Source organism: Zea mays, chromosome 4, assembly GCF_902167145.1.
Source record: "Zea mays cultivar B73 chromosome 4, Zm-B73-REFERENCE-NAM-5.0, whole genome shotgun sequence".
NCBI classification, from domain to species: Eukaryota; Viridiplantae; Streptophyta; class Magnoliopsida; order Poales; family Poaceae; genus Zea; species Zea mays.
Genome location: NC_050099.1, coordinates 151,667,368 through 151,739,456, shown reverse-complemented (window position 1 = coordinate 151,739,456; position 72,089 = coordinate 151,667,368). Strand labels below are relative to the sequence as shown.

The window sequence follows — 72,089 nt, the reverse complement described above, 5'->3', positions numbered from 1 at the left end:
CAAAAACCATCCAAAATCAACATAAACACATAATCGGTTGAGTCGTTGTAATAGTAGGAATCAGTCACTTTCTAAATCCTGAGCCCTATGAACAACTTTATCTTCCTTCACACGTAATCGTAATGATACTCAAATTCTCCATACAGCCAGATTCTCTCTACAACCAGATTTTCAGAAAAGCTAGTTAGAAAAAAGCTGAACCAAACAGGCCCAACGATCTTCGAACGAAGGTCATGAAGGGCGTACCTTCATGATCACGGTTATAAGCTAATGAAAAGTGAAATATATGGAATATGAAAGATAATATGAACAAACACATAATATCACTCATATGTTATCATTATATGAACTTTGATATTAAATATGATATTTAATTACATTTATACCTTCGGCTTGACAGAAGGCAAAAATCTAAATGTTGCGCACGAGCGATTACAGGATAGCGTGAATAGTACGGGGTACTGTTCATCTATTTATAGGCACGGGACGCAGCCCGGTCGAAATTATATTCATGCCCTCGACAAATAACTATAAACATGACACAAACTATCATGGACTGATCGGTCTTTGCCTCTTTAGGTCTGTGTAGCCCTTCGTCTCAATGCATGTCACTATGCCGAAGCTTCCTGGATCGTAACTTCGGCCTGTACCTTCGTGTTGTGTCTGCTTATGTGTTAACTTGCTTAGAGGACCTTCGGCTACGAAGCAGACCCCCAACAGTAGCCCCTTCGCGGTGCTAGATCGTTTTTCGTAACGAGCTTGATCCGTGAAAAAATCTCAAAAGCTTCGGAATTCCGAAGGTCCGAAAAACACCTTCCCTGAGTTCGTTGCCGAGAAACGATTAAAATATTTAGAGCGCAAGGTGACCCACCACGCAGCGGGTACGAACGATCTGGTAATTCACTTCCCAGGCGCCGAGTGGTCCACCATTCAGCGGGTGCGGGCGACTGTTCAGCGGGTGTGGGCGACTTGGCGATTCACCTTCCCACCTGCAGCACTATATAAACAGACGAGCAGGTGTGGAGTTACCACAGCATTCATTGCCGTTGCACTGTTGTGCTGCCGAAAAACTTGACCACAGCCGAAGCTTGCTCACTGTATTCTCAACCGAAGGATCATTTTTCTCTAGCTTCGTTACAAGAAGGAGCTTCGGCAAAGATAAAAAAAAATTCAACTTCGTCAAAATGCAAGAAATTCAACATCAGATGGCCAGGGTACGCTCAACAGCCAGGGTTACACGCGACGGTGAGGAAACCGAAGCTGCTGAAACTGCCCCGATCTCCGAAGTTATGAGGCGGTCAGGACTGGTTGAAACTGAGGGCGCTTCTGACGAAGATACACCCGCCACTGAAGCTGAGCAGGCAGATATTGAAGAGGGTGATGCTAATGAAGGAGAGATTGATTATAACATCATTATGCCATCGAAGCCCAGCCATTTGGATTTCGGGAAATCGACTGTGTCTGAAGCTGATATGACTATGATGACGAAGCTAGGCTACTTCAGAGAAGCCGAGAAGGGGTTGGTTCGCTTTGGCGGGGAAGAGACTATCCCGAAACCAGAAAATGATGAAGTTGTAGTTTTTAAGAGCTTCTTCAAAGCAGGGTTGAGATTTCCTCTACACGGAATGATTGCAGAAGTCTTGGAAAAATTCGGGATTTACCTTCATCAGCTGACGCCTAATGCCATTGTTAGGCTCAGTGTGTACATCTGGGCTCTCCGAAGTCAAGGGGTAGAGCCGCTCGCCGAAAGATTCTGCCGAGTACATGAACTTCACTATCAGACGAAGGCTAGAGAAGACGGATTGCATGAGAACTTCGACTGCTATAATTTTGCTTACCGGAAGGATATGAAGACACAGGTGGTCAGCTATCGTACTAAATGGCCGACCGGTTGGAAATCTGAATGGTTTTATGTTAAAATTGATGAGAAAAAGGAGAAGCTAGTTCAGAGCCCGTTGAAGCTAATCTTCGGGCTGACTAGGCCTCAGTGCAACATGACACCGGGGGATCCATGCCAAGATGTTGTGTATGAGTTTAGAATTGTGTCTGAACATATTGGAACTAGGGATCTAGTCCAGGAATACTTAGCCAATAGAGTATTCCCAACGCTGAGGAAGTGGGGTATGCCGAAGCTTGAAGAAGAGAAGAAAGAGAGTGAACTCGTTCGGCTGCCTTATCACTTTAAGTTCAAAAAACACTTCAAGGAACCCTGCCAAGAATGGTTGGATACGATCGAAGTTATGTGTAATGAGATTTTAGGGAATTATACGAAAAAAGAAGATCAGTTGATGACTGCAGCCTTCGGCTCCCGACCGAAGCGAAGATTGAATCGGGTGATGGATGCTCTACATTTTGAATATCCTGATTATGAGCGAGTGAACAAGGGCGTCGAAGGGCAAAAAAGAAAAAGAGTTGTCAGTGTTGTGGGCAGACATGCCGCTAGAATGGTAAAAGAAGATGAAGAAAACCTGAAGAAGAGGAAATTGAGCCCTGAGCCGACAGCTGTTGCCCTGAAGAAGAGAAAAGCTGCTGCTCCGAAGTAGAAGGCGACTGATATAGAAGAAGAAAGTCCTGCAACACCTTCTGCTACCGACGTGGCAGAAATTCTAAAGGTAATGACTGAATCCTTGCCTATCAAGCTAAGTCCACTGGCGCCACATCTGACGAAGCTTTTTCAGAAGAAGAAGGAGCCTTCGATAGCGAAGAAGGCAGCTGGGCCGAAAAAATGAAGAATTATTACTGTGACAGAAGCTATTGAAGAGACACCACGACCAGCTTCGGCTTCAAAGGCACCAGTTGTTGAGAGCGCCACAACTTCCGAAGTTGTACCTACTGAAGCTGCAACTGCCGAAGCTGAACCGGCCGAAGATGCAAATCTAGAAAGCACACTCTCTAATATTGGTAAGATACTTCTTGATATGGCCACAGAAGAAGCTGCTACAGCCGCCGAAGAAGCTATGGCCAAAGTGCCTGAGAAAGAGAAGGAAATAGTCGAAGATGCTTCGGAAGAAGAAAATTTCAATTTTCAAAACTTAATTGGACAAGAATTGTCGAAGGCTGAGAAAGAAGAATTGAGAGAATATGCCATATCCTGTGGGTATGAACCAGGGGCGCTACTCTTTGGCGGTGTTGATGACGAAAGCTTAGTCTGTCTCCGTGACCGAACCGGAGCGAAAGTTATCGGTACTCTGTCGAAGAGTATTGGTTTCCCGAAACTGGAGACTGACATCAGCCGCTACCGACGACAGCATATCGTCGGTAGTTTATTCTATTCTAATTTCAAGGTAAAAAGTTTTCTTCGACTTTTTATTGTTTTTAACAATGAAGGTGTTTTCTAACGAAGGTTGCTTCTGCACAGAGCATGCTATTGAGTAAAGTAAAGCTTTGAGGATGCAACAAGATCTTGAAGATAAAAAGCATAAAGTTATAATTGAGGGTTTAGAAAACAAAATAAAAGATCAAGCGGCTGCTCTTGAAAAGAAGGATTTCGAACATCAGACAGCAGAGGGTTTATTGGCAGAAGCTGAAGCTAAAATTGCAATGTTGAATACGGAGCTTCTCTCAAAGTCAGAAAGCTTCGAACAAGAAAAACAGAAATTTAATGCAAAATTTGAGGCTGAGGTCGAAAAAAGTTCAAATTTGCAAAAATCATTGAAAGAGCTTCAAAATAAATGTCTGGAGTTCAGCAACCAATGTGTGCAACGGCTGAAACAGGTCTTCAATTCGGTTGGAGCCGGCTATGAAAAATTTAGTCCTTCGATTGAAGACCTGCCAGGGGCCTTCGAACATATCGAGGGTGAAATTGATGCTCTTGATGAAATTATTGCTGGACACAGCGATTTCTGTGCCCTGGTAGCTTCTCAGGGCACAACTGTTGCCTTCCTGAAATCTGGTTGCACACATGGAAAAATTGTCAATAGACCAAACTTTAGCTTATCACCAGCAGATCCGATTGACATTCCCAGTCTTGCCCGAAGCATAGGAAACATATTTATAAAGCTAGTATGGACGAAGGGTGGACGAAGCTTAGCTGGTGACGAAGCTCAAAGTCATCTTAAGCCGGTAACAAAATCATACCTTATACTTACTTTTTTCTTTAAACTTGAATTTTCCTTGTAACACTTTAATATATACAGGATGACGAAGCCGAAGAGCACAAAGACGAAGCTTAGCAGACGATCCGAAGCTCAATAGATGGTGATGAAGCTTGAATAGCTAGCTGCGGAAAAAACTTTAAGAACTCTTGTATTAACCTTTATAAAGAATATTGTAATTTAAGAATTAGATTCTACTTTGTAAACTTTGTCCATACCTTTGTAATATATTTTTACCTTTCCATCAATGTGTGAAATGCTTCGATGTGAACGAAACTTTGTACTTTTTGAGCCGAAGGCGAAAAACACCTCCCCTTCTTTTCGTACACAATGAAGCATGATTCTGCTTTCGAAGCTGCATTCTTAGAGCCGAAGCTACTGTCTGTATCTATATGATATGATGATGATGATGATCATATGTATGTCTAAATGAATGTTTATGTATGCAATGTATGATGTAATGTATCGTGCAAATGAATGCCCAAACACACACATATCCGAAGCTTCATCCACAACCTTCATTCCCTAAGGAATGACTGAAATCTCTTTGCCGTTTATTTTTCGGCTGCACCGTATATTTTTCGGTGTAAGTTCTGCATTCCCTAAGGAACGTCTTTTGAACTTCTTCGCCTTCTATTTCGGCGGTATTCGCGTTGACTTTTCATGTTTCGCCTTATATTTCGGTGGTATTTGGCTCTGCATTCCCTAAGGAACGACTTTTGAGCAGAAAACTTACGCTGCGCTCCCTTAGGAGCGGCTTTTTGTAGCTTCGTCATGCTCTGCATCCCCTTAGGGACGACTTTCGAGCCTCTCTCTGTTTTTTCTTTTTCTCTGCACTCGATGGTGCATGCTCAGATTTTACATTTACATATTTGGGGGATTTTTCTCTCGTGGAGCTGAATAAGAAAGGAAAAGATTACAAACTATGGCCCCATTAAAAACCTTTCCCCCTTCGGAAAGGAAAAGGGTGTCATATAAAAATAGAAAAAGATTACATAAATCTATACATAATACCGCCGAAGCTCATCCGCATTCTAAGACCTAGGAATATCATTGCCATCCATATCTTTTAGTCTGTAAGAACCGGGCCTTGACGAAGATACGACCAGAAAAGGTCCCTCCCACTTCAACTGTAGTTTGCCTACTGTGTCCGGATTAGCCACTCTCCAAAGCACCAGATGCCCTGGCTTGATATTTTTCAGCCGGACTTTTCTGTCGCGCCATTTTATTGTTTCGGGTTGATATTTATTAATATTTTCCACAGCCTAAAGTTTGACCCCTTCTATAGTGTCTTTTACTACATGATAATCAGCTTCGTCTTCAGTCGAAGCTGTTGTTCTTATTGACCCCATTTTAGCTTCTTCTGGGGTTATGGCTTCGTCACCAAATAATAGCTTGAATGGCGTAAAACCTGTTGATCTTGATACAGTCGTGTTGTGGCTCCACACCACTTTAATCAACTCTTCCGACCACTTACCTCTAGGCTGGTTAAAAATTAACTTCATTATTCCTGTCATTATAATACCATTTGCTCTTTCGACAAGTCCATTTGATTCTGGATGTCTGACTGACGCAAAATGAATCTTCGTGCCGATTTGATTACAAAATTCCTTGAAGGTTTTAGCATCAAACTGTGTTCCATTGTCCACAGTTATAGCCTTTGGTACGCCAAAGCGACAAACAATGTTTTGCCAAAAGAATTTCTGGACTGTGACCGAAGTTATTGTGGCCAAAGGCTTCGCTTCAATCCACTTGGAAAAATATTCTACAGCCACCATAACATATCTTAAATTGCCTTGTGCTGGTGGAAGTGGACCTAACAAATCTAGGCCCCATCTTTGCAATGGCCAGGTTGGTTGTATCAGTTGGGTTAACGACGAAGGTTGTTTCTGGTCTCTTGCGCATTTTTGGCAATTTTCGCACTTTTGAACCAGATCTGTTGCATCTGAAGCTGCCTTCGGCCAATAGAATCCTTGTCTGAAGACTTTCCCTAGCAAAGGTCTAGATCCAATGTGAGATCCACACAATCCTGCATGTATTTCCTTCATCAATTCTATACCTTCAGCTCTGGATATGTAACACCCCTGGTGTTACTATAACTAAAACTTGAGCATGGCATCATAAGCATTGGCATTGCATATGTTTGACACACCTAGAGTGCATTCACTAGGCAAAATTTTCAAACAAGTTGTATTGTTTTAATGTTTTGCAAATAGAACCCTGGTTAAAGGACTTAACCCTAAATAGTGGTTAAAGGGGTAAAACTTAACCCAAGTTGAGAAAACCTAAAAGCTTTAGGGTAAAAGTCATAAAATGACCCCAAAAATAAACTTGAATCACATTTATACCCCTGGGATACCAGAAACCCTAATTGGAACCCTAGAAAACCCTGAAACCAAACCCTAGGGGCTTATGTGCAAAAATGCTGAACCTTTGGACTAAAGTGTAAAAACTACAGTATTAAAGTATATAAAGTCACATGGTTCACATTTGGGAAAATTTACAAGCCAAACCCTGAGATTTGGACTTAAGTGCAAAAGAGCCACACTTGACTCATGTGATGAAGTCTAAATTTCAATGTGATTGGTTCAACTTTGGAGCCCTGTATCTTTCAAATTATAGGGTTTTTGCCCTAGGTCACCACATCAAAATTGTAGCCCAATTATAGGAGAACAACTTTGCTAAAGAGTGTGAGCTCAGTTGTTAAGACAAATTTAGAGATAAATGAGCCTGAAGTTGGACTGTCAGGCTGATTCAGTCTGAAATTCGGATATTTAGTGTAGCAGAGCCAACTTTGAGTATGAATTCAACCTTGATTTAGTACTCAAATGTGTTCAAGTCCTATAGTCGAATTGTAGCTGGTTTGTAACTCTACAACTTTGGTACAGAGGGTTGATGAAGTTCACATGCAAATTCTAGAGAAAATGGAGCTCTAAGATGATCTGTCAGGCGACTGAATCAGATTTTTTCCCATGGAACAGTGACTGCAGAAGATACCCCTCTTTCCCCTCCGCCGCCGATGACCCACACGCCGTGATTCACGCCGTCGTTGGGATTTGTGTCCGCGGGCGGGGAGATAACTTCGGTGAAGTAAAGATCTCGCGGGGAGGAGTGGATAGGATCACACATCTAAGCTTATCGCCGTGATTCTTGTCACTGCGACGTGGGCGGTCTGCCTGTGCCGCCGTGGAAACGCCGGTGACCGCCGCCCTCCGGCCTTGTGCCGTGTGTTTACCCTTCCCAGCGCATCGCCACAACTTACCCCTACTCACCGTTGATCGCCGGAGCAATTGCCACGCCTCTGGACACGTATTCACCGCGCCCAGGGTTCTTCCCTATCTCCGGCCGCCGCACATCTTCGTTCAAATTAGCGGCCACCGCCCGCTAGCACTATAAATTGAGCCCTCCCCTAGCTGCATAACATCATCATCCACCCAGCCACCGTTAATCGTTGGCAGTCCTTCGCTAGAACTCGCGAATTTTGGATTCGCCCCAAATCCACTCCCCGCCACCGTGAACTCACCCCACCGCGGCCAGCCTTTCCCAGGTCTGCTCATTCTCTTCTCATTCTTGTTCTAGCACCCTTACATGCTGGTGATTCTCCCCGATCCATTTAATCGAACCGAACCGCCTGGGATCGCCGGGAACACAACGCTTTAGCCGCCATGCTCTCGGCCACCGTGGCCAGAGCTCCGTAGTTGATCATAAGCGCAATTGAGTGAGGCGAAATACTCCTTAGGGGTTTAATCCGGTGTATGTCGCTCGGGAGCGCCGGTCATAGCCCCGTTTGGCCGGTACAGTGCTCGCCGGAGCGCGGCGGTGCGCGAGCGCCGTCGTGGACTTCCAATCGGGAATAGGAAGAAACGCAGGGGTCTTTTTGTAATGGTCAGTGACTTGGTTAAACAGTGAAATAACCTGTTCTTAGTTAGCCAGAAACGCGGGGGTCGTTCTGCAAAACCGCCAGGGCGCGCGGGCGCCTTTCCTCCCTGGTCCTGGGCCGCTGGGCTGAATCCGGCCCAGTTCTATTTAATCCTTTTCTTTTTCTTTTTCCAGCAAAGCTTTAGAAATATGTAGAAAAATGTAGAAAAATGCTAAAATTATGAAACTAATTTTCCTAGGCTTGTTATTTTCCCTAGAATTTAGTAAAAATAATTTTGTGAATTTTAGTAGAAGTAAGAAATTTTAGGGTATTTGAAGTGGTTAAAAATGTTGGTTATAGATTTTTAGAAAACAAATGGTAATTCCAAAAATGCTCAAAGTTTTTATATGAGTTCCTCATAATATTTAGAAGCCTTGGGTAGGATTTGAATTGATTTGGACCTTGTTTGATCACCAAACCCAAAACACCCCCCCTGCCCTATGAACTCCTTTACCGACTCCGGAAACCCTAAGTTCCCGGAACTCCGTGAAGGAAAGTTGTATTCAAGACATAAATAATAAGTTCATGCTATCTTTGCATCCTCATGAGCATCCCATGGCATCCATTCTTATACCTATGTATGGTTATGATTAGAACGTGAAGAAGAGGTAGAAGTCCCCGAAGACAGGACACCACCACCTTTGGAATCCCAGGCCGAGAATAGTTTCTACTTCGATATCTGTGGATCCGAACCCGAATCACCTGTAAACGAAGGCAAGCCCCAGTGCATTTGCCACCTTCCTTGCTATTTTAAATCTTTCTCACTTGATTGCTGCATTAGGTGATAAGAGTTGCTTGATAAAACCATTCCTGCATTACCTTCCTTGAATTTGATTACCTTCCTTAATCACCTGTTTTATAAAAGCTTTTTGATGCTTAGCTTGGCTTTAGAAAAACAAAAGGTTTTGTTTTTACAAAATATGATGTGGCAAAAGTGGGTGGGATGTTTTCGAAAATAAATTTGATGGTGGATCCATCAAGGCCTTGATGGGTTCAACATCGGAAAAGATGTACCTCTGCCAGGTACCAAACTTTGGGTTTGAAATAATTAAGTTGAGACCGGGCGGGTGACTTGCACGAGAAGAGAGTCTCGGTGTAGTGTCTTCGTCTGAGTCGATTAAGGACCTTGTCGATGTAGGCTTGATGATCGAGGACCCTTTAACTGGTCACATGCCTCGTCATGGGTAAGCCTTGCCTCGGGCAGACTAAGGCCGGAATAAGATAACACGAAATGGGCGTGGAGCGATGGCGAGAGTAGCGTGTACCCTCCGTGGCAAGAGGCTGGACGGTGGTGTATCTGTGCTCTCGGTTTGCGTGAACCTGATCCGGTCTTAAGAACCCCGGTGGCGGGTTGACATATGCAAGGGTTAAGTGCTACATATGTCGTGTGATTGGAGATCCTCAGCTGAGTTTAATCGATTCGGATCGCCGTACCTTCGCGGTTATGAAGACTTGGTCACTGCCCTACACATAGCATTCCACTAAAGACGATGAGCTTTTGTTAAGAAATTGGCTAGTACAGGACCAGTGATTGAACTAGGGTAGAGGGAACTCTAGTGCAGGTAATTTTACTTAACTTGACAAATAAAATTGGATTTTTAAGGATCCACTTTAGTAAGCATTTCTGCAAAACAGAGTCTTTGATTATTGAAAAGCCTTACCTTGACTCCCATATAACCAGCATACCCTTGAGAGTCTTTTCTTTAGTCGGGTAAGACTTGCTGAGTAATTCCATACTCAGGGTTTATCCCTTCGTTGTTTTTAGGTGAGGAAGTAGCAGACTTTTGCTGCTTCTGTGTCAAGGTGGTTCCAAAAGAAGAAAAACAAGACTGAAGTGCGGGAGGACTCGGTCCTCCACATAGGATCTTTTGTTAATAACTTATCGGGAGGAGTCTGTGCCTCCCTTGGTTTGTATAATATTACTACTCTGCACTCACTTTTAGTCTGGTCTGTAATAAAATAACTCAAGCTTGCTTTTGAAATAAATGTAAGTTTATGTAACTGCTTCCGCATTTCTTTATCTCCGATGTTCTGTAATGTCTGCAAGACGGGTGAGACGTTCCTGGTAAGGTAATGAAAGATACCGAGCTTGTCAAGTAGTTCAGGGGCACCTACAGGGTTGTCTGAGGTCCGTTGGACAAGGACAACTGTAGGTGGGCCTAATTACTTGGGAGGTTCCGTCACAGCTGGTATCGGAGCGTAGCCCTTCTTTGCAGATATTATGAGGCATCTTCAAAAGGGATTTTCAAAAGTCTTACCTAAAAATTCTTTTCTCTTCTTACCTGAGTACTCTGAAGAGTCTATCTTAAAGACCAGATAGGAAGAGTGCAACGTATAGAAGGTTGAATCGACTAAGGTTGATTCTGTAATTATACATGCATCATGCTAAGCACTATACTAATAACATTTTCCCCCTTAGAAAAGATGCCGCCACGCACCAGGCTAACGGCACGCAAGTCTACGGGACCAATTGGGGTGCCTCGGCATCAATTGGCTCCCCGACATGAAAGCAGCAGCAGTGGAAGTAACGACCCCATCGGAGATCTTGAAGCTCGTGTGAGTCGACTTCAAGCAGCGCTGCAACATAGGACCGATGCTTGGGTCGCCGACGGAGATAGAATCAATGAACTGAGAAGGGACATCCGACACTTGCAGGATCAACTCGTTGATCGAGACTTAGCACTTGACTGGGCCCTATAGTCTCGTTTGCTAATGTGTGCTAAGGAAGCAAGGGCTCAGGCCCGAATTAAAGAACTTAGCTCGACTGTCGATAACCTGCAGGTTTACTGCAATACGTTGCACGAGGAAGTCCATATATTATACTCACAATTACACCCAAGTGAGCCTGCACAACCTGCTGAGGCGGAAGCCAGACCATCTCACGTTGCGGGACGTGCGCTGGGTGGGGAGTTAGACCTTTTTGAGCCCCCTCCTTCCTTGAGGTTGGTTGATGTCTGGACTCCCACACCTGACGATGAAGCCGCCAAGAGTAATGGCAAGCAGGAATAATGGTGTAATAAAAGTAGAGTAGTGTATTGTAGGGTATTGTAGGGTGTACTGTTGTATAATAGGTTGAACTTTTGTATAATGGGTAATGTATCCTGTTATGTAATATCGAGTCTGTATCATTACTTTTTATAGTAATGTAAAATGGAAGGTTTTCTCTGGCACATTATGTTTACTTCAAATGTTTTTGCCATAGATGCCGACCAGGAATCGAGGACAGGACGCAGCAGGAACTTCTGGGGGACGGGATGTTACCCCAAACCCACCACCAGTTCCTCCCACGTTAGCCGAGGCGATTGCCGCCTTGGTGAATGCCACCGCAGACAATACCCGCTTCCTTAGGGAAATGGCGGGTCAGCAGCAATTCCAGCAGCAAGCAGGAAGAGGTTTTCAGCAAGGTCCCCGTGAGACCACCTATCTGGACTTCTCTGAAACCCGTCCACCCCTATTCGTCAAAGCTGAAGATCCCCTAGAAGCTGATGAGTGGATTCGGGTTGTTGAACAAAAGTTTGGTCTTCTCCGTTGCTCAGAGACGCAAAAGCCGTTATTTGCAGCACAACAACTCCGTGGTCCTGCCAGTACCTGGTGGGGAAATTTTGTAGCTATCCAACCTGTCAACCATCAAGTCACCTGGGATGAGTTTAAAGCAACCTTCCGTGAACACTACATCCCCGAAGGAGTGCTGCATATGAAACAAGAGGAATTTATGAAGTTACAACAAGGTGGAGATACCGTCAACCAATATCTCAACAAATTTAATCACCTGTCGCAGTATGCCATCGACCAGGTGAATACTGATTTAAAGAAGAAGAACTGTTTTATGCGGGGACTGAATGATCGGCTACAAAGGAAAATGGCCACATGCATAGATCTCACGTATAAAAAGGCTGTCAGCACAGCCTTATCTGTTGAAGCAAAGTACACAAATTCTGGGAAGAACAAGGGATTCGGTGGTGAGAGGCCTAATCAGGGCCAGGCGAAGAAGCAACGGTTTGTAATCCGACCTTCAAACCAAAATCACACTTTTTCTCGTCCACCCTCATTTCCCTTCAAACAGCCTATCATTATCCGCCCCAACAATACCCCCACTACCCCAAATCAGCCGGGTGCCCCAGGCACTCGATTCCCTGCCTTGCCTAGTTCTTCAACTGGGTGTTTTAATTGCGGCAAGTCGGGACATTTTATCAAAGACTGCCCATATCCTAGGCAAAATCAATCAAATGCTTCGCAAGGATCTGGGAAATCAACTCAACCCAAAGGAAATGCTGTGGGGAAGAATACAAAGAAGACGGGGCGTGTGTATTACACTCAAGTGGCTACTACACCGGAAGGAGAGCCGGTGATGATGGGTACGTTTCTCGTGGCCAGTCACCCAGCAATTATTCTTTTTGATTCTGGTGCTTCACATACATTCATTAGCAAGAAGTTTGTGGAACAACATCATATTGCATACCATGAATCAAAGGAGGGATTTAAAATTCATTCACCTGGGGGACACATTTATACTAGGGAAGTGGCCTATGGAGTGCCAGTAACAATGGCCGGACGGAACTTTCCTGCTAATATGATTGTTCTGAAAGGCCAGGACATAGATGTAATCTTGGGTATGAATTGGTTAACCCAACACAAGGCAATCCTCAACACTGAACTCAGAACCGTCAGGTTGAGCTATAACCAAGAAGAGATTCTTTTGACTCTCCACGCAACCAATCCAGCCAAAGCTTCTGGTAGAGTCTATGAAGCCATTGTACCGGAGATCAAGAACATTCCGGTAGTATGTGAGTTTCCAGATGTATTTCCGGAAGATTTACCTGGACTGCCCCCTGAAAGAGATGTAGAATTCGTAATTGAGCTAAAGCCCGGTACGGCTCCCATCTCCCGAAGATCGTACCGCATGCCCCCTAATGAGTTGGCGGAATTAAAGATTCAATTACAAGATCTACTGAATAAGGGATTCATCCGGCCAAGCTCGTCCCCTTGGGGTTGTCCCGCCATTTTTGTTAAGAAGAAGGATCAAACCTTGAGAATGTGCGTGGATTATCGACCCCTGAATGAGGTCACCATCAAGAATAAATACCCTCTTCCAAGGATCGACATCTTATTTGATCAGCTGACTGGGGCGAGGGTATTTTCCAAAATTGATCTCAGGTCGGGCTATCATCAAATCCGTATTCGGCCCGAGGATATACCGAAGACCGCGTTTACTACGCGATATGGATTGTTTGAATATCTGGTCATGTCTTTCAGGCTCACAAATGCTCCTGCCCACTTCACCTATTTAATGAACTCGGTGTTCATGCCCGAGTTGGACAAGTTCGTGGTAGTCTTCATCGACGATATCTTGATATATTCTAAGAATGAAGAGGACCATGCTCAGCATCTACGGATTGTATTGACGCGCCTCAGGGAACATCAGCTATATGCCAAGTTCAGCAAGTGCGCGTTCTGGCTGGAAGAAATTCAATTTTTGGGGCACGTGTTATCGGCTAAAGGAATTGCGGTAGATCCTAGCAAGGTCAAAGATATTCTGGAATGGAAACCCCCAACAACTGTTCACCAAGTCCGGAGTTTTCTTGGACTAGCTGGGTATTATCGCAGATTCATACCAGATTTTTCTAAGCTTGTGAAGCCAATCACAAGTTTATTGAAGAATGACATTAAGTTCAATTGGTCTTCTAAGTGTAATGAAGCCTTTGAGCAACTGAAGACACTATTGACCACTGCTCCGGTATTGGCTCAACCGGACATCACTAAACCTTTTGACGTGTATTGTGATGCATCTGGCAGTGGGCTCGGCTGTGTACTGATGCAAGAGGGCCGAGTGATTGCGTATGCTTCAAGGCAGTTGCGCCGGCATGAGGAGCATTATCCAACTCATGATCTGGAGCTAGCTGCTGTGGTTCATGCCCTAAAGATTTGGCGTCACTATCTGCTGGGAAATATCTGTCACATATATACAGATCATAAAAGTTTGAAGTACATCTTCACCCAGTCAGAGTTAAATATGAGGCAAAGACGATGGCTTGAGCTTATTAAAGATTATGAACCGGAGATCCATTATCACCCAGGCAAGGCCAATGTGGTGGTAGATGCATTAAGTCGTAAGACTTCCTGCCACTGTCTTATGGCGAAGACCTCCGAGAACACTTTGTGTCAAGAAATGGAAAAGCTAAACCTGGGGATCATCCAACAAGGGACTCTAAATCAACTAAATCTTGAGTCAATCATTTTGCAAAGGATAATTGATGCTCAAAAGGATAATCTGGGTATGAAGCACATACGAGAGAAGATAAAGGCTGGAGTAGCCAAGTGTTTCAAGGAAGACGATCAAGGTGTGATATGGTTTAAAAACCGCATAGTAGTGCCAAAGAACGAAAAGCTCCGCCAGCAAATTCTTGATGAGGCACATCTTAGTCGCTATTCAATTCATCCCGGAAGCACTAAGATGTATCAAGACTTAAAGCAACATTACTGGTGGACAAAGATGAAGATTGAAATTGCACGCTATGTGGCTAAGTGTGACACTTGCAGACGTGTCAAGGCCATACACATGAAAACTGCTGGTCCATTACAATCTTTGCCAATCCCAACATGGAAATGGGAAGACATCAGTATGGACTTTATTGTGGGATTGCCCAGAACCGCAAAAGGGTATGACTCTATTTGGGTTATCATTGATCGACTCACAAAGATCGCCCACTTCCTCCCTGTCAAAGTAAAATATCCCGTCATTACCTATGCGGAGTTATACATTGCCCGTATTCTCAGTTTGCATGGTGTTCCAAAGACCATAGTGTCGGATCGTGGACCTCAATTCGTATCCAAGTTTTGGGAAGAACTTCATAAATCCCTGGGTACTAAGTTACTCCACAGTTCGGCCTATCATCCTCAAACCAGCGGACAGACTGAGAGAGTGAACCAAATACTTGAAGATATGCTGCGGGCATGTGTTCTGGACTTCTCACCGAAATGGGATGAATGTTTGCCTTTGGCGGAGTTTTCATACAATAACAGTTATCAAGAAAGTATCAAGATGGCACCCTTTGAAGCTTTATATGGACGTCGGTGTCAAACTCCGCTAAATTGGTCTGAACCTGGAGAAAGATGCTTCTTTAGGCCTGATATGGTGAAAGAGGCCGAGGATAAGGTTCAGAAAATTATTTATAATATGAAGAAGGCACAAGCTCGTCAAAAGAGTTATGTAGACACACGGCGAATGCCCTTATATTTCCTGGAAGGAGACTATGTTTACCTAAAGGTCTCACCAATGAAAGGTGTATCGCGTTTCGGGGTTAAAGGGAAACTTGCACCCAGGTACATTGGCCCATTCCTGGTGCTTGAGCAATGTGGACCAGTGGCATACCGACTTCAGCTCCCCGAAACATTGTCTGCTGTGCATAATGTGTTCCACGTGTCACAATTGAAGAAGTGTCTTCGGGTACCTGATCGAACCATTGAAGTGACTGATGTTGTCCTGGAACCAGATTTAACATACTCGGAACATCCTATTCGAGTTCTGGATCAAAAGGATAGGATCACCCGAAGAAAGACTCTCAAATTCTACAAGATACAGTGGAACCAGCATTCTGAAGATGAAGCTACTTGGGAAACTCAAGACTTCTTGAATAAGAATTTCCCAGGCTTTCTAGCCTCATGTAAATTGTAAAGCCTGTATAGCTGTGTAATAAAGAAGTAACCCCCACATTACCCCTGCCTTGTACCAGAATGAAGGAAATAAAAATGTGATGTGTTTCCTTTACCATTACCTACCCTAGGATTTTTAATCTCGGGACGAGATTATTTTATGGGGGGAAGGATGTAACACCCCTGGTGTTACTATAACTAAAACTTGAGCATGGCATCATAAGCATTGGCATTGCATATGTTTGACACACCTAGAGTGCATTCACTAGGCAAAAATTTCAAACAAGTTGTATTGTTTTAATGTTTTGCAAATAGAACCCTGGTTAAAGGACTTAACCCTAAATAGTGGTTAAAGGGGTAAAACTTAACCCAAGTTGAGAAAACCTAAAAGCTTTAGGGTAAAAGTCATAAAATGACCCCAAAAATAAACTTGAATCACATTTATACCCCTGGGATACTAGAAACCCTAATTGGAACCCTAGAAAACCCTGAAACCAAACCCTAGGGGCTTATGTGCAAAAATGCTGAACCTTTGGACTAAAGTGTAAAAACTACAGTATTAAAGTATATAAAGTCACATGGTTCACATTTGGGAAAATTTACAAGCCAAACCCTGAGATTTGGACTTAAGTGCAAAAGAGCCACACTTGACTCATGTGATGAAGTCTGAATTTCAATGTGATTGGTTCAACTTTGGAGCCCTGTATCTTTCAAATTATAGGGTTTTTGCCCTAGGTCACCACATCAAAATTGTAGCCCAATTATAGGAGAACAACTTTGCTAAAGAGTGTGAGCTCAGTTGTTAAGACAGATTTAGAGATAAATGAGCCTGAAGTTGGACTGTCAGGCTGATTCAGTCTGAAATTCGGATATTTAGTGTAGCAGAGCCAACTTTGAGTATGAATTCAACCTTGATTTAGTACTCAAATGTGTTCAAGTCCTATAGTCGAATTGTAGCTGGTTTGTAACTCTACAACTTTGGTACAGAGGGTTGATGAAGTTCACATGCAAATTCTAGAGAAAATGGAGCTCTAAGATGATCTGTCAGGCGACTGAATCAGATTTTTTCCCATGGAACAGTGACTGCAGAAGATACCCCTCTTTCCCCTCCGCCGCCGATGACCCACACGCCGTGATTCACGCCGTCGTTGGGATTTGTGTCCGCGGGCGGGGAGATAACTTCGGTGAAGTAAAGATCTCGCGGGGAGGAGTGGATAGGATCACACATCTAAGCTTATCGCCGTGATTCTTGTCACTGCGACGTGGGCGGTCTGCCTGTGCCGCCGTGGAAACGCCGGTGACCGCCGCCCTCCGGCCTTGTGCCACGTGTTTACCCTTCCCAACGCATCGCCACAACTTACCCCTACTCACCGTTGATCGCCGGAGCAATTGCCACGCCTCTGGACATGTATTCACCGTGCCCAGGGTTCTTCCCTATCTCCGGCCGACGCACATCTTCGTTCAAATTAGCGGCCACCGCCCGCTAGCACTATAAATTGAGCCCTCCCCTAGCTGCATAACATCATCATCCACCCAGCCACCGTTAATCGTTGGCAGTCCTTCGCTAGAACTCGCAAATTTTGGATTCGCCCCAAATCCACTCCCCGCCACCGTGAACTCACCCCACCGCGGCCAGCCTTTCCCAGGTCTGCTCATTCTCTTCTCGTTCTTGTTCTAGCACCCTTACATGCTGGTGATGCTCCCCGATCCATTTAATCGAACCGAACCGCCTGGGATCGCCGGGAACACAACGCTTTAGCCGCCATGCTCTCGGCCACCGTGGCCAGAGCTCCGTAGTTGATCATAAGCGCAATTGAGTGAGGGGAAATACTCCTTAGGGGTTTAATCCAGTGTATGTCGCTCGGGAGCGCCGGTCATAGCCCCGTTTGGCCGGTACAGTGCTCGCCGGAGCGCGGCGGTGCGCGAGCGCCGTCGTGGACTTCCAATCGGGAATAGGAAGAAACGCAGGGGTCTTTTTGTAATGGTCAGTGACTTGGTTAAACAGTGAAATAACCTGTTCTTAGTTAGCCAGAAACGCGGGGGTCGTTCTGCAAAACCGCCAGGGCGCGCGGGCGCCTTTCCTCCCTGGTCCTGGGCCGCTGGGCTGAATTTGGCCCAGTTCTATTTAATCCTTTTCTTTTTCTTTTTCCAGCAGAGCTTTAGAAATATGTAGAAAAATGTAGAAAAATGCTAAAATTATGAAACTAATTTTCCTAGGCTTGTTATTTTCCCTAGAATTTAGTAAAAATAATTTTGTGAATTTTAGTAGAAGTAAGAAATTTTAGGGTATTTAAAGTGGTTAAAAATGTTGGTTATAGATTTTTAGAAAACAAATGGTATATCCAAAAATGCTCAAAGTTTTTATATGAGTTCCTCATAATATTTAGAAGCCTTGGGTAGGATTTGAATTGATTTGGACCTTGTTTGATCACCAAACCCAAAACACCCCCCCTGCCCTATGAACTCCTTTACCGACTCCGGAAACCCTAAGTTCCCGGAACTCCGTGAAGGAAAGTTGTATTCAAGACATAAATAATAAGTTCATGCTATCTTTGCATCCTCATGAGCATCCCATGGCATCCATTCTTATACCTATGTATGGTTATGATTAGAACGTGAAGAAGAGGTAGAAGTCCCCGAAGACAGGACACCACCACCTTCGGAATCCCAGGCCGGGAATAGTTTCTACTTCGATATCTGTGGATCCGAACCCGAATCACCTATAAACGAAGGCAAGCCCCGGTGCATTTGCCACCTTCCTTGCTATTTTAAATCTTTCTCACTTGATTGCTGCATTAGGTGATAAGAGTTGCTTGATAAAACCATTCCTGCATTACCTTCCTTGAATTTGATTACCTTCCTTAATCACCTGTTTTATAAAAGCTTTTTGATGCTTAGCTTGGCTTTAGAAAAACAAAAGGTTTTGTTTTTACAAAATATGATGTGGCAAAAGTGGGTGGGATGTTTTCGAAAATAAAATTTGATGGTGGATCCATCAAGGCCTTGATGGGTTCAACATCGGAAAAGATGTACCTCTGCCAGGTACCAAACTTTGGGTTTGAAATAATTAAGTTGAGACCGGGCGGGTGACTTGCACGAGAAGAGAGTCTCGGTGTAGTGTCTCCGTCTGAGTCGATTAAGGACCTTGTCGATGTAGGCTTGATGATCGAGGACCCTTTAACTGGTCACATGCCTCGTCATGGGTAAGCCTTGCCTCGGGCAGACTAAGGCCGGAATAAGATAACACGAAATGGGCGTGGAGCGGTGGCGAGAGTAGCGTGTACCCTCCGTGGCAAGAGGCTGGACGGTGGTGTATCTGTGCTCTCGGTTTGCGTGAACCTGATCCGGTCTTAAGAACCCCGGTGGCGGGTTGACATATGCAAGGGTTAAGTGCTACATATGTCGTGTGATTGGAGATCCTCAGCTGAGTATAATCGATTCGGATCGCCGTACCTTCGCGGTTATGAAGACTTGGTCACTGCCCTACACGTAGCATTCCACTAAAGACGATGGGCTTTTGTTAAGAAATTGGCTAGTACAGGACCAGTGATTGAACTAGGGTAGAGGGAACTCTAGTGCAGGTAATTTTACTTAACTTGACAAATAAAATTGGATTTTTAAGGATCCACTTTAGTAAGCATTTCTGCAAAACAGAGTCTTTGATTATTGAAAAGCCTTACCTTGACTCCCATATAACCAGCATACCCTTGAGAGTCTTTTCTTTAGTCGGGTAAAACTTGCTGAGTAATTCCATACTCAGGGTTTATCCCTTCGTTGTTTTTAGGTGAGGAAGTAGCAGACTTTTGCTGCTTCTGTGTCAAGGTGGTTCCAAAAGAAGAAAAACAAGACTGAAGTGCGGGAGGACTCGGTCCTCCACATAGGATCTTTTGTTAATAACTTATCGGGAGGAGTCTGTGCCTCCCTTGGTTTGTATAATATTACTACTCTGCACTCACTTTTAGTCTGGTCTGTAATAAAATAACTCAAGCTTGCTTTTGAAATAAATGTAAGTTTATGTAACTGCTTCCGCATTTCTTTATCTCCGATGTTCTGTAATGTCTGCAAGACGGGTGAGACGTTCCTGGTAAGGTAATGAAAGATACCGAGCTTGTCAAGTAGTTCAGGGGCACCTACAGGGTTGTCTGAGGTCCGTTGGACAAGGACAACTGTAGGTGGGCCTAATTACTTGGGAGGTTCCGTCACAGGATAGACACTTGAGCAGTGGAGAGCAGACTCCATGTTTGTATAACTCCCCTTCTATTATTACATATGGTCGAGCTCTTGCCTCTATTCTCTTATTATAAGCTTCGTCATCCGAAAGGCAGTTGCCTTGGAGAAAAGATATAATCTCGGTTCTCCAATCTTCACTATGAACAGGAGATATATTGAGCACTGCTCTTTCAAGAAGTTCCACCGAAGGTGCTCTTATTGTCTCAAAGAATACTCCCAAAGGTAAAGGCAGCCCCTGTGTCGCTGACTTGGCTAGCAGATCAGCGTGCTCATTTTCTCCTCGTGGAATATTCTTGACAGAAAACCCTTCGAAAGAAGCTTCAAGCCTTCGAACTGTATCCAGGTATTTCTCAAGCTTCGGGTCTCTTGCTCTACAACTCTTATCAACATGACCAGAAATAACTTGGGAATCAGTTTCAAGGACCGCCCTTCTTATCCCCATTGCCTTTAACTTCCGAATCCCCAAAAGCAAAGCTTCATATTCAGCAATATTATTTGTGCAACTGAAATCAAGCCTTATTGCATAACATGTTCTAACTTTGGAAGGTGCAACCAAGACAGCAGCTGCACCTACCCCGAAGGTTCCCTAGGAACCGTCGCAGAATACTGTCCAAGCTTCAGCATCTTTATTTGCTTCTTGAAAGGGAATTAGGCTTACACCTAGTTCCTATATAATTTTGGTGGTTGAATTGCCCAACACAAATCTTTGGACTAACTAGTTTGTTCTAGTGTATAAAGTTTTACAGGTGCAAAAGGTTCACATTTAGCCAATAAAAGGACCAAATGTTGGGTTCGACAAAAGGGCAAAGGAGCTACCGAAGGCTCCTCTGGTCTGGCGCACCGGACTGTCCGGTGCACCAGAGGAATCCAACTCCAACTCGCCACCTTCGGGAATTTCTCAGGCCGGCGCGCTATAATTCACCGGACTGTCCGGTGTTCACCGGACAGTGTCCGGTGCTCCATGGAAGCGCGGCCTCCGGAACTCGCCAGCCTCGGGAACGCACAGCAGCTGCTCCGCTATAATTCACCGGACATGTCCGGTGTGCACCGGACTGTCCGGTGTAGCAGCGGAGCAACGGCTATTCCGGCGCCAACGGCTCTCTGCGGCGCATTTAATGCGCGCTCTGCGCGCGCAGAAGGCAGGCGCGCCCATACTGGCGCACCGGACAATGAACAGGAGATGTCCGCTGTGCACCGGATAGCCAGGCGGGCCCAGAAGTCAGAAGCTCCAACGGTCAGAATCCAACGGCATTGGTGACGTGGCTGGGGCACCGGACATGTCCGGTGTGCACCGGACTGTCCGGTGCGCCATCGAACAGACAACCTCCACCAACGGTCAAGTTTGGTGGTTGGGGCTATAAATACCCCAACCACCCCCACATTCAAGTCATCCAAGTTTTCCACTTCTCAACCACTTACAAGAGCTAGGCATTTAATTCTAGACACACCAAAGAGATCAAATCCTCTCCAATTCCACAAAAGGCTTTAGTGATTAGCGAGAGAGATTTGCCGTGTTCTTTTGAGCTCTTGCGCTTGGATTGCTTCTTTTCTTTCTCACTTGTTCTTGTGATCAAAACTCCATTGTAATCAAAGCAAGAGGCACCAATTGTGTGGTGGCCCTTGCGGGGAAGTTTTGTTCCCGGCTTTGATTTGAGAAGAGAAGCTCACTCGGTCCGAGGGACCGTTTGAGAGAGGGAAGGGTTGAAAGAGACCCGGCCTTTGTGGCCTCCTCAACGGGGAGTAGGTTTGCGAGAACCGAACCTCGGTAAAACAAATTCACGTGTCACACTCTTCATTTTGCTTGAGATTTGTTTTGCACTCCCTCTCTCGCGGACTCGTTTATATTTCTAACGCTAACCCGGCTTGTAGTTGTGTTTATATTTGTGAATTTCAGTTTCGCCCTATTCACCCCCCCTCTAGGCGACTATCAATTGGTATCAAAGCCCGGTGCTTCATTAGAGCCTAACCGCTCGAAGTGATGTCGGGAGATCACGCCAAGAAGGAGATGGAGACCGGCGAAAAGCCCACTACAAGCCATGGGAGCACTTCATCAGAAGAGTCCCGCACCAAGAGGAAGGAGAAGAAGAAGAGCTCCTCCAACAAAGGGAAGGAGAAGAAATCTTCTTCTCACCACAAAGAGAAGAAGGAGAAATCTTCTTCTCACAAGCCGCATCGGAGTGGGGACAAGAACAAGAGGATGAGGAAAGTGGTCTATTACGAGACCGACACTTCATCAACATCCACCTCCGGCTCCGACGCGGCATCCGTCACTTCTAAGCGCCAAGAGCGCAAGAAGTATAGTAAGATTCCCCTACGCTACCCTCGCATTTCTAAACATACACCTTTACTTTCCGTCCCATTAGGCAAACCACCAACTTTTGATGGTGAAGATTATGCTAGGTGGAGTGATTTAATGCGATTTCATCTAACCTCGCTCCACAAAAGTATATGGGATGTTGTTGAGTTTGGTGCACAGGTACCGTCCGTAGGGGATGAAGACTATGATGAGGATGAGGTGGCCCAAATCGAGCACTTCAACTCTCAAGCAACAACAATACTCCTCGCCTTTTTAAGTAGAGAGGAGTATAACAAAGTTCAAGGGTTGAAGAGCGCCAAGGAGGTTTGGGATGTGCTCAAAACCGCGCACGAGGGAGATGAGCTCACAAAGATCACCAAGCGGGAAACGATCGAGGGGGAGCTCGGTCGGTTCCGGCTTCGCAAAGGGGAGGAGCCACAACACATGTACAACCGGCTCAAGACCTTGGTGAATCAAGTACGCAACCTCGGGAGCAAGAAGTGGGACGACCACGAAGTGGTTAAGGTTATTCTAAGATCTCTCATTTTCCTTAACCCTACTCAAGTTCAATTAATTCGTGGTAATCCTAGATATACTAAAATGACCCCCGAGGAAGTTATCGGGAATTTTGTAAGTTTTGAGTGCATGATCGAAGGCTCGAGGAAGATCAACGAGCTTGATGATCCCTCCACATCCGAAGCTCAACCCGTCGCATTCAAGGCGACAGAGGAAAAGAAGGAGGAGTCTACACCAAGTCGACAACCAATAGACGCCTCCAAGCTCGACAATGAGGAAACGGCGCTCGTCATCAAGAGCTTCCGCCAAATCCTCAAGCAAAGGAGAGGGAAAGACTACAAGTCCCGCTCCAAAAAGGTTTGCTACAAGTGTGGTAAGCCCAGTCACTTTATAGCTAAATGTCCATTATCAAGTGATAGTGACAGGGGCGACGACAAGAAGGGGAGAAGAAAGGAGAAGAAGAGGTACTACAAAAGGAAGGGCGGTGATGCCCATGTTTGTCGGGAGTGGGACTCTGACGAAAGCTCAAGCGACTCCTCCGACGACGAGGACGCCGCCAACATCGCCGTCACCAAGGGACTCCTCTTCCTCAACGTCGGCCACAAGTGCCTCATGGCAAAGGACGGCAAACGGAAGAAGGTTAAATCTAACTCCTCCACTAAATATGAGTCTTCTAGTGATGATAATGCTAGTGATGAGGAGGATAATTTGCGTATTCTCTTTGCCAATCTTAACATGGAGCAAAAAGAAAAATTAAATGAATTGATTAGTGCTATTCATGAAAAAGATGACCTTTTGGATTCGCAAGAGGATTTTCTAATTAAAGAAAACAAGAAACATGTTAAGGTTAAAAATGCTTATGCTCTAGAAGTAGAAAAATGTCAAAAACTATCTAGTGAGCTAAGCACTTGCCGTGAGATGATTGACAACCTTAGAAATGAAAATGCTAGTTTAAATGCTAAGGTTGATTCACATGTTTGTAATATTTCAATTCCCAATCCTAGAGATAATAATGATGATTTGCTTGCTAGGATTGAAGAATTGAACATTTCTCTTGCTAGCCTTAGAGTAGAAAATAAAAATTTAATTGCTAAGGCTAAAGAGCTAGATGTTTGCAATGTTACAATTTCCAATCTTAAAGATAATAATGATATCTTGCGTGCTAAGATTGTTGAACTTAATTCTTGCAAACCATCTACATCTACTGTTGAGCATGTCACTATTTGTACTAGATGTAGAGATATTGATGTTGATGCTATTCATGGTCACATGACTTTAATTAAACAACAAAATGATCATATAGCTAAATTAGATGCTAAAATTGCAGAGCACAACTTGGAGAATGAAAAATTTAAATTTGCTAGAAGTATGCTCTATAATGGGAGACGCCCTGGCATCAAGGATGGCATTGGCTTCCAAAGGGGAGACAATGTCAAACTTAGTGCCCCTCCTAAAAGATTGTCTAATTTTGTAAAGGGCAAGGCTCCCATGCCTCAGGATAACGAGGGTTACATTTTGTATCCTACCGGTTATCCCGAGAACAAGATTAGGAGAATTCACTCTAGAAAGTCTCACTCTGGCCCAAATCATGCTTTTATATATAAGGGTGAGACATCTAGCTCTAGGCAACCAACCCGTGCTAAGTTGCCTAAGAAGAAAATTCCTAGTGCATCAAATAATCATGACATTTCTTTTAAAACTTTTGATGCATCTTATGTGTTGACTAACAAATCCGGCAAAGTAGTTGCCAAATATGTTGGGGGCAAGCACAAGGGGTCAAAGACTTGTGTTTGGGTACCCAAAGTTCTTGTGTCTAATGCCAAAGGACCCAAAACCATTTGGGTACCTAAAGTCAAGAACTAAACTTGTTTTGTAGGTTTATGCATCCGGGGGCTCAAGTTGGATACTCGACAGCGGGTGCACAAACCACATGACAGGGGAGAAAAAGATGTTCTCCTCCTACGAGAAAAACCATGATCCCCAACGAGCAATCACATTCGGGGATGGAAAACAAGGCTTGGTCAAAGGATTGGGTAAAATTGCTATATCTCCTGACCATTCTATTTCCAATGTTTTTCTTGTAGATTCATTAGACTACAATTTGCTTTCCGTATCTCAATTATGCAAAATGGGCTACAACTGTCTCTTTACTGATATAGGTGTCACTGTCTTTAGAAGAAGTGATGATTCAATAGCATTTAAGGGTGTGTTAGAGGGTCAGCTATACTTAGTAGATTTTGATAGAGCTGAACTCGACACATGCTTAATTGCTAAGACCAACATGGGTTGGCTCTGGCACCGCCGACTAGCCCATGTTGGGATGAAGAATCTTCATAAGCTTCTAAAGGGATAACACATTTTAGGGCTAACAAATGTTCATTTTGAGAAAGACAGGATTTGTAGCGCATGTCAGGCAGGAAAGCAAGTTGGAGCCCATCATCCACACAAGAACATCATGACGACCGACAGGCCACTAGAGCTCCTACACATGGACCTATTCGGCCCGATTGCTTACATAAGCATCGGCGGGAGTAAGTACTGTCTAGTTATTGTGGATGATTATTCTCGCTTCACTTGGGTATTCTTTTTACAGGAAAAATCTCAAACCCAAGAGACCTTAAAGGGATTCTTGAGACGGGCTCAAAATGAGTTCTGCTTAAGGATCAAGAAAATTAGAAGCGACAACGGGACGGAGTTCAAGAATTCTCAAATTGAAGGCTTCCTTGAGGAGGAGGGCATCAAGCATGAGTTCTCTTCTCCCTACACGCCGCAACAAAATGGTGTAGTGGAGAGGAAGAATCGAACTCTATTGGACATGGCAAGAACCATGCTTGATGAGTACAAGACTTCGGATCGGTTTTGGGCCAAGGCGGTCAACACCGCTTGCTACGCCATCAATCGGTTATATCTTCACCGAATCCTCAAGAAGACATCATATGAACTCCTAACCGGTAAAAAGCCCAATATTTCATATTTTAGAGTCTTTGGTAGCAAATGCTTTATTCTTGTTAAAAGAGGTAGAAAATCTAAATTTGCTCCTAAGACTGTAGAAGGCTTTTTACTAGGATATGACTCAAACACAAGGGCATATAGAGTCTTTAACAAGTCCACTGGACAAGTTGAAGTTTCTTGTGACGTTGTGTTTGATGAGACTAACGGCTCTCAAGAAGAGCAAGTTGATATTGATGAAATAGGTATTGAAGAGGCTCCGTACATCGCGCTAAGGAACATGTCCATTGGGGATGTGTGTCCTAAGGAATCCGAAGAGCCTCCAAAAGCACAAGATCAACCGTCCTCCTCCATGCAAGCATCTCCACCAACTCAAAATGAGGAAGAGGCTCAAGTTGATGAAGAAGAAGATCAATCAAATGAGCCACCTCAAGATGACGGGATAGATCAAGGGGGAGATGCAAATGATCAAGACAAGGAGGATGAAGAGCAAAGGCCGCCACACCCAAGAGTCCACCAAGCAATTCAACGAGATCACCCCGTCGACACCATCCTCGGCGACATTCATAAGGGGGTAACTACTAGATCTCGTATTGCACATTTTTGTGAACATTACTCTTTTGTTTCCTCTATTGAGCCACACAAGGTAGAGGAAGCACTTCAAGATTCGGATTGGGTGGTGGCGATGCAAGAGGAGCTCAACAACTTCACTAGGAATGAGGTATGGCATTTAGTTCCACGTCCTAATCAAAATGTTGTAGGAACCAAATGGGTCTTCCGCAACAAGCAAGATGAGCATGGTGTGGTGACAAGGAACAAAGCTCGACTTGTGGCCAAAGGATACTCCCAAGTTGAAGGTTTGGATTTCGGTGAAACCTATGCACCCGTAGCTAGGCTTGAGTCAATTCGCATATTATTGGCCTATGCTACTTACCATGGCTTTAAGCTTTATCAAATGGACGTGAAAAGTGCCTTCCTCAATGGACCAATCAAGGAAGAGGTCTATGTTGAGCAACCTCCGGGCTTTGAAGACAGTGAGTACCCTAACCATGTCTATAAGCTCTCTAAGGCGCTTTATGGGCTCAAGCAAGCCCCAAGAGCATGGTATGAATGCCTTAGAGATTTCCTTATTGCTAATGGCTTCAAAGTCGGAAAGGCCAATCCTACACTCTTTACTAAAACTCTTGAAAATGATTTGTTTGTATGCCAAATTTATGTTGATGATATTATATTTGGGTCTACTAACGAGTCTACATGTGAAGAGTTTAGTAGGATCATGACACAAAAATTCGAGATGTCTATGATGGGGGAGTTGAAGTATTTTCTAGGATTTCAAGTGAAGCAACTTCAAGAAGGCACCTTCATTAGCCAAACAAAGTATACTCAAGACATTCTAAGCAAGTTTGGAATGAAGGATGCCAAGCCCATCAAGACACCCATGGGAACTAATGGGCATCTCGACCTCGACACGGGAGGTAAGTCCGTGGATCAAAAGGTATACCGGTCGATGATAGGCTCTTTACTCTATTTATGTGCATCTCGACCGGATATTATGCTTTCCGTATGCATGTGTGCAAGATTCCAAGCCGACCCTAAGGAAGCTCACCTTACGGCCGTGAAACGAATCTTGAGATATTTGGCTTATACTCCTAAGTTTGGGCTTTGGTATCCTAGGGGATCCACATTTAATTTGATTGGTTATTCGGATGCCGATTGGGCGGGGTGCAAAATCAATAGGAAGAGCACATCGGGGACTTGCCAGTTCTTGGGAATATCCTTGGTGTCGTGGGCTTCAAAGAAGCAAAATTCGGTCGCTCTTTCCACCGCCGAAGCCGAGTACATTGCCGCAGGCCATTGTTGCGCGCAATTGCTTTGGATGAGGCAAACCCTGCGGGACTACGGTTACAAATTAACCAAAGTCTCTTTGCTATGTGATAATGAGAGTGCAATCAAAATGGCCGACAATCCCGTCGAGCATAGCCGCACTAAGCACATAGCCATTCGGTATCATTTTCTTAGGGATCACCAACAAAAGGGAGATATCGAGATTTCATATATTAACACTAAAGATCAATTAGCCGATATCTTTACCAAGCCTCTTGATGAACAATCTTTTAACAAACTTAGGCATGAGCTCAATATTCTTGATTCGCGCAATTTCTTTTGCTAGATCGCACACATAGCTCATTTATATACCTTTGATCATATCTCTTTCATATGCTATGACTAATGTGTTTTCAAGTCTATTTCAAACCAAGTCATAGGTGTATTGAAAGGGAATTGGAGTCTTCGGCAAAGACAAAGGCTTCCACTCCGTAACTCATCCTTCGCCGTCGCTCCAAGCGACTCTCCATCCTTGGGGGAGAGAGCAATAGGACTTCGTCTTTGGTATAATCTTAACTCATTTATTTATGACCAAAGGGGAAGATAGTACTTCGAGGGCTCTAATGATTCCGTTTTTGGCGATTCATGCCAAAGGGGGAGAAAGTAAGAGCCCAAAGCAAAAGGACCGCACCACCACACCAATTTCAAAAACTTCGTGATTCCAAGAATATTATCAATTGGTTTCCTATTGTGTTCAAAAGGGGGAGAAAGTAGTATTTCAAAAATGATATATCAAAACCCTCTTGAACACTAAGAGGAGGATCTCATTTAGGGGGAGTTTTGTTTAGTCAAAGGAAAAGCATTTGAAACAGGAGGAGAAAATTTCAAATCTTGAAAATGCTTTAGCAAAATCTTATTCATTTACCTTTGACTATTTGCAAAAGAACTTTGAAAAGGATTTACAAAAGAGTTTGCAAAAACAAAACATGTGGTGCAAGCGTGGTCCAAAATGTTAAAAATGAAGAAACATTCCATGCATATCTTGTAAGTAGTCATATTGGCTCAATTCCAAGCAACCTTTGCACTTATATTATGCAAACTAGTTCAATTATGCACTTCTCTATTTGCTTTGGTTTGTGTTGGCATCAATCACCAAAAAGGGGGAGATTGAAAGGGAATTAGGCTTACACCTAGTTCCTATATAATTTTGGTGGTTGAATTGCCCAACACAAATTTTTGGACTAACTAGTTTGTTCTAGTGTATAAAGTTTTACAGGTGCAAAAGGTTCACATTTAGCCAATAAAAGGACCAAATGTTGGGTTCGACAAAAGGGCAAAGGAGCTACCAAAGGCTCCTCTGGTCTGGCGCACCGGACTGTCCGGTGTGCCACCGGACAGTGTCCGGTGCACCACCGGACAGTGTCCGGTGCACCAGAGGAATCCAACTCCAACTCGCCACCTTCGGGAATTTCTCAGGCCGGCGCGCTATAATTCACCGGACTGTCCGGTGTTCACCGGACAGTGTCCGGTGCTCCATGGAAGCGCGGCCTCCGGAACTCGCCAGCCTCGGGAACGCGCAGCAGCTGCTCCGCTATAATTCACCGGACATGTCCGGTGTGCACCGGACTGTCCGGTGTAGCAGCGGAGCAACGGCTATTCCGGCGCCAACGGCTCTCTGCGGCGCATTTAATGCGCGCTCTGCGCGCGTAGAAGGCAGGCGCGCCCATACTGGCGCACCGGACAATGAACAGGAGATGTCCGCTGTGCACCGGACAGCCAGGCGGGCCCAGAAGTCAGAAGCTCCAACGGTCAGAATCCAACAGCATTGGTGACGTGGCTGGGGCACCGGACATGTCTGGTGTGCACCGGACTGTCCGGTGCGCCATCGAACAGACAGCCTCCACCAACGGTCAAGTTTGGTGGTTGGGGCTATAAATACCCCAACCACCCCCACATTCAAGTCATCCAAGTTTTCCACTTCTCAACCACTTACAAGAGCTAGGCATTTAATTCTAGACACACCAAAGAGATCAAATCCTCTCCAATTCCACAAAAGGCTTTAGTGATTAGCGAGAGAGATTTGCCATGTTCTTTTGAGCTCTTGCGCTTGGATTGCTTCTTTTCTTTCTCACTTGTTCTTGTGATCAAAACTCCATTGTAATCAAAGCAAGAGGCACCAATTGTGTGGTGGCCCTTGCGGGGAAGTTTTGTTCCCGGCTTTGATTTGAGAAGAGAAGCTCACTCGGTCCGAGGGACCGTTTGAGAGAGGGAAGGGTTGAAAGAGACCCGGCCTTTGTGGCCTCCTCAACGGGGAGTAGGTTTGCGAGAACCGAACCTCGGTAAAACAAATTCACGTGTCACACTCTTCATTTTGCTTGAGATTTGTTTTGCACTCCCTCTCTCGCGGACTCGTTTATATTTCTAACGCTAACCCGGCTTGTAGTTGTGTTTATATTTGTGAATTTCAGTTTCGCCCTATTCACCCCCCCTCTAGGCGACTATCACTTCTTCTTCCTGAGCCCCTGGCGTCTAGTTAGCGATGAAGTCTGCTAGCGCCTGGGACTGAATCGAGGATCTATGCACATAATCAATGCTAAATTCGTTGAGTTCCGCAACCCACTTTCCAATCCTTCCAGTAGCTTCTTTGTTCCTCATGATATCCTTCAGAGGCTGTGACGAAGGAACAATTATATGAAATGCTTGAAAGTAATGCCGAAGCTTCCTAGAGGCCATTAAGACAGCATACAACACCTTCTCCAATCCTATATAATTTTTCTTTGATAAGCTTAAAACTTCGGAGACAAAGTATACTGGGGCTTGCTTTTTGATTTGTCCTTCCAATTTCTCCTGCACAAGCGCCACACTCACTGCAGAGTGCGAAGCTGCCACATATAATAGTAACGGAGCCCCTGGCGCGGGTGGAGTTAATGTTGTTAGATCAATCAGGTATTGCTTCAGCTCTTCGAAGGCTTTCTGTTGAGCTGGGCCCCACTAAAAGACTTCGGCTGACTTTAGTATTTCAAAGAATGGCAAGTTTTTTTTTCTGCTGATCTAGATATAAATCTGTTCAATGAAGCCAATCTTCCTGCCAACCGTTGAGCCCCCTTCTTCGTACTTGGCGGTTCTATTCGAAGTATGGCTTCGATCTTGCTTGGATTAGCTTCGATCCCCTTCGTTGAAACTAGGCAACCAAGGAACTTACCCTTCTTTACTCCAAAGACACATTTTCAGGATTTAATTTCAGGCCAGCTTGCCTGAAATTAGCAAATGTTTCTTGCAGATCAGTAATATGATTTTCTTGCTTCGTGCTTTTTACTATGATGTCATCAACATATGTTAGCACATTTCTGCCTATCTGAGAATGAAGGACCTTGGCTATCATTCTGCTGAAGCTTCCTCCAGCATTCTTGAGCCCCTCAGGCAACCGAAGATAGCAATATGTACCACTGGGGGTTATGAAGCTGGTCTTCGGCTCATCTTTCTTCTTCATCCAGATTTGGTGGTAGCCTGAGTAACAATCTAGTAAACTCATAAGCTCTGATGAAGCTGCTGCATCTACTAGAGAATCTATTCTTGGCAATGGGAACTCATCCTTTGGACAAGCCTTGTTAAGATCTGTAAAATCGATGCACATTCTCCATTTACTATTTGCCTTCTTCACCATAACAGTGTTAGCTAGCCACTCTGGGTATTTGACCTCCCTGATAATGCCAGCACTAAGAAGCCTCTTCACTTCATTCCGAGCACCTTTAGCTTTGTCATCAGACATTTTCCGAAGCCTTTGTTTTCTTCGCCTGAAAGATGGATCCACATTGAGTGAATGCTCAATGACATCTCTATTGACACCACAAAGATCATTAGCTAACCAAGCAAACACATCTTTGTTGTTGAATAAAAACCTTATCAAGGTGTTCTCCTGCTCTTCAGAAAACTGAGATCCTAGCAATACCTTCTGCTCTGCTATGTCTTCACATAGAAGCATGGGCTTCAGCTGATCAGCCGAAGCAGCCTTCTCTCTTCTGTACTTGTACTGCTCACAAGCTTCAGCTCCATCTATATTGTGGATGGCTTTTGAGTCTGTCCAATTTCCCTCAGCCTTTCTGGCAGCTTCCTGACTTCCATGAATTGCAATAGGGCCTTGTTCCGAATGTATCTTCATGCATAGGTATGCTGGATGAAGAATTGCTTCGAAAGCATTAAGTGTCCCACGACCAATGATTGCATTGTAGGGGTATTCCATGTCAACAATATCAAACACAACTTGTTCAGTCCTTGTGTTGTGAACAAATCCGAAAGTCACTGGCATTGTGATCTTGCAATGTGCTACGATTTGCCTTCCTCCGAAGCCACAAAGAGGGTGTGTAGCATCATGAATCTTGTCCTCTGGCTCTTGCATCTGTCTGAAGGCCTTAGCAAATATGATGTCGGCTGCACTGCCTGTATCAACCAAAACATTGTGGACCAGAAATCCCTTGATGACACAAGATATGACCATAGCATCATTATGAGGATAATCCTTGAGCTGAAGGTCCTCCTGGGAGAAGGTGATTGGGATGTGGGACCATTTTGACTTGATGAAGGGTCCCTGCACCCCAACATGTTGTACCCTTCTCTGAGCCTCCTTCTTCTGCTTCTTGTTGGCTGGTTCTAAGCATGAACCGCCTATTATTGGGAGCACCAGCTTCGTAGCCGAAGCAGCTTCAGCTTGGGTGTTGGACGAAGCCATCAGCTCAATAGTGGAAGTGAGTTCACCGGAGGTGGGCGCCAATGACACGAAGTGTTAAATGTTAATGTCATTTGTCCTTCAAAGCATTATTTCCCTTAGGATATAACGATCTTCGGACGAAGGTCATGAAGGGCGTACCTTCATGATCACGGTTATAAGGTAATGAAAAGTGAAATATATGGAATATGAAAGATAATATGAACACACACATAATATCTCATATGTTATCATTATATGAACTTTGATATTAAATATGATATTTAATTACATTTATACCTTCGGCTTGACAAAAGGCAAAAATCCAAATGTTGTGCACGAGCGATTACAGGATAGCGTGAACAGTACGGGGGTACTGTTCATCTATTTATAGGCACGGGACGCAGCCCGGTCGAAATTACATTCATGCCCTCGACAAATAACTATAAACATGACACAAACTATCATGGACTGATCGGTCTTTTCCTCTTTAGGTCGGTGCAGCCCTTCGTCTCAATGCATGTCACTATGCCGAAGCTTCCTGGATCGTAGCTTCGGCCTGTACCTTCGTTGTGTTTGCTTATGTGTTAACTTGCTTAGAGGACCTTCGGCTACGAAGCAGACCCCCAACACCTATACAGTGTAGCTCCCCACGACCTCTTTTGTAAAGTTTCTTGGTTGCAGTTTGGTTCATATATTAGTAATGTAATGGATAACCGATAACTTAAATCATGTTTGTTTAAGTCCAACCGTAATAGGATACCACACAATAAGTGGATACCAGGTCTTTTCAAACTTGTTATCATCGGTATTCGAGTGTGAATCATTATCATTTATGTTACATTTTCTGAACCAAACGACACCTTGATTCTTTACAAATTGATTATAAGCTTAATCGCAAACTATTTCTCCATTCTTTTCTCTCATCTCAGTAAATAGTATCCTTATACACTTTTTTATACTTGCTATAGTGCCTAATAGTGGCGGCCTTTGCCAACATTTAGAGTATGTTTAGGAATAGCTTAGTTTAGACCGTCTCCAACAGAGGCATCTAGAGACCCATTGTTAAAATATGTTATGTGCATTGAAATAACGTGTTCCAACAATTGGGCCAATAATGGCTGGCCCAACGCATCCGAGCCATCCTCCGACGAAAACATCCTATCTCCATGGGTGACACTGTTGAGAACTACGTTACCACGGATCACCAGATCCGCACCCTTCCCTCCCGTCAGCAGTAGAGGCGCAAGAAGCTGTAGAGAACCCGTCTCCCTTCCCATAATCACGACAGAGTAAACACACGAGACACTGGATATAGGGTTGAGCCTCTGGCCTCTTTCTGATCTCTGTCTTATGAAGGGGTGTACAGGTTCCTTATATAGAGATGTGAGACCCCTCAGGGGCAAAGTCGGTATTTGCCCACATAACCCTAACTAGGGTTACTTAACACTCCCCCTTGGGCGAATACCGCGACCAACACATGCCTCTTTAAAACTCCCAAAAACCCAGTGGGAAAAATATGGAGAAAGAGTACATGGTGACGCAAATTGCATTTGCACTTTGTTGCCTCGTTAAAAACCTTATGTGAGAAACTTCAAGAAAACTCACCAAGGAAAAAAGAGTACAACAACTGTCATCAGGACAGATTTCGATCCTCTCGGATCTAGATTCTATCGAATCTTCTACAAGGGCTAACTTTAGAAATGTGCTCCCCCTGATCCTTGCAAAATCGTATCAATAAGGCAAAACATCTTCTTCTAGAAGTATATGCATATAAAGATTTAGCAATCAGATTGCATATCCTTGCAAGGACTATTTCAGTAACTTTACCTCTACTCACTTCTAGGATATACGAGGTAAGTGCACGTATCAATATAAATAAGCCACTTTGACTGATGGTGTTCGATCGACGAGATCTATATATTTGATAGAAAATTTTATAAAGGTTCACATATTGATCATCAAGCTCACGCCTTCAGGGCATAGAATATGACATTTATTGTCTCACGATTGTGATCAATATAAGCATTTGCTCCCCCTGACGATGACATCTGTCATAGTCGTTATCCCTCATAACTCAAGCATATTCTTCAAGATATATGTCTCATTGTTCATCTGGAATAACGAGAATGAATGAGGTTGGGGTGCTATCATTTTCTATCTTACACCACAATTTATACATAGTTGTGCAAAGCAAATAACATGTCCTTCAATAGGACTTAGGGGATAATATAGTTGCAATAGTACATATTCTAAATATGACACATCGCTCCAGGCGTTCATCCTTTGCAACATCTATGATGGTGTAACAAAAGTCCATCAAAAATCGTAATCCATCAGGGATTTATCATCGATCAGATATATCGTTATAGTCTGTCATTCTAGCACAATGGGGATATTTTGCCAGTAACACCTAAACCTTATAGGTTTCTGCCATCGTGGCTTTAGAGTATACCGTAATTCCACATCTAGTGGAAAATACCATGAGTAAAGATCATGGAATGCACATGTGCTTATTCGGTGAACTTCAAGTCCTTTGGTATCTCATCTTATTCCTTTTCGAGTCTGTATGGGTCTTTATCCCTTTATAGGGATTATCAAACTTTGGTGTTTAACACAGACTTTATTTCTTCTGGAAAGGTTCCATCAAGGAACTATAATCTCATCTAGGAGATATTCTCTCTATATATGAGAGTGCTCATTCGTCAGGAATGTATTATTCGGTACGAGATTTATATGTTGCATATTTATAATTCAAAGATATGATCCTCCTAGGATCTCATGATGGATCTTCAGAATCCTATTAACTGCATATTATAATTCATGCCATTTGCCAGATATATTACATAGCGGAACAGTGTTTATTCAACACATACGTGGGATGGGTCTCTCACAAGACCACTTGAACCATCGCATTCACCACACATTATTTCAATAGTGCCCATAAATGTCCGAACTTCAAGCTCGCGACTTTCATTTTGCGATTATTGGTTCAGCCTCGATTGCATTTATCAATGACCCGATAAGAGAGCTTAAAGCACTCATGCCTAGGACTTTGTTTTGGATCCATTTGCAATCTAGAGGGGCAAGATAGGTGTCGACATATTTGTCTCCCACATTTAATAATGATCTCCGTTATTTCCCAAAACGAAAGATTCATTGTTCTGTATTCCCAGCATAATGATATTGCGCGCATTGCTAGGAATTTCATCATCAAGATGAACCTCTTCGCGAGGCAAATCACCATCAGGGTGAATTAATCGAAGGAGAGTTATCACAGACCACGTGAATCTGCAATCAGAACATATGCTTTGACTAAGGCTGATGGATCATATTCGCAGGCGTCCTCGAGAATAGATCAAATACCAATAAGTCAAATGTGGATATGATATTAATCCCGGGTATATCCACATCTACATCAAGTAGAAGCATTCAAACCAATATGGTTACTCCTCAACGATTTCTGGCAAACTCCATATACACAGGAGTACACACCGAACGACAGGTTCAGTTTGGCTTTTGTGCGTTTAATAGAATATTGAGACATTACACTATATGGGCATTCCTCCCCCTAATGCCGAGATGTTCTAAAAGTATACAGATAAAATCCCCAACCACAATCATCTAGTTGTGGCCAATGTATGTTATTGTGGTGATTTATTTGGGAAATCTTACGCACATTACAGATAGGGGTTTTATGCAGTGAGCATTGGACTTAGATTAATGTAGTGGCATGAATACTACATCTTTTTCCTTCAACATGAAGGGTTAGTCTCAACATCCAACGAGACACGTAACAACAAGTTGCTTCATGGTTACAATTCTGCAAACTTATTGTTATTATTACCAAATGCACAATCAATCATTTAGACTAATATGCACAACACTATTTTATTCATAAGGATCCTTCAGGGGCTCATGCATATTATTCGTCGTTTGGAGCCATTAGTTGACTTCAGATCAACAAGTAAAATGACCATCAGGGTCTAGCGCTCACAAGGACATTCACTGGTTGTATTGTGCTTTGAGGCACATAGGAAAAATGTGTGTGCTTATATTGGTAGTAAAGTGCACGGCATCAGGCCAATGCTGCCAAGCAAAGATTTTTATATGCAGAGATGTATAGTCCAGCTCATTTTATTATTGCCCATGGTTTACCCAATTACTCATACCGTTCTGAAATTGAGTATCGATTTATGCAACATTTTTAGGTATTATAATTTTGAGAGAGAATTTATAACAATAGTTAATAAATTGTGATGCTGCCAGTAGGGCAAACATTTCTCCTCATATTATATACCAATTTGTTCTATATAGCATTATTTCGATCTCTTCATTGTTCAGCAAAAAGAGAAGCTTTGGAATAGAACAGACAGGGCCAAGAATTCATTTTATCTGGGAAAATCACCATATAACTAGCTTTTGATGAAGCAAATGATGATAACTGCTTGGCAAGAATGAAAATAGGACTAGTGTCCGCCAGGATCCATCTTCAACAACAGATATTACTGCTCTTATACGAAGAAATCATTAGGAGTAGAGAGGATACAATAGGTCTCTACAAGATCTTCATATTTCTATCACAAATTATCATCACTAGTAGTCTATTGGTCAAGACATATGACTCTTCTGGCTCCGAGGACCAAGAACATGTTAATGTCTAATTTGGCTTCAAGCTCTGTTGTGATGTGGGATTTCATAGTTATTTGTCTACTCTTCTCACTTCTAGTAGATCGGAGGTAGATAATGGTAAGCATGCCAAATGGTGGAATTCAGTGTAGTTCGGCTACATAAACCCCAGGTGTCCATTCAGGACCGACCTTTACCATTTAGCTTACAATGTATACCAAACTTGTCAAAAGACTATCCCGAGTCAATCCAGTGACTATAAGTATTTACAATTCTGAGAGATGTATGCGACACAAGCATAGAGGTCCTAGATGGAACAAGTAAAGTGGTTCGACGGGAACTCACTATGGTTTTCACACCAACATAGTGAAAAATCTCTCAGAATAACCTCTTGGTATACTCGCAACTTCGTGTTGCTAGCGGTTAAATGTCCTTTTATCTCATAGCTTGCTTCATGTCATCCAGCGACAAAGAGAGCAATGTGCTAACATCTGGTTGAGCAATGTATGACTGAGATTTCTGATCTTAAATCATTTGGTAAGGTCTTTTTGCTTACTAATATAATCCCAATTTGTGAAATCTTCTATGCCAAAAAGGCTTCATGCATTATATATCTTCGGGTTACTACGGGTAAAACTTTATGCATGAGGAGAGAGCAGAGAGTTAACTTATCCATGTTCTGTTGTATTTCAATTTAATTTCCCAGATTATTCAAGCACTATAGAGCTTGATATAGTTGTTATGGCCACTTGGCGATATATAAATATACAATGCCACACAACACAGTCAAATAAAATATAGAGCCAAACAAAATTGTTTATGAAGGTTGCACATAATATGACTTCAGGACCTTGAACAACCCACCACAATCCACGCGAGTACAAGCTCTAGCGTATCTAGCATCAACGCGTGTGCGGCCATCAGGGCTACGACAGTATAGCAAGCCTTCGTAATAAGCGCAACAGGCACAATTATAGCTCGTTAATTGGTGTACACGATAAATCCACGTAACGTGCGCAACAGGCGTAATTGTGGCTCGCGGCAGACAGACAGTGCCTACAGGGCATGCGAAAAATACGCGACTCAGCGATGGCGGTCTGACTCAACAGGAGCGATCCGATTAATGGAGAGCGCGACATAGCAATCACATGACGCAGCCAAGTTCGAACGACACAAATATTGCGTCGTGTTGCCAGGACGCAGTCAATATTCAGCTAATGCCATAACTCAGCCGATTACCAACGCAGCCTGATCGGCGTATCTGAGTACCCATTATACAATTTAATCGCTCGACGTGAGTCCGAAAGATCAAACCAACGCAAATATTTAGAGCGATTTTATTATGCATAGTATAACCTTCACATGTATTTCAAATAATTTTCTGCTATTTACTACAGTAAATAAAGCAGAAAAATATTACTGAAATTAATACACTAACATAAACACTTTGAGTGCAAAAGGTATTTCCTCATTCTGAAGCATGTATTTTTCTACTAATTATTTACTGCAGGAAATAATTAATTAATATATAAACTGCAACTTTAAACATGCTTTATTCTAATTGCTATTTGCAACAGAAAATAAATAGTATAAATAACATAGAGCATGCAAAAAATGTACTAAAGTTGATTAATTCAACAGGAATTTATGGGAAAAAAATATCCCATTAGTTACAACTATATTTTTTTCGTTAATGGACGAGATGATGCATGCAGATCATGCATGGATATTAGCCATAACGTCCATGTGCTATTATTGACCGTAAGTAGTGTATCAACCAAAAATATCTCAATTTGCATGTGAGGCACATGACCCAAAACTGTTTTGACCGGGTACCGGAGCCACATTCACATTGCATGTGATCGGTTTCCTTTTTTTCAGCCGCTCCTTTCTTCCAGCCACTCGCGCGCATTAGTCTGCCATGCATGCGGCCATGCGAGCTGGTTGTTTTTTTTCTTACGTTGGCTGGATGAGGTAACCGTGCTTATCCCTGGCTCCACAAGCACGTCCTGCATGCGTGAGGATCAGGACCGCCGCTACAGCTACCAGGGGCATACGTCGAGAACGGCTAAATCTTATCCTCACGAGCTTATCCACACATCACGGGAAACGACCGATTTTTGCCCATCGAGGGTGCGGGAGCCGGAAGGAATGAATCGTGGAGACTGAGCTGGCAGCCGCAGACTATGGAGTACCACCACGGCACCACCTATTCATGTGCCACGGGAGACGTACGTGAGGTGCTCTGCCTCTCAGCCACCACACGACGACTCACCCACGTACACCACACACCACGGTGCTCTCCTCTATGGTCACGAGATCGTCCTGTGCAGCGGGCACAGTTCGGCGGGCTCCGTCGTGGAGTGGAGGTTATGCCACCGAGCACAAGGCCGCACCCGCGTCTAGTTTCTACAGGAAACATGTTCTCTATTTCTTCCCCGTGAAGAGTAGATTGGAAACTGATTGAAAACTAAATCGTAGATCCAATCTAAAAAATTACATACCGTTCGATTAGTAGAGGGATCAAAAACTGTCGCGTAGGACAGTTCGGCTAAGCCAGAAGACCTGCCGGCGTGGTGCAGAGTCGGTGCCGATTGGATCCGTAGCAACGTCGAGGTAGAGCATGCTGATAACGTGTTGAGAACTACGTTACCACGGATCACCAGATCCGCACCCTTCCCTCCCGTCAGCAGTAGAGGCGCAAGAAGCTGTAGAGAACCCGTCTCCCTTCCCATAATCACGACAAGTAAACACACGAGACACTGGATATAGGGTTGAGCCTCTGGCCTCTTTCTGATCTCTGTCTTATGAAGGGGTGTACAGGTTCCTTATATAGAGATGTGAGACCCCTCAGGAGCAAAGTCGGTATTTGCCCACATAACCCTAACTAGGGTTACTTAACAGACACATCCTGTTTAGAACCAACCGTCACCTACTTCTGCACGCTTGGGGCAACTGTGGACGGCGGCGTAGACCTCGGTGACATCGTGGCTTAGTGACACGACGCTGCGGCGCGGGCAGCGACGCTAGGCACCACTTCTGGGCGGCATGAGGCCCTTCCTTTTCGACGTGAGGCAAGACGTTGTTTAGGAGATAGGCACGACGACGTTGTTTTCAAGGTGCTTTCATTGTGTTGGTTTTTATTTATGTTCATTTGTTCCATGCTCCTTCATGTGTATGTGATTCAGAACAAAATCACAATGTGATTCATATTGATGTCACTTGTAAAATCCAAAACGATGATACCTAATTATAATTTTTTAAACAGGTTCAACCTTCTTGTGCAAATGGATGGAAGCAGAATTAATTTTGCTAGTGGATCAAATCCACCATAGTTTCCTAATGTTGGTACATGAAACTTTGATGGGTATTCTTACAACATCCTAGAGGAGGAGGTGAGCAGATTTGTCATTTGGTCAGTACCTTCAATTGCAGTTGTGTAATTTTATCACCTTGTCCACCTTTCAAAATTTGCAATAGAATGAACATGTGCATGAGGTACAAGAGCTGCCCACCGAGGGATCTTGAAGTAGACAACAAAAGTGCAAAAAAGAAAGTAGCTAAGAGAGAAAAGAATTTCAGCCATCACGAGGACAAGGTTATATGTTCTGCTTGGATAAATGTGAGACAAGATGCAACAATTGGCATGAATCAATTGAGCGGTGGATACTAGAAGCGTTTTGCTGATTACTTTGACAACTACATGCATGAAGGATCACAAAGGACACAAATAATTGTACAACACAGGTGGAAAACAATTCAGAAGGAAGTGAACAAGTTTTGTGCGTACTTGTCTGAAATAGAGCGTCGAAATGAGAGTGAGAAAGTGGCAGAAGATTGGGTAACTAATGTTCTAGGTACTCGTTTATTTTGGTGACATACTGAGTTTCCTTCTGGTGAACCTGAGGTGGCAATATGTCTTGAGGGACGTGACCCATGCAATAGGAAGCGTGCAAATAAAAATATTGCATCTATTGCTTGTGTTGAATTGCTTGAGCGTATGACCAAGAACTGCGAGATTGTCGAGGAGAAACATGATGGGCAGTATAAGGAGCTACTAGAATGCATGGACCGTGAGCTTGATTTGAAGGAACAAGAGATGGAGTTCTAGATCATAGCCATGAACATTGACGATGTACCAGAGGAAAAGCGAGCTTACTACCAAAACCTACAGCGCTAGATTATAGAGAAGAGTAACGAAAACAAAGGTAGTTCAAGTCAGAATTGAATGCTATTTGACAATGAACTATGTGCTTGAAAGGGAAATGTGCCCTTGGGCCATTTCTATTTGTTTTTGTGATTAAATGTTCAACACATTACTATGTACTAACATCCTTTTTGTCACACCGGTTTTAGAAGGCAAACCGAATGCGAACCATGTACGTGCCAAGATCAGCATTCACGTACACAGCAGTTACATAACCAGACATCATCACACAGTGCTCAAATAATAACATAAAGAGGGTAATAGTTGATTACATCATGATGCTCGAGACTTCCACATAGTCATTAACATATATCAAAGTGCAAAAACTGAAAGTTGCCTAGAGGGGGGTGAATAGGCAAAACCTGAAATTTACAAACTTTAAACACGCTCTATGCTCGGGGTTCATGTTAGAAATAATTCGAAGTGTGGAAGATAGTTCTCCTTGCCGAGAGTTGCTCAATCAATGCGGATAACTTTGGGAGCCAACTCAAATTAATATGAGCAAGGAAACTTTTAGAGAGAGGAAAGAAAGGGAAACAAATCAACTGACGATCAACACCAATGAACACAATGATTTGTTTTACCGAGGTTCGGTTCCAAAGAACCTAGTCCCCGTTGAGGAGGCCAGAAAGGCCGAGTCTATTCCAACCCTTTCCCTCTCTCAATCGGTCACACAGACCGGTCGAGGCTTCTCCTTAATCACTTGGGTCACTAAGACCCCGCAAGGATAACCACACACTTAGATGTCTCTTGCTAGCTTTACAAAACACTTAGATGAATAAGAATAAGGAGAAAGCAATCCAAGCAACAAGAGCAACAAAAGAACACAAATGATCCTCTCTCAAATCTCTAAGCAATTGAGTTGATTTTGGAGCTTGGAGTTGATTGAATGCTTTGATTGTGTCTTTAGAGTGTTTGCCTTTGCTCTTGTATAGAATGAGAAGTGTTGGAGGCTTGGATTGCTTGAATGGTGGTCGTTGGGGGGTACTTATAGCCCTAACCACTATTCTAGCCGTTGTTGTCGATGGCACACCGGGTAGTCCGGTGGTGCACCTGACACGACAATATTCACTGTCTAGTGCCTGCCATGTCAGCAGACCATTGGGGTTTGGAGCGGTTGACCGTTGAAGTCCTTTGTCCTCTTGCAGCACCGGAGAGTTCGGTGGCACACCGGATAGTCCGGTGCTTTCTGACTTCGTAGCTCTGACTTCTGACTTGCGCACTGTTCACTTTTACCGGACACCGCAGTCGACCGTTGGGTGCAGTTGACTGTTGCTCTGTTAGCTCACCGAACATGTCCGGTGCACATCGGACAGTCCGGTGAATTATAGCGGAGCGTCTCCCAGAGAATCCCGAGAGTGGCCAATTCGTGGAGTGCTTGGCCTAGGCACCGGACAGTGTCCAGTGCGCCACTAGCAGCACCAATGCTAGTCTTTGCTCCAATCTTTGTTGAGTCCCTAACTTAGTTTCTTTGTTGGTTTATCTTGAACTTTATGCACCTGAGATAAATGATAACAAGGCAAACTAGTTAGTATATGTGGCTTGTGATGGACGTCAAACACCAAAATCGATTATAGGAAATGTTTTAAACCCATTTCCCTTTCAATCTCCCCCTTTTTGGTGATTGATGCCAACAGAAACCAAAGCAAATATAAAGTGTAGAAATATAACTAGTTTGCAATTATGACAGATGTGCATAGGTTACTTAGATTTAAACCAATTGAAAGTATTCCTACATATGTCTAAGTAAATGTGATTGCTTTCTTCTATTATAACATTTTGGACCATATTTGCACCACTTGCTTGTTTTTGCAAATCTTTTGAAAAAGTTCTTTCAAATTCTTTTGCAAATAGCCAAAGATATAAGAATATGATTTCAAAAAGTATTTTTCAAGAATTTGAAAATTCTCCCCCTGTTTCAAATGTTTTTCCTTTGGCTAAATAAAAGCTCCCCCTGAAGAAGTTCCCCCCTTCGTTGTCAAGAGGGTTTTTGCAATAATTTCTTCCCCTTTGTGAAATAGTTTTGAAAATTTGAAAATGGGTGGTGGTGCAGTCCTTTTGCTTTGGGCCTATTAATTTCTCCCCCTTTGGCATTAATCGCCAAAAACGAAGAAACTTGAGATGCCTTTTAATTCTCCCCCTTTGGGCCTATTTTCTCCCCCTTTGGTAAAAGGATATGAGTGAAAGTTTATGAGGAGGGCAAAGGATAAGTGATACTGATAGAGTTGCAGTGGAAGTCTTGCCTTTGCTGAATACTCCATTTTTCCCTTTCAATCTAAGACTAATCACAGAAATACTCATGGAAGCACATTAGTCTTACCTTTGGCACAAGAAGAATAACAAATATGTATTTGTCCCAAAGGAAAGATACATGATCAAAGGTATATAAATTAGCAATATGTGTAATGTTTCAACCAAAGTTCCAAGAATCTAAGATTTTTAGCTCATTCCTAAGCTTGCTAAAAGTCTTTTCATCCAGTGGCCTGTGAAGATATCAGCTAATTGGTTGTGGGTGCTAACATAAGCAATTTCGATATCCCCCTTTTGTTGGTGATCTCTCAAAAAGTGATACCGGATGTCTATGTGCTTAGTGCGGTTGTGTTCAACGGGATTATCTGCCATGCGGATTGCACTCTCATTATCACATAGGAGAGGCTTTGCTAAACTTGTAGCCATAGTCCGTGAGGGTTTGCCTCATCCAGAATAATTGTGCACAACAATGTCCTGCAGCAATATACTCGGCTTCGACAGTGGAAAGAGCTACTGAATTTTGTTTCTTCGAAGCCCAAGACACCAAAGATCTTCGCAGAAACTGACAAGTTCCTGATGTACTCTTCCTATCAATTTTACATCCGGCATAATCGGCATCAGAATACCCAATTAAATCAAAGGTAGATCCTTTGGGGTACCAAAGCCCAAACTTAGGAGTGTAAACTAAATATCTCATGATTCTTTTCACGGCCCTAAGGTGAACTTCCTTAGGATTTGCCTGGAACCTTGCACACATACATACAGAAAGCATAATATCCGGTCGTGAGGCACATAAGTAGAGTAAAGATCCTATCATAGACCGGTATACCTTTTGATCTACGGATTTACCTCCCGTGTCGAGGTCAAGATGCCCATTTGTTCCCATGGGTGTCTTGATGGGTTTGGCATTCTTCATTCCAAACTTCTTAAGTATATCTTGAATGTACTTAGTTTGGCTGATAAAGGTGCCCTCTTGGAGTTGCTTTATTTGAAATCCAAGGAAATACTTCAACTCCCCCATCATAGACATCTCGAATTTTTGTACCATGATCCTACTAAACTCTTCACAAGATGACTTGTTAGTAGACCCAAATATAATATCATCAACATAAATTTGGCATACAAACAAGTCTTTAGCAATAGTTTTAATGAAGAGTGTAGGGTCAGCTTTACCAACTTTGAAGCCATTAGTGATAAGAAAGTCTCGCATGTATTCATACCATGCTCTTGGGGCTTGTTTGAGCCCATAAAGCGCCTTTGAGAGCTTATAAACATGTGTAGGATACTCATTATCTTCAAAGATGGGAGATTGCTCAACATACACCTCTTCCTTGAGAGGGCCATTGAGGAAGGCACTTTTCACGTCCATTTGATACAACTTAAAGCCATGGTAAGTAGCATAGGCAAGTAATATACAAATTGGCTCAAGCCTAGCTACGGGTGCATAGGTTTCATCAAAATCCAAACCTTCGACTTGTGAATAACCTTTGGCAACAAGTCGGGCTTTGTTCCTAGTCACAACACCATGCTCATCTTGTTTGTTGCGGAATACCCACTTGGTACCTACAACATTTTGGTTAGGACGTGAAACTAAATGCCATACCTCATTCCTCGTGAAGTTGTTGAGCTCCTCTTGCAATGCCGCCACCCAATCCGGATCTCTTAGTGCACCCTCTACCCTGTATGGCTCAATAGAAGACATAAAAGAGTAATGTTGACAAAAATGTGCAACTCGAGACCTAGTGGTTACCCCCTTATGGATGTCACCAAGTATGGAATTGATGGGGTGATCTTTTTGAATTTCTTGGTGGACTCTTGGGTGTGGTGATCTTTGATCTTGAATCTCTTGATCATCTTCCTTGTCTTGATCATCTTCATCTCCCCCTTGATCAATGTCCTCCTCTTGAGGTGGCTCATCTTCTTGGTTTTCATCCTCTTCTTGAGCCATGTCCTCATTTTGAGTTGGTGGAGATGCTTGAATGGAAGATGATGGTTGATCTTGTGCTTGTGGAGGCTCTTCGCGTTCTTTTGGGCACACATCGCCAATGGACATGTTAGCGCGACACACGGAGCATCTTCATCATCTAATTCATCAAGATCAACTTGCTCCTCTTGGGAGCCATTAGTCTCATCAAACACAATGTCACAAGAAACTTCAACTAATCTAGTGGACTTGTTGAAGACTCTATATGCCCTTGTGTTTGAGTCATAACCAAGTAAAAAACCTTTTACTCCTTTAGGAGCAAATTTAGAATTTCTACCTCTTTTAATAAGAATAAAACATTTGCTCCCAAAAACTCTAAAATAAGAAACATTGGGCTTTTTACCGGTGATAAGTTCATACGATGTTTTCTTGAGGATTCGGTGAAGATAGAGTCGGTTGATGGAGTAGCAAGCAGTGTTAATCGCTTCCGCCCAAAACCGATCCGGTGTCTTGTACTCATCAAGCATGGTCCTTGCCATGTCCAATAGAGTTCTATTCTTCCTCTCCACTACATCATTTTGTTGAGGTGTGTAGGGAAAAGAGCACTCATGTTTGATGCCTTCCTCCTCAAGAAATCCTTCAATTTGGGAGTCCTTAAACTCCATTCCATTGTTGCTTCTAATCTTTTTGATTCTTAATCCGAACTCATTTTGAGCCCGTCTCAAGAATCTCTTTAAGGTCTCTTGGGTTTGAGATTTTTCCTGTAAAAAGAATACCCAAGTGAAGCGAGAATAATCATCCACAATAACAAGACAATACTTACTCCCGCCGATGCTTATATAAGCGATCGAGCCGAATAGATCCATGTGGAGTAGCTCAAGCGACCTGTCGGTCGTCATGATGTTCTTGTGTGGATGATGAGCTCCAACTTGCTTCCCTGCTTGACATGCGCTACAAATCCTATCTTTCTCAAAATGAACATTTGTTAGTCCTAAAATGTGCTCTCCCTTTAGAAGCTTGTGAAGATTCGTCATCCCAACATGAGCAAGTCGGCGATGCTAGAGCCAGCCCATATTAGTCTTAGCAATTAAGCAAGTGTCTAGTTCAGCATTGTTATCATAAAAATCAACTAAATATAGCTGACCATCTAACACTCCCTTAAAAGCTATTGAATCTTCACTTCTTCTGAAGACAGTAACACCAATATCAGTAAAGAGACAGTTGTAGCCCATTTTGCATAATTGAGAAACAGAAAGCAAGTTGTAATCTAAAGAATCTACAAGAAAAACATTGAAAATGGAATGGTCAGAAGATATAGCAATCTTACCCAAACCTTTGACCAAACCTTGATTTCCATCCCCGAATGTGATAGCTCTTTGGGGATCATCATTTTCTCATATGAGGAGAACATCCTTTTCTCCCCTATCATGTGGTTTGTGCACCCGCCATCGATTATCCAACTTGTCCCGCCGGATGCATAAACCTACAGAACAAATTTAGGCCTTGTTCTTAGGTACCCAAATGGTCCTGGGTCCTTTCACATTATAAACAAGCACCTTGGGTATCCAAACACAAGTCTTGGGACTCTTGTGTATGCCCCCAACATATTTGGTAACTACTTTGCCGGATTTGTTAGTCAGCACAAAAGATGCATCAAAAGTCTTAAATGAAATGCTATGTTCAATTGATGCATTGACAATCTTCTTTTTAGGCATTTTGATATGAGTTGAATGCCTAGAGCTAGAAGCCTCATTACTATATATAAAAGCATGATGAGAAATAGAATGAGGTTTTCTAGCATGAATCCTCCTAATCTTATGCTCGGGATAGTTTTCAGGATATAAAATGTAACCTTCTCTATCCTGAACCATGGGAGCCTTACCCTTAACAAAATTAGATAGTTTGTTCTTGGGGGCATTAAGCTTGATGTTGCTTTGGCTCCCTTGTTGGAAACCAATGCCATCCTTAATGCCAGGGCATCTCCCATTATAAAGCATGCTTCGAGCAAATTTAAAATTTTCATTTTCTAATTCATGCTCAACAATTTTAGCATTTAATTTATCTATGTGATCATTTTGTTCTTTAATCATAGCAATGTGATCATTCATAGCATCAATATTAACATCTCTACATCTAGTGCAAATGGTGACATGCTCAACAGTAGGTGTAGATGGTTTGCAAACATTTAATTCTTCAATCTTAGCAATCAAATTATCATTCTCAATTCTAAGACAAAAAATTGAATCTTTGCACATAGTAAGCTCTTTGGATAAATTTTCACATTTTTTCTACCTCTAGAGCATAAGCATTTTTCAATTTAACAAATTTCTTATTTTCCTTAACAAGCAAGTCCTCTTGGCATTCCAAGAGATCATCCTTCTCATTAATGGATTATGTCAATTCATTTATTTTCTTCTTTTGATCTTGGTAAGGTTTGCAAAAAGAGAAGTTAAATCATCATTATCATCACTAGAGCTACCCACATCATCAGATGTAGTATATTTAGGGGTATCTCTAGAATGTACCTTCTTCTTTTTGTCGTCCTTAGCCATTAGGCATTTGTGGCCGACGTTTGGGAAGAGAAGTCCCTTGTTGACGGCTGTTGGGGCGAAGGCGAAGACGCCACCCTTCGCTCGAGGCCTTCGCCGTACTCGCTGCACCAACGGTGACAAGACAACGGGCAGACTTACCCTTCGTCTCATACGCCACCAGACGAAGACCTGTGACGAGGTCGTCTCATCCTGCGACCTCGTCCAGAATGGAGGCCCGTGTGTGATCTGGCCCATTGTAACAGGCCCTGCGTGGCCGTTGCGCGTTACGGGCCTAATTTGTAAAGGCCTCCCTGTAATTACGGTCTGTAACCCCGCTTTATGGGAATATTCCGGGGATAACCTAGGTGTCTGAGGGCACATGCGTCCTTAACACGGGACGCTGGGCACCCGGATACCTATAAATACCCCCGCACAGTGCCCTTGAGAGGCTAGATTAATGGAGCTATTGCCATCTCATGCGAGAACCCTGTTTACGTCACTACACACCCCCGTTGGATCACCTTGCACCGGAGAGCAAGTTCCAACATTTGGCGCCCACCGTTCGTGCTACGAAAAACCACCCACGATGGCACCCAAGAAAGCTAGCTCGAAGGCTGACGAGGCTGCGAAGGCAACACTACTGGCCGCAAAAAAGGGCAAGGCCCTCGCCCTTACCAGCACCACTCACCAAGAAGCCACTGAAGACGATGCACTCCGCACCTGCGGCCCTGAAGGACAACCGCAACCTCCCCTAGGCTTCGCTCCACCGGAGGGCGCGAACCTCACCGAGGACGGCGAAGTCCTTGGCATCTCAGCAGAAGAACAGCTACAGTTGCGCGCCTTGCGCATCAAGAACCGCAATCTCCAGAGGCAAAAAGAGATACTGGAGGCCAAGCGCCAATGTGTGTCTGCACTAGCCAAGGTGCGGCAAATGATACGCGACGAAGAGCAGAAGGCCCAGGACCTCAAGCAGGAGATCGCGCTGATGCAGCGCGAAGGCTACCTCGGCCTGCAGCACGGGCCACCCCTACAGCAGCGCGCACAACTGGAAGACATACGCGAAGGCCACCTCGGCCTGCAGCACGGGCCGCCCCTGCAACAACGCGCGCAAATGGAAGACCTGTACTTCCCCCAGCGCGACCACGCCTTCCCACACGCCGCGCCATTCCAAGGGGTCAACTGCCTCGACGAGCGAAGTCCCCTGGCGCCACACCTGCAAGTGACACCCTGGCCTGCTAACTTCCGGACAGGGACCTATCCCAAGTACAAAGGCAGCACCGACCCAGCACAGTACATCATGAGTTATCAGGTCGCCGTTGCATCTTCCGGAGGGGACGACGCCACGATGGCCAAGTCTTTCATCATCGTCCTCGAGGGCCCAGCTCTCACCTGGTTCACCAGGTTGCCCCCGCTGTCCATTGACTCCTGGAGAAGCCTCCGGGACAAATTCCTGCTCAACTTCCAAGGGTACCGCCCAGACACCGACGCCTTGGCCGAACTCTCACTCTGCAAGCAGCTGGAAAAAGAGACTCTGTGGGAGTATTACCGCAAGTTTCTAACACTCAAGTCACAGCTGCCCTCAGTCGATGACCAGATCGCCATCCACTACGCCATCAGTGGCCTTCGCGCCGGCGTCCTTTACAGCCACTGCATCAGAGATCCGCCCAAGAACCTCCAGGAATTATATCAGCTATTTGAAAAATACGCCAAATCCGAAGAACTCCACCAGCGCAAGGTTGAGTCTCAGAGGAAACCCAAAGATGCTCCACAGTCCAACCGCACGTGGACGAGAACTCTGCAGCCAGACTCCGGTCGAGACAGCCGCAATCAGCAGCAGGTGCACAACATCGCCAACCAGCACCCCGCTGGTGACGCCCCTCGCCGCCAGGAATATCCCCCAGGGTCACGGAAATGGAACTCGCGGTAGGGGTCGGGGACGTGCGCAGCCGCCGCGCCGATTCTACTGTCTTTTTTACGGCGAAGACTGCGCCCACCAAACCAGAGACTGCCTAGAGACAAAGGCCACCAAAGACAGGATGGCACGGGCGCAGCAAGCCGACAACCCTAGAGTTGTCGCACACACTTATCAGCAACCCCCTCCACCATACATCCACGCCCCCGCCCCGCATCCACCGCACCACGCATACCAACACCACCAGGAAGTACAAATCGTACCTCCCCCACCCCCACCTCCACACCAGCAACAACAAAACATCCCCCACCCCCACACCCCAAAGCAAGAAGACTTCGCCGATCAGCCGTATCGCGGAGTCATTCATATGATCACTGGGGGGTCCAGCACCGACTTCGACACAAAGCGGCAGAAGCGGGACCACTACCGCAGCATCAACCACGTCGCCATCACCGGTCCAGTCGTGCAGACGAAGTGGTCCCATGTACCGCTAACCTTCGACACCCGAGACGTCGACCTGCGCAGCGCCCCCCACATCGACGCCATGGTTATGAACTGCAGCGTGGCAGGCTAGGACCTGCACAAAGTCCTAGTCGACAATGGCAGTCAAGCAGACATCATTTTCCTCCATGCCTTCGACCGCATGGGCATAAGCCACAACCTGCTCAAGCCTTCGGACAACCCGTTGTATGGCTTTGGCGGCAAGGGCACTTTTCCTGTCGGCAAAATAGAGTTGCCTCTCTCCTTCGATGTAGCACCCAATGCCCGAAGTGAGCAAATCATCTTTGACATCGTCGATATGGTGTATCCGTACAACGCCATCATGGGCCGGGGCTCCATCAACAAGTTTGAGGCAGCCATTCACGGACTGTACCTGTGCATGAAGATACCAGGTCCATTAGGCGCCATCGCGGTCTACGGCAATCAACAGACTGCGCGCAATATAGAGCGGGACTTCATCCCCGGGCAAAGAAATGTTCATTGCCTCATGGCCCAGCGCGAGGTCCCTGCGTCCACCAGCCCAACCGACAAAGAACACGAAAAGGCACAGCTGCAGAGCAACGACGGGACCAATACTGTTCCCCTCGACCAGGCCACGCCCAAGCAGACAGTCACCATCAGCGAAGACCTCACTTCGCATGACGAGGAGAAACTCCTATGCTGCTTGTCCAAGAACAAAGACGTCTTCGCCTAGTCCGCCCTCGACCTGGTCGGGGTCAGCCGATCCATAATTGAGCACAGCTTGGGAATCGACCCTTCGGTGAGATCGAAAAAACAGCGGCTCCGCAAAATGTCCGACGAGAAGACAGAAGCCGCCAAGGCCGAGGTACATCGCCTCCTGGAAGTCAAATTTATCGAGCCAGTGGCTTACCCCACGTGGCTCTCCAACGTTGTGATGGTGCAGAAAAAGAGCGGCAAGTGGCGAATGTGCATCGACTTCACCAGTCTCAACAAGGCCTGCCCAAAGGACAACTTCCCGCTGCCTCGGATCGACAAAATAGTCGATAGCGCGGCCGGGTGCGAAGTCATGTCACTCCTCGACTGCTTCTCCGGTTACCATCAAATATATATGAAGGAGGAAGACAAGGCCAGCACCAGCTTCATAACACCCTTCGGCACATATTGCTTTATCAGAATGCCGGAGGGACTCAAGAACGCCGGGTCCACCTTCTCCCGGCTTACCAAAACAGTGCTCGAGGGGCAAGTAGGTAGGAATATATTCACATATGTGGACGACATCGTCGTCGCCAGCAGGAGCAAGGAGGACCATCTTGCTGACCTCGCCGAGACATTCACGAACATGCGGGACACACGACTTCGCCTGAACCCCGAAAAGTGCGTCTTCGGCGTTCACCAGGGGAAAATATTGGGCTACCTGGTATCACACCGCGGCATCGAGGCCAACCCAACCAAAATTCAGGCCATCATCAACAAGACGCCCCCGCAGTCAGCCAGAGACGTCCAGCGCCTGACGGGCAGATTGGCTGCCCTCAACAGATTCATCTCCAAATCCGCTGAGCGAAGTCTCCCCTTCCTCAAAACTCTACGTGGCGCAAAAGACTTCGCTTGGGGACCAGAGCAGGCAGCGGCCTTCGCCTCATTAAAACAGTACCTGTCGGAGTTGGCAGTCCTTACAAGCCCCGACTCTTTGCTACCCCTGTTGCTCTATGTTGCGGCTTTGCCGCATGCGGTCAGCACGGCACTGGTGCAGGAGCAGACAGTTGAGGGCGTGATCAGGCAGTGCCCAGTTTATTACGTCTCCGAAGTGCTAACACCATCCAAATGTAACATGACGGAACTGGAGAAGATTGCCTATGCAGTTGTTATGTCTTCGCGCAAATTGCGCCATTATTTTGAAGCATTCAAGGTCCGGGTCACCTTAGATAGGGGACTAGGTGAATTGTTCAGAAACCCGGAGGCATCGGTCAGGATTGCCAAGTGGGCGGTCGAACTCTCCGGCTACCACATCAGTTTCGAGCCCAGGACAGCCATCAAGTCACAAGTTCTGGCAGACTTCGTCGTCGACTGGACTGGGCCAATAACACAGCCGGACTCGTCCGCAGAGAAGGTTTGGACGATCCACTGCGATGGCGCATGGTGCCATGCGGGGGCAGGCGCCGCTGCAGTCATCACCTCACCCGTCGGGGTCAAGCACAGATACGCGGCACGCCTCAGCTTCGCTCTGGAATCTGACAGATGCACAAACAACATAGCAGAATACGAAGCCGTCATCCTCGGCCTCCGCAAGCTAAGGGCCCTTGGTGTCACCACCTGCATTATCAGAACAGACTCCAAGGTAGTCGTCGGCCAAGTCGAGAAAGACTATGCAGCAAAGGACCCCGCACTTATGCAATACCTCGCGGCCATCCGAAGTCTCGAGAGACAATTCAAGGGATTCACCTTGCAGCATGTGGACCAGGCCAAGAATGAAGAAGCTGACGCATTGGCCAAGGCTGCTGCTAGAGGCGAGTCCCTGCCCTCCGACGTGTTCTACCATGTTATCGGCACGCCAGCCGTCCGGAGCCCCGAAGGGCTCCAAATAACCAATGACAGCGAGGGCCACCGCATAGTCAACCTTATTATGACCGAAGACTGGCGGGCACCAATAACCCTGTTCCTACAGGGGTACTACCACCCAACCGACATCAACGAGGCCAAGCGCCTCAAACATCGAAGCTGGGACTTCGCACTGATTGAGGGCCAACTCTACAAGAAGGGGGTCAGTCAGCCAATGCTTAAATGTGTCACCAAGACCGAAGGCGTCCAAATCCTACGCGAAGTCCACAGTGGTACTTGCGGCTCTCACGCAGGGCCAAGGGCCCTAGCCGCAAAGGTGATCCGCCAAGGTTTCTACTGGCTCGCAATGATCTGCGCCGCAAATCGAGTCACAAAGTCCTGCGAAGCCTGCCAGAAGTTTTCTCCTCGATCAGGCAGCCCCTCGCAATTCACAAAACTGATCGCCCACACATGGCCTCTCCAGCGCTGGGGCCTGGACATTGTCGGGCCCCTGCCCACGGCTCAGGGGAACCTCAAGTTCACCTTCATCGCTGTCGAGTACTTTACCAAATGGATCGAGGCGAGGGCTGTTTCCACAATAACATCAAAGACTGCACAGAAATTCTTTTGGCAAAACATTGTTTGCCGCTTCGGAGTATAGTCCGAACTAATAGTTGACAACGACAAGCAGTTTGACAGCCAAGACTTCAAGGATTTTTGCTTCTCCATTGGCACCAAGCTTGCCTTTGCCTCAGTATATCACCCGCAGTCCAACGGAGTTGTGGAACGCGCCAATGGAAAAATTTTCACAGCTGTCAAGGAGATGCTCCTCGACGAAAAAAGGGCAGGTGGGCCGATTTGTTACCTGAGGCGGTCTGGGCGCTAAACACGACTGAGTGCAGGGCGACTGGGTTCACCCCTTTCCGCCTTCTATATGGATCGGAGGCCATGACCCCACAAGAAATAAAACATGGGTCCCCACGAACAGTTTTGTCAGCTGTCCCCGACGTGGACGAACCCACTTCGAAGGATCTTATCGATGGAGACCGAGTCTTCGCTCTACAGGCTCTAAATAAATACCAAGCCCAGACAAAAGCATGGCGCGACCACGCAGTCATCCCGAGGGAATTCAGCGAAGGGGACCTCGTACTCGTCTGAACAACTCGGACAGAGTACAGGGGCAAGCTGGAGCCCAAGTGGGAGGGCCCTTTCATTGTCAAGACGAAGGCCTCCCCCAGCGCATACAGGCTCGCAACGCCAAACGGCGAAGACTTGGAGCATTCCTGGAACATCGATAATCTCCGCAAATTTTTTGTTTGACTCATCAGGGCCAGCTCGCCCTTGTAATTCGCAAAAACAATTTTATTCTGGCCCGCACTGTTTTCCTCCCGGGGGTGAGGTTTTTAACGAGGCGGAGTCATGTAATATACAAGTGAAAAATCCCCCGCAAAAATCTACGTCGAAAAAAGACCGCGCCAACGGTCTTCGACATTCGACCAATACAAAGTCACCGCGAGGCCCAGCGCTAGCCACCCTCGCGTGCGACAACTCCACGCAAAAGTCGCCTAAGGGTGCAGCCGGACTAGTACAACAAGTGCGAAAAATCAAAGTCTTCCGCGAAGACTATCCGTGCAGAAGTCGCCTAAGGGTGCAGCCGGACTAGCACAACAAGTGCGAAAAATCGAAGTCTTCCGCGAAGACTATCCGTGCAGAAGTCGCCTAAGGGTGCAGCCGGACTAGCACAACAAGTGCGAAAAATCGAAGTCTTCTGCGAAGACTATCCGTGCAGAAGTCGCCTAAGGGTGCAGCCGGACTAGCACAACAAGTGCGAAAAATCGAAGTCTTCCGCGAAGACTATCCGTGCAGAAGTCGCCTAAGGGTGCAGCCGGACTAGCACAACAAGTGCGAAAAATCGAAGACTTCCGCGAAGACTATCCGTGCAAAAGTCGCCTAAGGGTGCAGCCGGACTAGCACAACAAGTGCGAAAAATCGAAGTCTTCCGTAAAGACTATCCATGCAAAAGTCGCCTAAGGGTGTAGCCGGACTAGCACAACAAGTGCGAAAAATCGAAGTCTTCCGCGAAGACTATCCGTGCAACAGTCGCCTAAGGGTGCAGCCGGACCAAGCACAACAAGTGCGAAAAAGACTACACCAAACTGTCCGCGCAAAGACCGACTACATGCGCACCAGACCAACATAACAAATACACCAGACCAAGTACGTAACGCCTTCGTGAGCATAGCCGAATGTGCGAAGGCACACAACCTCATCATACAAGTCATTACATATGTACAAGCGAGGGCATCACACTTTACATCGGCTCAACCTTCGGAATAATTCCCATCTCCCTATAGTTAAATAGCATTATCCTCAGCTCCTCACCCGCAAAAAGACTTCGCAGCTCCCCCTCACCTGCACTCACAGCGGCCGGCAAGGACAACAGTTCCTGCCTGCCAGCCCTGCTCACACGAAGCCGACCGTCGTCCGCCTCACTCACTCTATGCTTTGCAACCGCCCTTCGCCACCTACGCCCAGCGCTCGGACCAGGCACAACTTCAGCATCCGCAGCACGCGGCGAAGCCTCCGCCGCTGCCACATCCAAGGCCGCAAAGTAGTCCAAGTCCTCATCGACGACTCTTCAGTCCACTCAACTGAACTCCCAGAGTCACCAAAATCAGAAAACTTAGATGCAGACTCATCCGATTTATTCCCATCATCCACAGTCGAAGCCGCCAAAAAATTAGCAGTAGCGGTTGCGTGCGCAGGCCCAAAATCTTGAACCTGCGCAGCAACCAAGGTTCAGCAACATATGCAAAATTCCCTAACTACCCACACCCACTAAGCCACCTGCGAAGACCCAGCCGTCGCGGGATCCTCCGCTGCCGGCTCCGCCGCCATCTTCACAGGATCCTCAGCCCTCGGCGCAGCAGTTGGCGACGAGCCACCACCAGCCGCAGTGGCTGCAGGGGCATCAGGAACGCCTTCGATGGTTTCTGGGGGCGGCGCCGGGGCGACCTCGGACACAGCCGCCACCGGGTTCGACTCCGAGTCAGGCTGCGCGCTGTTCAAAGCCCCAAAGTCCTCCACCTTCTCGTTACGCGCCGCCTGAGACACAACACACAGATTCAGCAAACCCACATATAACCCACATTCAACAACACCAAACAAAAGTCAAACATTACCTGACCCCTCGATGTCTCGGACCGCTCCCTGACCACCTCCCGACCGTGAGGGCCCCACATCCGGTCGAAGAGGGCTCCCGCGGATTCCTTCACCACAGGGTCCTCAACCTTGTAAATATCGCGATCGAAATCCTCATCAGCTTGGTCGAAGACCTCATAGTGCCGGCACCCTTCGCGGGACAGCGCGTTCATCGCCCCTTCGCAGGTGACCAGGGAGGCATAGGACATAAACCCCTCCACGATGGCGGGGAGCGCCAGCAACTCCTCCTGCAGCCACTCAAGGCAGCGAAGTCCGGGCTCTCGGTCTGGCACATCGAAGTCAGCGGTCCGCGCGCCCAGCTCGTGGTATGAGTCCATAAGCTGTTTGCGTGTCCGCTCAGCCTCCGAGCGCGTCGAAGCCTCGGCCCTCTCCACACGGGTCTGCAGGGCGTTGAACCGCTCCTCCAATTCCTCAATGCGCTGTCTGGCGAGACTGCCCTCCGCCCGCGCCAAATTGGCCTCCGCCTGCGCAGACTGCGCCTTGGCGAGGGCCTCATTAGCCTCCTTCCTCTCCTCCGCCAGTTGGCGCCGGAGGTCAGTCCTCTCACCCTCCAGCACGGCCACCTTATCCGCCAACTTGCGGCACTTGCTGTCGGCGGCCAACTTTTCCCGGACGGCGTCAGCATGTTGCGCCCGAAGTCTCTCGACTTCGGCAGACAAAACTGCCGTAAGGGCCCCCGACGCCGCGCGGTCTGCGAAGTCAGCCGCCTACAAGACACACATAAGACCACAGCCCCAACGAAGCTGGTAAAAACTGAAGTCTAGCTCAACTTACCTGACTTAATGCCTCCTTCAGCCGGCGGGACACAGCGCCCACCTCGTCCCTGACGGCAGTGAGTGCCGGAATCTCACCACCGGCACTAAGAGCACTACCCTTCGCCCTAGGCACCACGGCAGCCGCCGGGGTCGCCACGGCGGGCGGAACAACAACAAGGTGGCCTTCGCCCGACCCCGCAACGTATCAACAGATTAAAAAAAACTCGAGCTAACGACTTACCAACAAGATAATCATCCATGCTAATATCGGTGGCGAAGTCGGCAACGCGCTTGCCCGGCGGAGGCAACTCTCGGGCTTTCACGGCTCCCGCCGGGACAGACTTGGTACCGCCAGCGGCGGCCGCCTTCACAGCCTCCGGCACCCTGCTGGACCCAGGGGTGGCCGACTTCGCCGCCAGCGTCGGCTGGCTTCCGCCGGGGGCAGCAGCCTTCGCAGTCCCCCGTGACCTCTTCGGCCTGGCCTCAAGCAGCCTGACGACCGCCTGGCGCTTCTGCGTAGCTCCCTGACGATCCTTGTCCATCACTGCCGACACAACAACAGCAATATTCCGCCCATAAGGAAACACTCTCCAATCACGAACCATGCGAGATGTAAAAAAGTCTTCGCTGGCCGCGCGGGGGATAGGAACATTCTTAGGCCACCAACCCCCGGTAACCCTTAGCATCCGCGCCGAAGACTCCCGGAGCTCGAGCGAAGACATCCTTCCCCATGGGGCCGTGCATGTCCTCATCAATTCCCTAGCAAAACCATCGGAAACCCCCAGTCCTCCCGTAGCAATACCTAGTTTCCTCTTCTTAGAGGATGGGGTGGCCGCCGGCGTGGGGTCGTCTCCAGTCTCTGCCGCCGGTTTCTTCCCGCGACGATCCACATCGTCTTTCCCGGGATAACCGCCATACGGCAGGCGGTTCAACTCGAAGACCCTGTTCAAGCGGTCATTAGACCCGCGTATATCCCAGCTACGCTGGCCCTCTGTCTTCGGCATGTACCGACCAACAATCTGCATCGCCCCATCCTCCGCCTCACGCACAAAGGCGGCCGGATCGCGGCTACGCAGATCCAGTGCGAAGGCGGGACTTCGCACCAGCATCCCACCACGAGAAGGCATCTGGCGAGGGCATACTTCGCCCAGCGCCCAGCCATGCGCCAAAGGCCACACCCCATACGCCACAAACTCCTCAACCAAATCGCGCCCGCTGCTCAGGCCGGCCGCGCACCGAAGGGCCCCTTCGTCTGCATCCTCCTCCGCCACTTCAAACGGCGGGTATGCTGAGTAATAATGCGAGCACATCTCGGCCACGGGGAGCCCCGGATGGTCTTCGACTGTGCCCTCCGCAACGTAGAACCAAAACTCATGCCAGTTGCCCCATTTATTGCGGGCGCAAGGAACCAACTCAACTACCTCCATCAAGGTCTTGCCGGTCTTCGGCGTAAATGTACAGGACCCAAACTGAGCAACCTTATTTCCGATCATCCTTTTCTGCCAGTGCAGGCAATAGTACTTCGCGAAGACTTCGACCGATGGCTGTCCGCCGTACGAAGCCGTCGCCCAGACATACTTCGACAGAGCCACCACGGCATTCGGAGTCAGATGGTGGATCTGGACGTTAAATCTGCACAGGACTTCTCCCACAAATCGGTGCGCAGGCAGGCGAAGACCAGCGACAAAGAACGCCTCGAAGACAACAAACTCGCCTTCTGGCTCGGGGACCTCCTCCGTCCCCGGGACACGAGCGACTCTGCCGCCAAAGTAACCAAGCTGCTGCATATCTTGCACGCGGACCGAGGACATCCGCGACACACCGAAATCCACCGTGTCGCCGGCGCGCAACTCCTCCGCCGCCACAGTGCTCAGCGTCTCCTCAAACGACGCGTCGGCCGGCGGCGTAGCGGCAGCAGAAGAAGAGGTCGGCATCGCTACGTACCGTCGGCGGCGGCGGGCGGTCGCATCACACGGGCCAGATCTCCGGCGAACAAGAGCAAGGAGGGCAGACGAGCAGCAAGAGGTTTGAGAAGGCGGTTAGGGTTTTCGCGGAGCGCGGAAAGATAAAGTTCAAAACGCGTCGCCCCCGTCCCCTTTTATACACAGGGCACGGCGCTTCGGGAAACCCGCAATCCAACAGTACGGCGTCAATCAACGGTCATGTCAAAAACCCCCGCGGAACCATTTCGAGCGAGGGCAGCGTCTCCGCCATCTAGCGACGTCTTCGGCACCAGGTGACTTAGTCGAACTGGTCCCTCGGAGGGCAAATGTTGGGGCGAAGGCGAAGACGCCACCCTTCGCTCGAGGCCTTCGCTGTACTCGCTGCACCAACGGTGACAAGACAAGGGGCAGACTTACCCTTCGTCTCATACGCCGCCGGACGAAGACCTGTGACGAGGTCGTCTCATCCTGCGACCTCGTCCATAATGAAGGCCCGCGTGTGATCCGGCCCATTGTAACAGGCCCTGCGTGGCCGTTGCGCGTTACGGGCCTAATTTGTAAAGGCCTCCCTGTAATTACGGTCTGTAACCCCGCTTTATGGGAATATTCCGGGGATAACCTAGGTGTCTGAGGGCACATGCGTCCTTAACATGGGACGCTGGGCACTCGGATACCTATAAATACCCCCGCACAGTGCCCTTGAGAGGCTAGATTAACAGAGCTATTGCCATTTCGTGTGAGAACCCTGTTTACGTCACTACACACCCCCGTTGGATCACCTTGCACCGGAGAGCAAGTTCCAACAACGGCGATGTTGGCGGCGTCCTCATCGGAGGAGGAGTTGGTGGAGCTCTCGTCGGAGTCTGATTCCCGTCCCATGTGCACCTCGCCACCTCTTGTAATATCTCTTCTTATCCATCTTCTTCCCTTTCTTGTCATCGTCCCTGTCACTATCACTTGTATATGGACATTTTGCAATAAACTTACCGGACTTACCACACCTATAACACACCCTCTTGGAACGGGCTTGTAGTCCTTCCCTTTCCTTCATTTGAGGATTTGTCGAAAGCTCTTAATGATAAGAGCCACCTCCTCGTTGTCAAGCTTAGAGGCGTTAATTGGGAGTCTACTTGGTGTAGACTCTTCTTTCTTCTCTTTTATTGCTTTGAATGCAACGGATTGCACTTCGGGTGTGGAAGTGGCGCCTTGCTCCAAGTTGACAATATGTTTGGAGTCTTTGATCATAAGTTCAAAGCTCACAAACTTGCCAAATACCTCCTCCGGAGACATCTGTTTATATCTTGGATCTCCACGGATTAGTTGCACTTGAGTGGGATTATGAAAAACAAGAGATCTAATAATAACCTTGACCATTTCATGGTCATCCCACTTGGTGTTCCCGAGGTTGCGCACTTGGTTGACCATCATTTTGAGTCGGTTGTACATTGCTTGTGGCTCCTCACCTTTGTTGAGGACGAATCAATCGAGCTCTCCCTCGATCGTCTCACGCTTGGTGATCTTGGTCACCTAGTCCCCTTCGTGCACCGTCTTGTGAACATCCCAAATTTCTTAGGCATTTTTCAACCCTTGCACCTTATTACTCCTCTCGACACAAGGAGGCAAGGAGTATAGAAGTTGCTTGGGAATTAAAATGCCTTATTTGGGTGGCCTCATCAGAGTCATAATCCTCATCGCCCACCTGTGGTGCCTGCGCTCCGAACTCAACAATATCCCATATGCTTTCATGGAGTGAGGTTAGGTGGTGCCTCATTTTATCGCTCCACATACAATAATCCTCACCATCAAAATATGGTGATTTGCCTAGGGGTACAGAAAGTAAAGGAGTGTTTTTAGGAATGCAAGGATAGTGTAGAGGCATCTTACTATACTTTTTGCGCTCTTGGCGCTTCGAAGTAGTAGACTCGACGCCGGATGTGGAAGGTGTTGAAGAGTCAGTTTCGTAGTAGACCACCTCTTCATTTTCTTTTTCTTCTTGTCACCCTTCCTATGTGACTTGATGGAGGAAGTGGATTCCTCCTTGTACTTGTCGTCGACCTCCCTTGATGGAGTTCGTTCATTGTTCTTCCTTCCCGAGCCTTCGGGCCTTTCACTGGTGACCATCTCCCTCTTAGCATGTTCTCCCGACATCACTTCGAGTTGTTATACTCTAATGAAGCATCGAGCTCTAATACCAATTAAAAGTCACCTAGAGGAGGTGAATAGGCGAAACCTGAAATTTACAAACTTTAAACATGCTCTATGCTTGGGGTAAGTGTTAGAAATAATTCAGAGTGTGGAAGATAGTTCTCCTTGACGAGAGTTGCTCAATCAATGCGGATTGCTTTGGGAGCCAACTCAAATTAATATGAGTAAGGGAACTTTTAGAGAGATGAAAGAAAGGGAAAAAAATCAAGTGACGATCAACACAAATGAACACAGTGATTTGTTTTACCGAGGTTTGGTTCCAAAGAACCTAGTCCCTGTTGAGGAGGCCACAAAGGTCGGGTCTATTCCAACCCTTTCCCTCTCTCAGTCAGTCACACAAACCGGTCGAGGCTTCTCCTTAATCACTTGGGTCACTAAGATCCCGCAAGGATCACCACACACTTAGGTGTCTCTTGCTAGCTTTACAAAACACTTAGATGAATAAGAATGAGAAGGAGAAATCAATCCAAGCAACAAGAGCAACAAAAGAACACAAATGATCCTCTCTCAAGTCTCTAAGCAATTGAGTTGATTTTGGAGCTTGGATTGGATTGAATGCTTTGATTATGTCTTTGGAGTGTTTGCCTTTGCTCTTGTATTGAATGATAAGTGTTGGAGGCTTGGATCGCTTGAATGGTGGTGGTTGGGGGGTATTTATAGCCCCAACCACTATTCTAGCCGTTGTTGTCGATGGCACATCGGACAGTCCGGTGGTGTACCGGACATGACACTGTTCACTGTCCGGTGCCTGCCACGTCAGCAGATCGTTGGGGTTCGGAGCGGTTGACCGTTGAAGTCCTTTACCCTCTTGCGGCACCGGATAGTCCGGTGGCACACCAGACAGTCCGATGCTTTCTGACTTTGGAGCTCTGACTTCTGACTTGCGCACTGTTCACTTTTTAATGTACATCGTAGTCGATCGTTGGGCGCAGTTGACCATTGCTCCGTTGGCTCACTGGACATGTTCGGTGCACACCGGGCAGTCCGGTGAATTATTGCGGAGCGTCTCCTAGAGAATCCCGAGGGTGGCCAGTTCGTGGATTGCTTGGCCTGGGCACCAGACAGTGTCCGGTGCGCCACTAGCAGCACCAATGCTAGTCTTTGCTCCAATCTTGGTTGAGTCCCCAACTTAGTTTCTTTGTTGGTTTATTTTGAACTTTATGCACCTGAGATAAATGATAACTAGGCAAACTAGTTAGTCTATGTGGTTTGTGATGGACGTCAAACACCAAAATAGATTATAGGAAATGTTTTAAACCCATTTCCCTTTCTGAAATGTAGCTAAACATGTCCTTAACAGGCAACCGACTAGGGGTTTGCCGCTAACCCACGCCTAGAACTCCTCATACTCTTGGAACTCCTGGAAATCCTCCACCACGACTTCATCTTCTCCTGAGTAGTGGTTCCAATGCGGACAACCTAGGGGGTTGCTATGTAAAGCAAGAGTGAGTACACATCAACATACTCAGCAATTGTCCCGTTTGGCTGTAGTGGACTAGCTTTATGTGGGGTTAAGATCAAGAAGTTTCTTTTAGTTGGTCAGATAATTATTACTAGTAGAGAGCCGGGTTTTAGCATTAAACCCAAGTTGTTAACCCAAAAGTACTCTTTTCAAACGGAAAGAACACCAGAAACCATAATCATAATCATAATCACAATAAGAATCATCATTATCCTCATCATCATCTGTTATCATAGTATCTCTGATCAATGTGTCTCTAATCAATGGAGCTCCTAAGGCCGCTCAAAACCGCGAGCACGGCTGATATATTAGTTTCATAACACTCTGCAGAGGTTGCACACTTTACCCACGAGCCGTGATTACTTTTTGCCTCGGGCCGATCAAACTCTTAAACACTACCAAGGTGAATAGGCAAGGTTTCACTATGTAGCCTTTACAAAGATTCCCTGAGGCTGTAGTCGCCCGTTAGGTTTCCTAAATGTACCACACTCCTCCCCAAGTGGCAAACCACCCTCGATAGAGCGAGCCGCATACACCGAGCCCCATTGACGGCACGACGGCGAAGCAAATTACACCTCAGTTCCTCTAATTATTCAGCTAAGGGCAACCTATACCACCCTCATGGTTGTACTGTTTTCCCGGGTGGTCATCCAACTAACCAGTCCCTTACGGAGAGGCACTCGAGAAACCGCTCGAGTCCCCTTAAATGTCACAAAGCCATCATCATAATCAAAAGGGGAAAACAATGTATCATAAATAATCTCATCATGTTCATTGATTAGGGTGAAGCACTAGCATAGAGCTAAACCAAAATGATCCAACCCACGTAGGTAAACAAGGACATGATAAACAAAGCTAGTCAATCCTTAGGTATAAATTATGTAACTGCGAGGAGTGAATTATAAAATGTATAGGACATAGATGGGTCAAGGGACACTTGCCTTCACCAACCAGCTGCTGCTCAGGGTCTTCACCTGCAACTCCTTCGGACTCCGCCAACGGACCTGAAAGTCGCCTAGAGAGGGGGGTGAATAGGCAAAACCTAAAAAATATAAACTTTGAACACGCACTATGACGATACCGCCCAATTTATAAGAGCACAAGTACCAAAAACATCTGCTTCCACAGTTGTCTGCATACTTGAGTCCGTATAAATCCGGTTGATCGCCGAGCATCCCGGAGGACCTCGGTAAATCAACTCACAACTCAGATCGTAGATCAAGTAAATACACAATCACATACCAGAGTTTTTTGGCAGCGGAAATTATATTACAATAAGTTTACAAATAATAGATAGAAGTAAGTACAAAAGTTGCCTTGAAAGAATACAACTTTGAACAATATAGATATAACCATAGTTTTGAAATACATGCTAGCTCAGTGACAATTCTCCAGAAACAGCAGGGATGAAAACTACATAGAAGGCTGAGCCCGCCAGCACTTATCCACCATGCCCAGGCCTAGATCTTCACCTGCAACATGGTGGGATAAACCCTGAGTACTCAAATGTACTCAGCTAGACTTACCCGTCCAAAACCAGGAAATAATAAAGTAAAAGACATCAAGGATCATGCAAGGCTTTATCTGGAGCTGGCTCTTTCTTTTGGAAAAGTACATGAATTAATGTAGTTATTAGCATCTTAAGGGGTATCATGATAATTAATCATATTTTAGCATTTTAGCATTATTACCTAATTCTGCTGCACATCTAGGTTAGCACCTGATTAGCTAGATGTCATTTGCCAATTTGCTATGTCTAGTATAGCTTTATGAGTTGAATCTGACGCATTTGAACCCTAACTAAATTCTTCAAGTTTCCATTTTTGTACTTCTGTGCGAGGCTTTTCTTGGGATTCTCCCCCACTTCGAACTCTGGAAGTATCTTTTTCACTATCGACCCGGGATGGCTGGGGGACAGCATCAGCTTATTGGCGACACAAGTTTAGAGCTTCGCCGGGGAAGGAAAGTGGAGTACCTCGACATTCCCCTTAAGGATAGTATTAAAGGATGGCGCCTTGAGTGGTTCATCGTGGAAAACCACTGCAAATCTCTCCCCCTCGGTCAGGGAGCCAACCAGATGTTCGCACACCTAGCTGGGTAGAATCTCCTTCCTTTTCGGAGATAACTGAGGCGAAAGTATTACTTGCTGAGATCAGCCTGCTGAAGGATGGGGGTCTGACTGCTGAAGCTATGGTTGCTGATTTCGTCTTTAAAACATTCAACCCTTGAAGGACAGAATCTACCCGCTTACTTATATACCGGCGTCAATGATTCCACCCAGGTTACAAACAGGAGGATTCCCAATGAAGATTTGCTGAGCCGACTGGACATGATTCTGAGGGGCAGAGTCTCGAATGCTGGTGCTCTTGTAGCCTATTCTGTGTGGAACCTGCCGCCAAATAGGCCATTCTCTGAATTTGTCTCCGACCCTCCTGCTCGTGATGATAGCCTAGGTCATAGAGTGCGACCCTCTCCTGAGGACATTGAGGCCTTGATTGCTCCACTTTGGAGCCTTCCCGAGGCTGAGAGGCAAACTCATTTTGAGATGCCAGCCGACACTGATGAAGCTGAGATGGATGCCTGCTTAGTCTGCTGGCCGGGGAATCGTCCGACTCTACCCGCACCGAGCCGATGGCCATCACGGCTAGGCAAGAATTTGGTGAAGAGGTGGAGATTCGAAAACCGGAAGGTGTCTGCCAAAAGCGTTCACGCCGAGTGAACCGTCTGACTGCACCTGTTGAGGAGAAAAAAAAGAGGCGACTTCGGCGACTGTCGTGCTTGGATCAGGATGCTGGTCCTTCTGTACCGATCCCTGACGATGTCCTGGCGGACGCCATTCATGAGGCTGACGCCAAAGGCTGTGATGATGCGTGGGCTACTGGCGGCATGTTTGACGAGGATGAAGAGGAGGAAGAAGAAGAAATCCCACTGATCCGCAAGAACAGCCGTTACTATAGGGGCAGCAAGGGGGGTAGTGATATTCCCTCTCCGGCTCTATCGGCACTTGTCATTCTTCAGGGGCTTTCGATATCAGATTTTGATCAGGCACTGGAAGAGGTCATTCCTGAAGACATACTATCGAAGCCTCGTGAAGCTGACAATCTAACCATCTATTCAGAGGTCCCAGATGGTGGACTTTCAACGCTTGATTCCACTGGGCAAGAGGTAGCCCGGGTGGTGCCCCGCGCATCATCGACCTTGGAGGGCAGTCTTCCATGCAAAGACATTGATCCGAGTCATCCAACTCCTATGGAGGTGGCTGAGGTGCCTTCAGCCTTAGAGGTGGCTGATGTAGAAGACCCAGCCCCCGAGGGTGGCGCTGGCAGCTTCCCAGCCCCCGAGAGTGTTGCTGGTAGCGATCCAGCCCCTGTGGGTAGTGCTAGTCATAATCTAGCCCCTGAGGATGTTCAGGCATGCTCTCTCTCACTAATGCTTCCATGGATGTCCACATCGGGTCATCCCCAATCCGGTCCGAGGGGGTGACAGCAGCACATGCTTCTATGACCTTAACTGGCCAAGTCGCCTTAGAGGTCAGCGAGCCAGACGCCAGGAACCTGCTGTCTACTGGTGGGTCGAGGTCACCCCGGGTAGTGCTCTCGAGGTTGTTCCTACTGATCTTCCATCGTCAAGCCATGCACCAGCTCTTCCTGCCTTAGGTCTTCCACTATTCCTTTCTAATCTCCAGGTGAATTGGCCTTTTGCTCTATACATACTAGCGAATTATTTTTCTTCTGCTCATCTGTCTATGACCGCAGGATTTTGTTGACGGAGTATCCGCCCAATTGAGGTCTTGCGGAGCTGTTGTTCCCGAACAAGCTCTATCTCTGATGCAGTGGAATCCTTTGCTGCTCCAGAAACAGATAGAGGATTTAAAGGCGTCGAATGCTGGTTAGTGAACTTACGGTTTCTCTGGCTGCTTTAATTAATCAACTTATCTTTAATCACACATTCTCTTTCAGCTGCATTATCCGATATGGCTCAATGATGCTCTGATCTTGAGGAGAAGTATTCTCAGAGTCAGACCAACTTAGCTCAGACTTCTGCCTTTCTAGATAGTGCACGTTCTCTGATCTCTTCTCTGAATGCCTAGCTTGATTCTGAAAAGATGGCACATGAGGTAGACTTCCCTGGCTAACCCTGCTTTGTTATTATTGCCTTAATGTTGAATGTTGTTTTCTGCTTGCAGGAGGATAAACGAGCACTTGTCGCTTCTCATGACAATCTAGACAGGCGGTACTGTGATGCTAGTAACTCCTTAACCATCTTGGAAAGGAGCCACCACTTCACCATGTCTGACCTAGACCATTACCGCCACAAGCTGCAGGCATCTCTGGACGAAGTTCTGCGACTTGGACAACTGCTGTCGACCAAAGACTCCACCGTTAAGGACTTGCGCGCCTCCAAGAAACTTGTTGCGCAGGAACTGGAGGCCGCTCAGCTTGCTGTTAAAACTCTAGACAACAACTGCGTCGTCTTGAAGGCCCAGCGCAACAAAGCTATGGATAAGGCCGTTCGCGCTAGACGGATCCTGATGAGGAGGCCCAGCGTTGTGGTGCCTGACGATATTGTTGCTGATGTTAAGGCCGCGCACGATGCTGCGAGCCATCCTTCTTCTTCTGTTGCTCCTATGAAGGATACTGTTTGCAAAGATGTTTCAACAAAATGATGTCCTGTAAAAACACTTCATTTATTGAGTTAGTATATTTTTGGAGGATAGATGTAATATGAATTCTATGTGCACCTGACAGTTGTGTTAGAACTCGAATTTTCTGTGAACAGGGGCCAGAAAACGCCCCTGGCACTAGCAAGTAAGATGTTCTCTTTTTCCGAAGTGTTTTTAATCTTTGCTGGTCGTTCTAATATTAGGGTATAGTGGTCACCCTAAACGACGTGGATGCAAGTATACCGCGCTGGCTTAAGGCGTCTTCCAATTTAGGTAGATCGCCTTGCTGGTAGGGCATAGTGGTTACCCTAAGTCAAGTAAGCGTGAGTATGTCACACCGACTTAAGTCATTGCCGACTTAAGCCGATTGCTCTGTTAGTAGGGTATAGTGGTCACCCTAAGTAAGCGTGAGCATGTCGCACCGAATTAAGCCGTCGCCGACTTAAGCCGATTGCTCCATTAGGCATTAGCAGGGTATAGTGGTCACCCTAAGTCAAGTAAGCGTGAGCATGTCGCACCGACTTAAGTCATCGCTGACTGAAGCCGATTGCTCCGTTAACAGGGTATAGTGGTCACCCTAAGTCAAGTAAGCGTGAGCATGTCGCACCGACTTAAGTCGTCGTCGACTTAAGCCGATTGCTCCGTTAACAGGGTATAGTGGTCACCCTAAATCAAGTAAGCGTGAGCATGTCGCACTGACTTAAGTCGTCGCCGACTTAAGCCGATTGATCCGTTAGCACGGTATAGTGGTCACCCTAAGTCAAGTAGGCAAGCTGAATTCAAGTCTAGCCCAATTGAAGTCAGTTGTAAGTCAGGAGTCTGAGTGCTTTTGAAAGACGAAAACTTTATTGATGATGAAGTCCTCAAATTACAGAGTATAATGTTCCTTCAAGAACTTTGAGGCTTCGCTAAGGATAAAATTTTTTGAGGTGTTCTATGTTCCACGAGTTCCCCACTTCTGTGCCATCCATCTAAGTAAGCCGATATGATCCCAGCCGTGTGACCTCTGATACGATGAATGGTCCTTCCCATAGTGGTGACAGCTTGTGTCGTCCCTCCCCCGTTAGAATTCGTTGAAGGACCAAGTCTCCCACTACAAAGGATCAGTGCCGCACAACTTTATCATGGTAGCGCCTCAAGGTCTGCTGGTACCTAGCCGACTGAATTATTGTGTTCAGTCGTTCTTTCTCTAACACATAAAAATCTTCTAACCTGGTCGCTTCTGCCTCTGATCCATAAACCATGAAAAACGGGGTATTCCCATGCAGAGCTCGACTGGGTTGAGTTCTTAGACTCCAGACCACGTATGGCAGTTCCCTGATCCATTTTCCCGCAAGCTTTTCACTCTTGTCAAATACTTTCTTTCTGAGGGCTTCCAGTATCATTCCATTGGCTCTTTCTACCTGGCCATTGGCTCTTGGGTGTGCCACTGATGCGTACTTGATCTGGATGCTCCTTTGCTCATAGAAATCAAAGAACTCAGCGTTGGTAAAGTTGGATCCCAAGTCAGTGATGATGCTGTTTGGGATCCCAAACCTGAATATTATGTCTTGTATAAATTCCACTGCTTTGGCTGAGGTCAGAGAAGTGATTGGCTTGTACTCTATCCATTTTGTGAATTTATCAATGACAACCAGTATATGAGTATAGCCTCCCTGAGTTGTTCTCAAAAGCTACAAATCAAGAACAAGGCAACACAAATGTTAATGGTTAAAGACCTTCGTCCTTCATAACATTATCTCCCTTAGGATATAATGATCTTCGGACGAAGGTCATGAAGGACATACCTTCTTCCTTGCAATATACAAAGATATAAACATGATCGTATGAAACAAAGAAAAAGCATGAATAATCATTTTAGATCATTAGATTATTCATATTATCATCATATATCTTTGAACAAACATCAATGATATTAAATTACATTTGTACCGTCGGCTTGACAGAAGGTAAGAATCTGAGAGTGACGTGTGAGTGATTACAAGTCAGCGTGAACAGTACGTTGTTACTATTCATCTATTTATAGGCACAGGACGCAGCCTGGGTAAAATTACATTCATGTCCCTGACATTTGCTATTAGTCAAAGGGAATCTGTCAAGGACTAAACAGTCTTTTCCTTTTAAGTCGGTTTCATCCTCCACCATCATCCTTGTGCTGAGCCGAAGCTTCTCCATCCATAACTTCGGAGTTGGTCTGACCTTCTTCCAGATTACGCTTTTCATACCATGCATGCCTTCGTCTTAAAGCCGAAGCTTCCTGTGACAGTATACTATACTGGGAAACATGTTAGTCATATTTTTTAGGACCTTCGGAAGATGAAGGCCCCCAACAGTAGCCCCTCGCAGTATTGATTTGTTGTTTGACAAATTCAGACTGCGATGTAAACGAAGGCCTTTAGCCGAAGGTCCGAAAAAACACCTTCCCTTCGCTAGAATAGCGAAAGTCAATGACAAATGGGGCCCGCCAAGTTGCAATGCACTAGGCATATAAATAGAAACCCACAGCGACAACATCTGCTGCACCATTTCAGTTGCTTGTGCTGTTTTCTCAAATTTTAATTTTCTTGCTGTCAGATCTCGCTTGATTTGCGAGCTTCGTGATTTACACAAGTGCTCGTTAGATGTCTGAAGAGAAGAAGTGCTCTTGCTGGGTTCTACGAAGCTATGGAAAAAACAAACACAGAGAAGATTACAAATGAAACAATGGCTGATTTGTCTGAAGATTCTGAAGATAGTGATGACTATGATGTGGAAAGTGGGGATGAAGATGCCGAAGATCGACCCAGGCGGCCAAGTCATTCTATCTTCGGAAAGTCATCCATAAAACAGTCAGATTGATGCCATGAAGGGGAGGTATTTTCGTGATATGTCTATTGTGAGAGTTGGAGGGGACAACGCCGCCCCTACACCCGAGGAAAATGAGGTTGTTGTCTACAGAAGCTTTATGAAGGCGGGGCTTCGGTTCCCATTGAGCAAATTTTTGGTTGAAGTTTTGAAGACATTTGAGATCTTTCTTCATCAAATTACTTCCAAAGCTATAATCATAATGGGTATTTTTGTTTGGGCCGTGAGAAGCCAAGAGCTAGAACCGAGTGCGAAGTGTTTCTGCAACATGCACAAACTACTGTACGAGACGAAGGCCACTAGCAAAGAGCAGTATCACAACAACTTCGGTTGTTATGGCTTCATTCCTCGTACTGATGTAAGCTACCCAGTTCCAATATTTCGGAAAAGGTGGCTCGGGGCATGGATGGAGGAATGGTTTTATGTCAAGAATAATCTGATTGAAAGGGAGGACATAAAGGGGATTATCCAACGCCCTATATGGTCTCGCTTCGGCCTCTGAAGGCCTGCTACTGCGCATGGAAATGATACCGAAGCATGCTAGAAGGCCTTCAATAATGTTTGTGCCTTCATTGGCAAAAGAGACCTGGTTCAGGAGCACATAGCCTACAGGGTATGGCCTCTTATAGATAGCTGGGAGATGCCGAAGGAGACTTCTACTGGGTCCAGTCAAGGTGGCCTACTCTATCTAAAGTAAAGTATACCTTCAGATATAGAGGCGAGTTTGATGAGCCAAATGATGAATGGTTGAGCGGTATTGAGGCAACTAGCGATGAATTGCTTGGTGCTGACACTAGAGTCGAAGATGATGCTTTGACCTCAGCCTTCGGAGGTTGAGGCAAGAAAAGGTTGAATAGAGTTTTTGACGTGATTGGTTTCATATACCCTTATTATTGCTATCCCTCGTGAAAGCAGGAAAAGAAGAGGAAAACCACCGCTTCGGCCATCTCTATTGTACCGAAGGGCAAAAAGATCAAGGTCTTGACGCACCAGCCGAGATACATTGAGACAGCCACATTGCCGAAGCTGGGTGAAGGGACATCTTCCATTGCCGAAGCAGAACAACCAGCTCCTGCCATTCCTAGGGAAGACCTATCTGAATTGCCGAAGGTTCCTGTAATCGGGCCAGCCGAAACGTTGAAACTTGGTGCCGAGGCCAAAGAAGAGGCGCCCAAGGAGCCAAAGTTAGGGGAAAAGGTAGAGCTGCCAAAAATCTTGAGCCCACCGGCGGAGTCAGGATTGCCGAAGATAACAAGAGCTCCTGCAATAACTCCCAAGAGGATGAGAATGGCTAGCGTGCTAGACGCTGTCATGGAGACAACAAGGGCATTAACTCCTGCCCCTGCAAAGAAAATTGTTGAAGCTGCTATAAGTCGTGCTGAACCGAAGTTGGGCCCTCAGTGCCTGCTGAGACGGAGCCTACCGCAACTGAGGATATGGATGAGCAAGAATCTCTAGATGTTGGCATGGCTATGGAGAAGGATGTGGCCAAAAAAGCTAAATCTCATGCTCCCGAAGCACCGTCCGAAGATCTTGACTTTATTATTCGACATGCTTCGAGAAAAAGACTATCTGAAGAAGAAATTGCAGAAGTCAAACACTATGCCCGGGAACTGAAATACCCAAAGGGGGCCTTAGTGTTCAACGGCACTAACGAAGATGATTTCCTATACTGTCTCCTGGACAATAAAGAAATATTCGTCTGCCGGGAGATGGCAAAAAATATGGGATTTCCGAAGCTTGAAGCTGGTCCCTCCGCCATGTCAAAAGATGACCTTGCAGACAGTCTTGCATACAATAGTCTGAAGGTACAAAAGTGATGAACTTAAAAATAGATTATCTTGTCTTGTATACTCGTGCTGATTTTATCTTTCTGCAGAGCTTAATTCTTAGCAATGCTTTGAGGGCGCAAAAGAATGCTGAAGATGAAAGCTGCGTGATAGCCCTCGGCAACCTTCGGTCAGAAGTTATTAAGCTGAGAAATGAAGTTGTGGAAAAATATATAATCCTGGTTTCATTGGTGGATAAAGTGAAAAAGACGAAGCCAAATTTAAAACTCAATCTGAAGCTTATAAAGCCGAAATTGAAGACCTTCGGAAAAAACTTGCTGAAGCTAATGAAAATTGTGCACTTGCAAAAGCTAGTCAAGGAATAAGTGAATGGTCAAACGCTAGGCTGGAGAAAAATGGTGAGGAGCTTCGCTAATCCAAGGAAAGATGCTTCGGGAAATCCTTGGATTGCGTAAAGAAATTGAAAAACAGCTTTGCCAAAGTAGGTGCTTATTCTTCCGAAGAGAATTTTATTCGAGGTGACCCCGAGGGTGTTATTGATTGGATAAGCGGGGAAGCCGAAGCTTTTGAAGAGA

General features: G+C 45.9%; 1 pseudogene; it reads left to right on the top strand.

Moving 5' to 3' along the window:
• The first annotated feature begins 40,096 nt into the window (after positions 1 to 40,096).
• LOC109945658 (uncharacterized) lies at positions 40,097 to 40,686 on the top strand (annotated as a pseudogene).
• Positions 40,687 to 72,089: the final 31,403 nt, after the last annotated feature.